Raw genomic sequence first — 72,089 nt, 5'->3', positions numbered from 1 at the left:
ATATTTTCTACCTATTAAAACTACATTTAATGCTTATAGATTGGCTACGATATATGTTGATGAGATTGTCCGTTTACACGGAGTTCCGGTATCTATTGTGTCGGATAGAGATCTGAAATTTGTTTCAAGATTGTGGAAGAGTTTGCAGGAAGCTATGGGGACAGAACTGAGATTTAGTACTGCATTCCACCCACAGACAGATGGGCAATCAGAATGGACCATACAGACGTTAGAAGATATGCTAAGAATGCATGCCTTAGATTTTCAGGGGAGTTGGAAAGATTATTTGTCACTTGCAGAGTTTGCATACAATAACAACTTCCACTCCAACATCGGTATGGTGCTATACAAGGCTTTGTATGGTAGAAGGTGTAGATCACCAATTTGTTGGACCGAAGTCGGGGATAGAGCTTTACTTGGGCCTGAAATTCTGCAAGACACTTCTGAAAAGATCAAAACCATTCAACAGAGGCTCAAAACAGCTCAGGACCGACAAAAGAATTATGAAGATGTTCGGAGAAGACCTCTTGAGTATGAGGTTGGTGACCATGTGTTCATCCGTGTGTCTCCGATGAAAGGTCAAGTCATGTTTAGAAACAATGGCAAGTTGTCGCCCCGTTACATTGGGCCGTTTCAAATTCTAGAAAGGCTTGGACCAGTTGCCTATAGAGTTGCTTTACCACCGGGATTTGAGCAAATCCATAATGTGTTTCATGTGTCGATGTTGAGGGGTTATCTTCGAGACCCATTTCATGTGATTGATTATCACCAAGTTGCTCTGGATGAAAATATGGAGTACACCGAATGGCCGGAACAAATTGTCGACCGGCAAGTGAAACAATTGAGAAGCAAGTCCATCCCAATGATAAAAGTGGAATGGAAAGAACATTATGGGACAGATGTTACGTGGGAAAAAGAGGATGAAATGCGACTGCGCTATCCACATTTGTTTCCCGACAAAGGTAAATTAAGTTTGGAGGACCAAACTTCCTAAAGGGGGGGAGACTATGATAACCATGTTCCGTATTATGCTAATTGGTCCTTAATATGAATGTGATTATGTGTTTGATATGCTTTGGTGTGCTATTTACGTGAAAATATGTGGTTTTGAATTTCTATCTATTCACCGTAGGAATATCTGTTTGATTATCTACTTTGGAATTTAAATTGAAGGCCTTATCGGCCACAAAATCCGAAATTGATTACGCCATTGTGATTGGCATAATTTTTAGAGCCTACGGTGAAATTTAATTGGAAATTGATTCGGATCAAATTAAATAGATTAAATTGGTACTTTAGTGCTCAATTATTTAATTCAAATTGATTGTGCCTATGAGAGCATATATAAAGGACCCTTATACACTCAATACCTCTATTTTATTCATTTTGGCTGATTTTGGCTCTAGAATGTGAGAAAACCGAATTAGAGAGAGAGAGAGAGAGAGAGAGAGAGAGAGAGAGAGAGAGTGCAGGAGATTGAAGGTTTGGTCAAGAAACTTGAGAATCTTGAAGTTAAACTCAAGAATTAACTATAGATTGGGAAGATTGGGCTTCTAGGTAAACAATTGGTTATGAATTCATGAGTTTAATGTTGTAATTTTGTGAATGTAAAATTTAAATAGTGATCTAGAACATGAAATAAGTTGGTTTCGATGAATTTGAAGTCCATATGTGCATGCATGTAGAGAATTCCTATGAAACTACATAATCAAGAATAAAATGTGTGAATTATGAAAGATTGTGAGTTGAATCATACATGCAAGCATGTTTATGTTGAGTTCCATGAGAATGAACACCATTTGCATCACTTGAAATAGAAATGAAGTCAAAATTAGCATGCATGTTTGAATATTAAGGATATGGAGCTTGTATGAGGTTTGAAGACATGAGTTTGAATTATACAAAAGAAATGTTGATTGATTTTGAAGATTGGACCATGATTTCGAACAATTGGCTCTATATTGTTTGTGTACTCATGCTATATATTGTGTTTCTCCATTTTGGAACCTTAATTCGAGCTTTGGAGCCCTTGAATGTCGAAATTGAACTCAAGAACAAATTCTGGAAAACACAGAATTCATGGTGTCCCCTCGAGTAGGGAAACCGCCGCTCGAGCGTGAAATACGTGCTCCTAGCATATTTTGCAGGCATGGCGTCCGCTTGAGCGGGGGAAGTTCACGCTCAAGCGAGGAGCTATGTAGAATGGCCTTCCGTTCGAGTGTTCGAGTTCGCGCTCAAGCGTAAATGTGATATAACCAGTACTTTTGCAGACCTAATGGGTCCGCTCGAGCGGGGAAGTCCACGCTCGAGCGGGGACCCCTGTTTCTGAAATTTTAAAAATGCATTCTGTGTTTCGTTTTCCGTTCTCTTTCACTTCTAAGTACTCTTAGGCATGCATTGAGCATTGTAAATGAGTTAAAAGGATAAGAATGAATTTAAGAATGGATTGGATTATTTGTGACCCGTTGTGTTCATGTAATGTGTAGGGTCAAGCTCCAGGGCAAATCACCCAGTCGATCACTATGAGTAATATCTTAATAAAGATATTTGAAATATGTTGCTTGTCCATTTGCTTACTTCTATGTAAGTCTTATAAGTTCATTAATTTGAATGGTGGACAAAATTTGACATGATGGAATGAATGGGCCAAAGACCAGTTTGACAGGATAGAATGAATGGGCCAGAGGCCAGTTTGACACGATAGAATGAATGGGCCAGAGGCCAGTTTAACATGATAGAATGAATGGGCCAGATGCCAGTTTGACATGATAGAATGAATGGGCCAGAGGCCAGTTTGACATGATAGAATGAATGGGCCAGATGCCAGTTCGACATGATAGAATGAATGGGCCAGAGGCTAGTTTGACATAATAAAATGAATGGGCCAGAGGTCAGTTTGACGTGATAGAATGAATGGGCCAGAGACCAGTTCATCGTGAAAGTATGAATGGGCCGAAGGCCAGTTTGTCATTAAAGTCTAAATGGGCCAAAGGCCAGTTTGCCATGAATGAATGAATAGGCCGAAGGCCAGTCTGACATGAATGAAAGACGAATGGGCCAAAGGCCGTCTGACATGAATGGATTGGGCCCGAGACCGTCTGATATGTTTGGAACTGCAGTCACCTGCCCTATGTATATCTATATATATAAATTGGGCCCCAGGCTGTTTGATGCATATTGTTCCAATGTATCTCCTTTATTTGATATTATTCATTAGGCTATCGCTCACGCTCATTCATGTGTCTGTAGGTGAGCCAAGGGAGGTCCAAGCCCAACCTCAGTGAAGTTTGTGTGGAACGACCAAAGTTTTGAAGAGTCAGCTTTACGTCTCACGCACGAGACTCGTCTTCGCCCTCTTGCTATCTTATGTTATTTTGTCATGTTGGCGAGGACTTTGGTTTATGTTGTATATATAGTTTTGATTGGCTGACCTAGACTTGATAGATTCTGTATGTACAGAGCTTTGTATTAGTACATATTTTGATGTGAGTTATTAATACGTGTATGTATGGTTTGTTATGATGTGCCATGTAAGCACAGCTCTATAGACAAAGTTTTAAATTTTTGCTTCCGTTTGGCCCATTTACTCTGATACGTTATGTCTGGTTTGGTTTGAGGCCGTAAGTAATCCCTTGATTACTGGCCGGTTATATCCTTAACCCATAGGGGTGGGTTCGGGTCATGACAGTTAACCTCAAAGACCAGGTCGAGGGCTTGATACATTAGGGACGTCTCAGTCGATTCATGGAAGCCCGCCCTCAGCAGAGGCAAAGGACTGAACCTTTCAGAAACAACCGCCGGCGCACCCCTCATCGACAACTAGCACAACCTAACCAAGACCATGATCGCCCTCCACAGCAACCCCGGGCACAAGGTAACCCCATCCCCCCTGTCGCAGAAATCAGAGTTATTACTGGCGGGCTTGCTTATGGAGGACCATCCCGCTCGGCTCAACGGGCAGAACTCAGAAAAATAAGGCAGGGCTCAAACAAAGAAGTTGTCACATTGGACTGTCCTTCCAAACAGCCCAAGCAGTAGATGGAGCCCATCACCTTCACGGAGGCCGACTTCACAGGCTTCCGTTACCCCCATGACGACCCCCTCGGCATCTCTGCCCTCCTCTCCAATTATAAAGTCAGACGGGTTCTCGTCGACAACGGCAGTTCTTCAGACATCATCTTCCTAAATGCCTTTCGCCAGCTCAAGGTCGGGGAAGAAAGTCTGTCCCCTCTCCAAACCCCATTGGTCGGTTTCATTAAAGATCGGGTGACCTCCATCGGCTCCATCGATCTTCCCATCACAATCAGCGAATACCCGCGGCAGACCACAAAATTGCTCACCTTCCTTATCGTCGACTATCCCTCTGCTTACAACATCATCCTCGGCCGCACCGCCCTAAATGATTTCCAAGCTATCACATCCACTTTCCATCTTGCCGTCAAATTCCCCATCGACCTCGGGGTCGGCATGGTAAGGGGCGAGCAAACCGTGGCCAGAGAATGTTATGTCGCTTCACTTAAAGAGGTCAAGCTAAAGGAGGCTATGATCATTGAAGGGCTCGACGATAGAGACGAGGATGAGCTGGTCAGAGGGGAACCAGTGGAAGAGCTTGTCGAGATCCTCATCGATCCCACCAACCAGACAAAAACTGCCAAGATCGGCAGCCAACTATCCTCCTAGGCCAAGGCCGACCTTACAGCCCTCCTGATTGAGGACAACGACGTGTTTGCCTGGACCCACTCCGACATGCCAGGTATTGACCCCTTCTTCATCACCCATCATCTTAGCATTGAGCCCCATTTCCGACCCTTCCGCTAGAAGTAGCGCATCTTTCACCCGAAGTGCAATACTCTTATTGTTTCTGAAGTAGATAAACTCCTTGAGGCACAGTTTATCACAAACGTGGACTACCCCAGATGGTTGTCAAATGTGGTCCTGGTCCGTAAAAATAACGGCAAATGGCGACTCTGTGTCGACTACTCCAACCTCAACCGAGCTTGTCCCAAAGACAGTTATCCCCTTCTTCACATAGATCTACTTATTGACGCCACGGCCGGTCATCAAATGCTCAGCATCATGGATGCCTTCTCTGGATACAACCAAATTTTGATGCACCCGTCTGACCAGGAACACACCTCCTTCATCACCGACCGAGGAACCTACCATTATCATGTCATGCCATTTGGGTTGAAAATGCCGGAGCCACTTACCAACGGTTGGTCAACACCGTCTTTCATCATCAGATAGGCCGGAACATGGAAGTATATGTCGATGACATGCTAGTCAAGAGCAAACTCTCCACCGATCATTTGGTCGACCTGCGAGAGACCTTCGGTACCCCACGAAAGTATCAAATGAAGCTCAATTCGGAGAAATGCGCCTTCGACGTAGGATCTGGGAAGTTCTTGGGTTTCATGGTCAGTCAGCGGGGCATCGAAGCTAACCCCGAAAAGATCAAGGTCTTGATAGAAATGAAGTCACCCAGAACGGTTAAGGAGGTTCAGAGGCTTACTGGCAGAGTCACCGCCCTCAATCGCTTCATTTCCCGTGCAACGGACAAGTGCCTCCCCTTCTTCAAAGTTCTTCGGCAAACTTTTGAGTGGACGACCGAGTCGGAAGAGGCTTTCCAACAATTGAAACAATGCATGGCCAACCTTCTCTTACTCTCCCAGGCGCTCACGGGTGAGCCTCTTTTTCTCCATTTAGCCGTCTCCAGCACTGCAGTCAGTGCGGCCCTCATCAGAGAGGACGGTTCAGTATAGCGCTCGGTTTATTACATTAGCCAGACTCTCAGAGGCACAGAACAGAACTACCCACTGCTAGAAAAAAATGTCATTGGCCTTGGTCACCGCCTCAAGACGACTTCGTCCTTACTTCCAAGCCTATTCCATAGTGGTCCTCACTGACCAACCCTTGAAGAAGATAATGCAACAACCAAAGCTGTTCGGCAGACTCATGCAATGGTCGGTCGAGCTCAGCCAATTTGACATCTCCTACCGGCCTCGAACGGCGATCAAAGGGCAGGCTGTTGCCAATTTTATCTTGGAATTCACTAATCCCACTCCAACCACGGCCCCACCACCCCCGCGACCGCAGAATGAGGCAGAAGACCCCCACTCTTGGACCCTCAACGTCGACGGATCATCCCGCAAAGAATTCAGCGAGGCTGGTCTTATCCTCATCGCCCCCGAGGGTAGTTATTTCAAGTGTGCTCTCCGCTTCTTGTTCGACGCAAGCAATAATGTGGCTGAATATGAGGCATTGATCGCAAGTCTCCGCTTCGCCAGAGACATTGGTGTCAGCCATATCCAAGTGTTCAGCGATTCCCAACTCATTGTCGGACAAATTACGAGGGAATTTGATGCCAAGGAAGACACAATGCGGGCTTACAGGGATATTGCACTCCCCCTTGCTCGCCTCTTCAACACTTTTCACATCAAGCACATCCCTCGGGTGGAAAACTCCAAGGCAGATGAGATGACTCAATTAGCTTCTGCAGACCAGTCAGACCTTAGTCATAGTGTTCGCCTCGAGTACCTGGCCCACCCTGCCATTTTCCCAAACCAGCAATAAGTCTAATTCCTCCAAAATGAACCTATTCCATGGGCGGCCGACATCTTTCTATTTTTGACAAAGGGGGAACTGCCAGCCAACAAACAGCGGGCCGCCAAAGTCAGGGCCCAGTCGTCCAACTACATTCTCATCAGCGGCCTTTTGTATAAACGTGGCTTTTCACGCCCGTACCTGCGATGCCTCAATCCTACTCAAGCGACCTACATGATGAGGGAAGTCCATGAGGGTATATGTGGCAATCACTCGGGTGCCAGGTCACTAGCCCACAAAATACTTCGCACCGGTTACTTCTGGCCTACTCTCAATCAAGATGCTGCTGAATTTGTGCTTAAATGCGATAAGTGCCAACGCTTCGCCAACATCCCTCATGCTCCTCCTACAGAACTGATCACACTCTGCAGTCCTTACCCATTTGCCAAATAGGGGATCGACTTAGTTGGTCCATTGCCCACTGGCCGAGGCCAAACCAAATTCGCAATTGTCGCCATTGATTACTTCACTAAATGGGTGGAGGCGGAACCCCTTGCCACAATTACCAAGCGGAACACAACCAGATTCATCTGGCAGTCGATCATGCGCCGTTTTGGCGTCCCTCAAGCTATCGTCTCCAATAACGGCAAACAATTCGATAATGCCAAGTTCAGGAAATTCTGTGTCGAACTTCAAATTCAGTCATGTTTTTCTTCCCCAGGTCACCCCCAAGCCAATGGCCAACTTGAGGTTACCAACCGTTCTCTTCTGAAGATCATCAAAACTAAGCTGGAAGCTGCTAAGGGGCTCTGGGCTGAGGAATTACCAAACGTACTCTGGGCCTACTGCACTACCGCCTGAACCCCCACTGGGGAGACCCCCTTTCGCTTAACATACGGCGCTGAGGTGGTCATCCCAGTAGAAATCGATCTTCCTACCCCGAGGGTTCTGCACCCGAATCTAGAACTAACTGAAGAACTGCGTCGGGCAGACTTGGACCTAATTGAAGAACTCCGAGAGACCACTATTGTCAGGTGGGCCTCATATCAACAGAAAATAAGAACACACTACAACCGTAAAGTTCGACTGAGGGAGTTCGTCGTGGGGGACCTTGTTTTGTACCAAGCAACTCTTGCCACCAAAAATCCGGCTGAGGGCAAGCTGGCAGCCAAGTAGGAGGGACCTTACGTCGTTAAGGCCAGACCTCGTCCGGGTACTTACCAACTTCAGGACATTGAAGGTCGAGATCTCCCCTATTCGTGGAACGCCGAGCACTTGAAGCGTTATTTTTAATAAAGCCCTATTTTTGTATTGATCAATTGCTGTATGTTCTTTTTGATAATCTACACACTTGGATGTTTTTGTTTTTTTCTCACATGGTGTAAATTTGTAATCAATGGGCTACACTTTAAATGACAACAATCTTATATCTCAGTTATCTGTGTGGTATTTCAATAACACCCTGATTGCAGCCTCAGCCAGACTGAGTTACTTAAAGCCTCAGCCAGACTGAGCACGAAGAGCTCAGCCAGAATAACTTACTTAAAGCCTCAACTAGACTGAGCATGAAGAGCTCAGGCAGACGGAGTTACTTGCAGAGTCAGCCAGATTGAGTTAATCATGGCTAAACCCAAACTGAGCACGAATGAAGAGCTCAGCTAAGGCCATTCTTGCAACTTCATGATTGTGGCATAGCTGTCATACTTAGTCAAATTTCAGGTCTATGTTTTTACGCCTCTTAACATTCTTTACTTTTTTTAACTTTCATTTCCCAACACAACCTTTCATTTATCAACACTCTCACAACATGATTTAAAACTTCACATTTTTACAAGTTAGACTGGCTCCCTACTTCTCAACCCTTACTGTGATTTATACACAAGCCTTGTTTGAGTAACCATTCTCATTCTTTTCAGATCTACAAGAAATAAAGGCAACAGTATGAAAAAATACAACTCATAATTTTATTCATTTACAAACTTACACATAAGTTCACTACAGCAATTACACAACAAAAAACAAACAAACAACAAAAAGAAAAATTTTGTTTACAAATTTTCTTTATAATCAATCACTCCTCCTCGCTTGAGGCCAGGTCTTCTTCATCCACCCCCTCATTAAGGGGGGTCTGGGCCATGTCGTCTTCATCTATTCTTACATTACTGAAGTCCAAGTCTGGGAACAGCTTTTCTGCTTTGCGTCTGAAAGTCTTCCAGCCACTGTTCCAGAATTCAGCCATCTCATGCTTGTAGAAGTCCGACCGCTGGAAGCTCTGGATCATTTCCTCTTCACTCCTGCTTCCAACGGTCGCTCCCGAGGAGCTAGCCTTCCTATCTCCCTCTCTTGCCAAGCTGCTGGCGATAGCAGCATCAATGGCCATCTGGAAGTCGGCGGACCCCTTGAACTGCTCTACCGCTGCAACACACAGATCGAGGTACGCCGCCCTCTCAGATGCCAACTTGGCCCTTTCCTCCTCCAAGGCCTTCTCCAACCCCGCCTTCTCAACCACTGACCTGGCCCACTCGTCCGCCAACGCCCTCTCCAACTCATCGATCTTCAAATCTACTTCTTCTTTTTCTTTGATCGACTGAGCACGCAGATCCTCATTGCAGACCATGGCCTCATCCTACCTTTCATTGGCGACGGTGCAGGCCTTCTGGGCCTCTTCTAGCTTCTTCTGCTAGCCACCCAATTGGAACTCGAGCGTCACCACCTTGCGGCGTTTCGTCTCCAGCTCTAACTTGGTCGTGAGCAGCTCAGCATTGGCTCGGTCAGCTGAATAGCCCTGCACCATCGCCAACACTTCCATCTTCTTGGCTTTCTGGGCCTCTTCCAGCCCACTAACACACGCACTCCGCGCAGTCTTCCTCCAGCCTGCGGTCTCTCGCCTCATACTTTCAAGTTGGGCCTTCACCTCCTCCAGCTTGGCCTTCAATGGCTCAACTTCGCCTTTTGCGTACGCCGCTTTCTTCAGCAAGGCTCCTGCTAAGGTCGTCGCCTCCATCTGGGCCGAGCAGAGCCCCCTTAGCAGTTCGGCCTCTGTAAAACTCTCTATCGAGCGCACTACCGCGTCCTCCACCACGCCCAAGAGCCAATCGGCAGCAGTCGTGGCTGGACCTCCTTTTCCCTCCAGCCACCCAGACACTGTTGGAGCGTGGTAGATGACAGTCTTCAACTTGACTCTCTCCCTTTCCTTGGGGCGCAAGACCCCCCTTGGGCTGCTGCTTAGCCCTCTCCTCAGGGCTAGTCGCCCGCCTTTCACTTTTTTTTCAAGGCCAGTCACCCTACTCTTCATCCCCTTCGCCGCTTCCTTCAATCCCACTTTGGGGGTCTCCTCTACCATCACCTCCTTCGTCCTCTTCAAGGCTGGCCCCTCCTCCCTCTCCCTTACTCTTTTCTTCTTCTTCAACATAGCCTCCACCTCTTTTTTGCTCTTCTCCTTCAGAAGATCCGCTGGAGGTGGTCGTGGCTCAAAATCGCTCAGATCCTTCTCCCCCAGCGGCTTGGGGCACGGTCGAACTCGTTCCTTCGCGCTCGGTTTCGAAGCAGGCCCCAACTTTACCTCTTTATATTTGTTCGCTCTAGTGAACAATCTCCTCTCCTCCTCCTCCTCCGCCTTCCTCTGCACCTCCAGCTCCTCCCTTGTCGGATCATCCCCCAACGGTTGCGGTCCCAAGTTCAAGGCAAACATCATTGAAGGAAGGACCAGCTCGTCCCACCTCACTCCTTTCTCTTCCCTCACCTTCTTCACTCAGTCTTCGGTCGCCCTGTCCAACTTGGGCTTGACTGATTTGGTGGGGACCTTCCATGTTGTCCGCATTCCCCTTCTACCGTTCGCCGACACAAAAAACCATCTCGGTCTCCATTCCTTCACCGAAGGCGGCAGCCCCGCCACTACACCTCGCCCTGCTACTGCTTGCAGCGTCACAAATGTCTCCTGCTGACCGGAGGCCTTGTAGTTTGAGAAAAACTCCTCCACAATCATGGCCACTCCTCCGGTTGCTTGCTGCCAAGAACTCGCACAAGCCATCAGTATTTTCCAGGCGTTTGGCATCAACTACCCTGGCGCCACTTCTAGCTTATTTAGCACGTCAACCACTACTTGAGGGAGAGGTAGCCTCAAACCTCCTCGCAACGCTTCCTCGTAGAGATTGAATTCGTCCGGCCGCACATCCAACGCCCTCTCCCTGGATGTAAGCAGCCTCAGCCCTATCTCGGAGGGAATTTGGTACTTCCTCCTTATTCCCTCCAACTCCTCTACCGTAAGTATGGATCTGTCCGGTTTGGTGTGCCAGTGGTCCGGCTCCACCTGACTAATAGGTCTCGCAACTGCAATCATTATCCTAGGGCGAGCCCGCACCGCCTGACTCACTACCTCCCCCTCTCTTCGCTCCGTACGATACTGTTCCGCCAAATCCACCGCATCGTCATCGCCTAACGGATCGACCCTTGCGGTTGCTGCTTCCTCTTGGGCTATTTCTCTTGTGTGTCTACAAATGGCTTCGGACGCGGGCACCAGAAAGTTCACAAAATGTTGCAAAGGTGTATCACTCGACATAAAAGAGTTTACTTCTGGAACGTTTTGGTTTTTTGCAAAAAGATAGGTAAAACGGATAATACCAAAAGCCCAAGTCTTGCCTATATTCCAAGGGTCACAATTAAATTTCGCTAGTTTGAAAATTTTCAAAAATCCACCAAAACTGTCTTTTCAATACCCTATATTAACATATCGCTTCATTTCTTGCCCAACGCCTAACCTTTCCTATTCCGGGATTCCGCCACGTGTACGACCACGATCCACTGCCCTTTTCCCCTTCCTTGTCTATTCCACCTCACTCCACCACGGGCCCCGCCGCCCCTCGAGCCCCGCACACCGCCACTCACCCTTCGCGGTCGGCCCTCCTCATAGTCGGTCCCTCTACTCGGTCACCCTTCGCAGTCTGCCTTCCTCATGATCGATTCCGCCACTCTGTCACCCTTCATGGTCGGGCCTCCTCGTGGTCGGTCTCTCCACTCGGTCACCCTTCGCGGTCGGCCCTCCTCATGGTCGGTCCCTCCACTCAATCACCCTTTGCGGTCGGCCCTCCTCGTGGTCGGTCCCTCCACTCGGTCACCCTTCGCGGTTGGCCCTCCTCATGGTCGGCCTCCCCACTCTGTCACCCTTCACGGTCGGCTCTCCTCATGGTCGGTCCTTCCACTCGGTCACCCATCGCCGTCAGCCCACCCCTTGGTCGGTCTTCGCCCCGCTTTATTCATTATTCCCTTTGTTGGGTAAGCCCATAAAGGTTATAGCCCACCATTTAGGGCCCAATACATAATTCAACTACTAAAGCCCAACGTTGCTGGAACTCAACATGACATTAAGAACCAATGACATCTAAACACGTGGCAAGAGAAGGACAAGCCACATAAGCAGATAAAGATCCTGCAAAGTTATTGCACTGCACATCAGCCATTAATGAAGCCCCTTACAGCATTGATGGCGATAACCTCTTCCTGTCGAGGCAGAACGACCTCACCATTAACAAGGCAAGTTAGAGCATAGACTTTCGGTAAAGATGACAGGTCGGAAGAGACAACGAAATGATTACTAGAGGATATAAGCAGACATCGAAGATAAGAAGAAGGTTAAGCTTTTTATCTCTAATCTATCTCTACATTCCATCTCTTCTTCCTAATTTGCTCGTCGGAGGGTTCGCTGGGGGACTCTCCGTTCCCCGTTGAACTCTTGTGCAGGTTTCTCTGTGGGCTTGATCGTCCGGACACTGGTTTGGAAAGCGTGAATCAGTTCGACCCGTTCCATCTGGAACACGCTGTATCATCACTAACCACCACCCACAATTTTGTAAACTTGGCTATCATTGAATTTTCTTCTTCCATTTTTCCTTCCTGCTTTTCTTTCTTTCTTTGTCTATTCCTTTTCTGATGTACCCAAAAAAAAAAAAAAAAAAAAAAAAAAAAAAAAAAAAACCCAACATCCAAGTAAGTTCATGTGTATTAAAATTAATGTAAAAGACGTTTAAGAAGTCCCAGGGGTTAATTCCAAGCTCTATCCAAAGCCAAATGGGTCAAAGTCAATAATAAAAACAAACCTTAAACAATAATTTAGTATTGTTCTTCATAATCAAACATACAATGACTAAGAGAAATTTGTGCAGTACAAAGAATTTTGGTCTCATCCAAAAGAATAGGGCAAATAACAGCACAATTGTAACAGTAAAAAAAATATAATATTATGAGAAAGTATAAATAATATTATGAGAAAGTATAACATTTTAATTATTAAAGTGTATAAATTTTATCGATAATTTGTATTTTTTAATTTTTTTTTACCACTGTGCTATTATTTCCCCAAAAAAATATAAGCAAATGGTTTTCCAGAATTTCCTTTTTTTTTTTTTTAAATCACTAACAAGAATTACATTTCCAACATTTGAATTTGAACCTTCTTGAATTATATTACTTTTTACTATACTCAACCATTAAAGAGGTTAAAGTCTAAATCACAAAGAAAACATAGCTTAACAAAATTGGGCTAAGTCTAAATCACAAAGATATGCTATGCTTTCAATAACACCTATATAGATTATAGATTTTTTTTTTTTGTATATATTGTTTTGAAAAAAATACTTTTAGGACAATAGTCTATTTTCGGAAGTAGATTAAAAGTTTTTTCTTTTTTACTTTTTAATTTTTTTATAAAAACAAATTGCAAAAAATAGAAATATTATGTAATTTAAAAAAATCAAAAAACACCCACTTTTAACTCAAAATAGGCCAAAGTCAAGAATGTTGTCTCTGAAGCGAAGTTCCATAAAGAAGTATGCAAATTCCACCCATAGGGGCTCCAATAGTGGAGTGATTATTTGGTAATTTTAGAGTATTGTTTTACACTATTTATTATTTGATATTTGTCAAATTATCTTCTAAAATTATGTTTGGATTATGAATTTAAATACAAATTTTAAAAAGTAAAAAAAAAATATGTAAAATGAATTATATTTTATTCATATTTTATTTTTTTTTCTTTTTAAATTTCTATTCAAATTCATAAATCAAATATAGTATAAAAAAGTCCACACAAAGTAGTAACTATCACATAAATTTGCCCCACCAAATAATTCATTCCCATAATTTTAGGGGTGGACTCGGAAGCATGGAAGTGTTCATACACTGTTTAGTGTGGACACTAGAAATAATGGGTGCGTTTAATTTGATTTTGGGAGATAAATTTTGTCACGCCCTCAAAATAATATAATAAAGATAACTTATATGCGGAATAAATATGAGAAATAACATACTTTCACTGTTTAACAACCAGTTAAATGTCATGTAGGCTTACATGTTTCCAAGTCATTGCTTGGTTATACAAATTGAGTCTCGCTCATTACATTTTAAGTCATTGGCTTTACAAATAACAAACATACACACATAAGGCATAATTAAGAAGCTCTTACTTCCCAAAACTCCATCCATGCTATTGCCTTGGAGGAAGTATCTCACCAGTACCTGAAAATGGTATTCCCATATAGGGTGAGCCAATAGTCCAGTAGAAATAATCTAACACAATTTATGAGGTTTAGCAAAGGTATAAATACCACGTACATAAACAATACCGATCCTGAAAAATCCATAAGACTTGTATATCCGCATGCCACTAAGACCAACCTGATTCCATTTTTCCTTTAATTTCATTTCCAGTTCATATATGCTACTCAATTCATGAGTTAAATTCATTATCTTTCAACAATCAAAATGAGACTACAACTCAGTGATTTTTCAATTATGCAAAACTCACATAAACACTTCAAACCTGTCATTTTACAGATATTTCGTCCGAAGGAATCGACACCCATTTATATATAAAATTTCGGGTCTTTCACCTAGGACACTCCGGCCAACTTGCTTTAAATGGAGTCAATCCCCTTTCTCCCCCCAAACAAATATACATATGCAATGTATTTATAAACATAATCACATACGGAGTACATCCCCTTTCTCCTCCTAATAAACATACATATACAATGTATCTATAACATGGTCATATTCAATGACACCAACAATGGATTAGCATTAAATCGCCTAATCTTCATGTAATTTTTACAACAATCATAGCTATCCTCCACCGATAGCCCAATGCAATTATTTCTAAAGAGATGTTCAATATCAAAATAAATCGTTTATTCAAAACTTCCATAAGTGAGATAATACATATCCAATATCGTCATTTATAATCACAACCTTCCAATTTCACGTTTTCAATGTTAATCTCAATTATTTATGCAAAATAATAATTTGATCAAAATTTGGGCAGAATCTCCCTTTCACCAAATATCAACTCAAACACCAAAATCAACTATTTTGGTACAACATGATTTTATATTCAAGCCTCATACTCATTACCTCATATTCATCAAAACCATTTTTTTCATTTCACTCCCAAATCCTAGATTTGTCCAAACCACAACCAAATCTTATCATCTATCCACAATAGCAAATAACTAAGCTAAAAACCATATTAGAGTGTAGAAAATTCCTACCTCAAGTTTTGAAGAGAATCTGATATGAAACCCCAAAATCTACGGTGTCGAAACTCGATCTCCACCGCACACAATGAAGCCCTCGAGGTGATAACCAACTTGGGTGAAGAACTTCAGCCTAAATTCCAATGGATTTGGAGAAATCAAAGAGAGAAGATGACTTCTAGAGAGAAAAGCTCTAAACCTGAAAATTTGAAGAGTTTTAGAGAGAGAGGAGGCTGCAAAAAGTGATCTGAAACCCTAATTTACGGATTGATATAACAAGGTTACTCGAACGTGAGATACACTTTCCCATAAGTAATTTCGAATGCATTTTGCATTTTTGTTTTCGATGAGCTAACCAGGTAGCTCGACCCCCAAAGTTGACCAGGTCAAAATCAGGATCACTACAAATTTGACTTGGAATTTTTTCTTGGGTGGACGACTTGGAATTTGATTAATGTAAAAATCAACATCAAAGGGTGTGTCGTGTGGTACCGGATTCGTGTCAGATTATTTTAATATTAATTTTATTTATTTATTATTATTTTTTATTATTGTGTTATGTTATTTTTTATTTATATTTGGTTAATATTATGTTAATGTATCATATTAAAAAATTTAGTTTTATTTAAAATTATCAAACATATAATGAAAATAAATTGGGAGCTTTTTTGATAAATCCATTTTCTAAGAGTTTTATTCCATCCAACCCATATTCTTTTTGACTATTCCATTAGGTCCAATTTGAGATAAGAAGACCAAAATACCCTTTTCATCTACTTATGTTCCATTTAGTTCACATTATTTTCTTATACTTCAATAAGTCCTATGGGTGACATAATTACCAAAATACTCTTAATGTGAATGTTCACACCGTCAATGTGAATGTTCATATCGTTAATGTATAGGGGCCCGACCCATGTCGATCCTCGTGGGTGCCCGGAAAAATTCGAGTCGAGTCGAGTGGGGCCGGGTCGGCCCACAGGCCAAAAAAATAGGCCCGGCCCGGCTCGTTGATAATGTGAATATTCACATTGACAAGTTAACATTCATATTGATAGGAGTGTAAAATTGGCCCGCTGCCCGTGGACGGCTCGAAGCCAGCTTGCCGCCCGGGACGGGCCCGGGCCGACCGGTTCATAATGTGAATATTCACATTGACATATTAACATTAATATTGATAAGAGTGTAAAATTAGCCCGTAACCTGTGGGCAGCCCGAAGCCTGGGCCTGGGCCGGCCCGGGCCCATTGACAATGTGAATATTTACATTGACCTGTTAACATTCACATTGATAGGAGTGTAAAATTAGCCCGCGACTTGTGGCTGGCCCGAAACCCGCCCGCGGCTCGTGGGCTGCCCTGGGCGGGCCCGGCCCGACCTGTTGATAATGTGAATATTCACATTGACATGTTAACATTCACATTGATAAGAGTATAAAATTAGCCCGCACCCCGTGCCTGCCCGAAACCAGCCCACGGCTCGTGGGCGGCCTGGGGCGGGCCCGGCCCGGCCTGTTGACAATGTGAATATTCACATTGATAAGAGTGTAAAATTGACTAGCGTCCCATAGGCGGCCCGAAGCCCGTGGGTGGCTCGGGACGTGCCTGGCCCGGCCCGTTGACATTAACATATTAATATTCACATTGATAGGAGTGTAAAATTGGCCCGTGGGCGGCCCGAAGCCCGCCCGCTGCCCAAGGCGGGCCCGGCCCGTTGACAATGTGAATATTCACATTGATATATTAACATTAACATTGATAACAGTGTAAAATTGGCCCGTGACCCGTGGGCAGCCCGAAGCCCGGCCCCAGGCCGGGGCGGGTCCGGCCCGTTGACAACGTGAATATTCACATTGACATGTTAACATTCACATTGATAAGAGTGTAACAATAACCCGTGCCCCGTGGCTGCCTGAAACCCGTCCAGGGCCCGTGGGCGGCCCGAGGCGGGCCCGACCCGGCCTGTTGACAATATGAATATTCACATTGACATGTTAACATTCACATTGATAAGAGTGTAAAATTGACTCGCGTCCCATGGGCGGCCCGGGTTTGGGTTCGGGCCAACCCCGGGCCGCGGGCGAGCTTCGGGCAGCGGACAGATTTTACAATCCTATCAATGTTAATGTTAACACATCAATGTGAATATTCACATTGTCACGGGTTGGGCCAAGCCCACCTCGGGCTGCGATCTGGCTTCGGGCCGCCCATGGGCTGCGGGCCAATTTTACACTCCTATCAATGTGAATGTTAACATGTCAATGTGAATATTCACATTGGCCCGGCCCGAGGTCGGGCTTCGGGCTGCCCACGGGTCACGGGCCAATTTTACAGTCTTATCAATGTGAATATTAACATGTCAATGTGAATATTCACATTGTCAACAGGCCGAGCCGGGCCACCCACGGGCCGTGGACGGGTTTCGGACAGCCACAGGGCGCGGGCTAATTTTACACTCCTATCAATGTGAATATTAACATGTCAATGTAGATATTCACATTGTCACGGGTCGGGCCAAGCCCGCCTCGGGCTTCGGGCCAATTCTACAGTCTTATGAATGTAAATGTTAATATGTCAATGTGAATATTCACATTGTCAACGGGCCGGACCGAGCCTGCCCCGGGCCGCCCATGGGCCGCGAACGGGTTTCGCCCTGCCACGCGACGGGGGCCAATTTTACACTCTTATTAATGTGAATGTTAACATGTCAATGTGAATATTCACATTGTCAACGGGCCGGGCCGGGTCGGGCCCGCCCTGGGCTGCTGGCCAATTTTATACTCTTATCAATGTGAATGTTAATATGTCAATGTGAATATTCACATTGTCAACAGGCCGGGTCGGGCCAGCCCCGGGCCGCCCAAGGGCCGTGGGCGGGTTTCGGGCAGCCACGAGGCGCGGGCTAATTTTACACTCCTATCAATGTGAATGTTAACATATCAATGTGAATATTCACATTGTTAACGGGCCAGGCCGAGCCCTCCTCGGGCCGCGGGCCAATTTTATACTCTTATTAATGTGAATGTTAACATGTCAATGTGAATATTCACATTGTCAATGGGTCGGACCGGGCTCGCCTCGGACCGCCCATGGGCCGCGAGCGGGTTTCGCTCGGCCACGGGATGCGGGCCAATTTTACACTCCTATTAATGTAAATGTTAATATGTCAATGTGAGTATTCACATTGTCAACGGGCCGGGCCCGCCCCGGCTCACGGGCGGGTTTCGGGCCGCCTACGGGCCAATTTTACATTCCTACCATTGTGAATTTTAAAATATGAATGTTCACATCATTAAATTACTAATCGTTCAAAAAATATTTATAAAGGTATCAAAATTGAATAATTCATATGACAGTTGTTTTAGCATTTGGGTCAAAATTGAGCATTGGCTCGGGGAATTTAAGGTGTGCATTTGCATGAAACAAACCTTTTTGTCGTCCAAATGCCCCATATAATTGATCATGATCAGTTTTGCATTACCCGGAAGTTGAGTGGTTGATTTCCGACTATAGTGTGTTGTAACATGTTTTTTTTCTCTTGTCGAATTGTATGTCATTGTAAAATGAGGTTGTCGGTTTATGTTTGTTTGTTTCTTTTCTATTTTTAATCATTTTCTGTTTGTCCTTGATCTTATTGGGTATGTAGTAATACTTCCAGGTTGTCTTAAATGCATTGCCAAATGGGATTAAAAGCCGACATACCCGGGTGGGGTGGTTACGCGAATGCTGTTATGCTTAATTTTCTCTTTTTCACATTGGAACAAATGCAGATATAATTGCCATGCCGGCAAACTAGCTTGTTCACTGTTTGATCATATGTTTGTGTTTAATTAGAGTAGTTACTTGTTGGATTGTCGATTGAGTAGTTTCAAACTTGAGATTACAAAAAAAATAGAAGAGGAATTAAGTGGAAGTCCTAATAGGTAGACTTATTAGCTAATATGTCCTAGGATAATGATATTTTTTATCAAACACTATTAAAAAATGTCAATAATTGTAAGTTTACCTAAAAATAAATAAGATCTCTCACTACCGTCCTCTTCAGTGCTCGATTTTGAAATAGTAAAGGTAAAGCATCTTCTATGAACATGGAATTAGTATCCGGAGCTAGTTACTTAGAGCCCCATTAAAAAGTGAATTATTTGTTGAAGACGGTTCATTACTAACAAAACTACGAAATATAATTTTTCTTAGAGTAAATGTCAATTTTTCGAACTAGCATGTCTTGGTTTAGTCAAAACTGGAAAAAAAACACACACACACACGCAACACATACAAGCCTGATTTGTTATAGCAAGTGGAAAGAAATGGAAAAGAGAAATTGAAGAGGTAATACTAGAAGTTCTAGAATAGTAATTTGGTGAAGAACTTTATACAAGTAAATGAAATTTTCATTATGCTCTTGAGGATTTGAAGTTCAATATGATTTCATTACCATCATTTCAGATTGTCCAATTATTCTGAGCTCTATATGTAAGTAAAATATTTATTCTTGATTATTTCCTAATTTTCACACTTTTTCCTCATTGCGTCCAATTGTAGAGGCAATGATCAGGGGTCTCACAAAAATGAGCTGGGAAAGGGTTGATATTGACTTCAGTGGAACTAAACAAAGACTTTTGGCGCACAGTACTATTCAGGCAAGTTTCTTCTTTCTCTTTAATTTAACTACAGAATCAAGGAAAAACATAATAACCTCAATGAGTAAAATGTGGTTTGGAGGTCAACCTCTTGAAATGGATTGGAACTCTCTAGTTTGAATTCCCCTCCAGATAAAAGAGGGTCAGCACAATCAGATTTTAGTCCATTTGGCAAAATAGGAGAGAAGTAAACAAAGAAATGATAGTAGTACTAGTTTATCTTCTTCTTGTTTGGATAGTATAAGAGTGAGATAAAAGAGAAAGAAAGTAGTTTATCATCTCTTCTTGTTTGGGAAAGATAGTAGTATCAACATTTCTAATGAGTGACCTTTTTCTTTTGTTCTGCTCGTGCAGGTAAAAACTTATTGTGTGAATTCCGCCGGAGCGGATGTGATATAACATACGATTGACAATTTTCTGTTATAGGTGTCACCAAATTACATTTATTTATGCATCAATTTATTTTATTTTATTTTTCAGTTTCTTCCATATGGAGATAATGTAAATATGCGCAAGCAATCTGAGCATTTCGTTCATTTTAGAACTCTAATTTTTGATTTTTAAATTAAAATATTGAGTTAAAAGTGCCAAGGAATAGTTTAAATTATAATGCATTTGTGAAATGTTTGATTGGTGGTTGTGCGCTTATAATTTCAGTTCGTGGATATTATTTTAGTGTAATTGGTATATTGGATGGTGTCCCGATTACTTTGATAACATGTGTGTGGAACCTAAATGTGGGCTCTACGTGTTGGCTCATGTGTTGTTAATGTAATCAGAATATTGTCATCCCATAAATACTTGGGGGGATTTTATTTGTACCAAAAAAATATTAAGTATGTTTAGTTTTTCAATACATTCTATTAAATTATTTAGGGTTATAATTATCTTTCAGTATATCCTATGTTTTTTTTTTCACAAATTATCTTACTTTGTGTGTGTATATATTTTTTTTTTTTTTATTTTTATTTGCAATTTTTTTTTTTTTGGAGACGGCATCATATTGCCGTCGCAAATGATATTTGCATTAGTTGAGACAAAAGCCTTTTGTGACACTATATTGCCGTCGCTAATGATATCCGCACTAGCTAAGACAAAAGCCTTTTGCGACGGTACTCTTTGCCGTTGCAAATAATCTTTTAACGACGGCATGTCTTGCTGTCTCAAATATTTTTTTTAGTGATGGTAGGTATCCTGTGGCAATAAAAATTCTTTAGTGACGGTATTTTTGCCGTCGCAAATAACGCCTTTAGCGACGGCAGCATAATGCCGTCTCAAAAAATTCAAAAAATCTTAGATTTTTTTTTTATATTAATGGCGACGGCAAAAATATACTGTTAAAATAAACTGTTAAAATCTTTAGTACTTGGGACCCTATGAGTTGGAGTTTTTTTATATTTCCTCTCTAGCAATGTTAGGAACATATAATGGATCACCAAATAATTTACAAAAAATGCAATAGATGGTTAGGGTTAAACCTAGTTATGATGGGCCAGCATTCAAAATAAATTTCAATTTGTCAATACACTTTTTGTGATCTATTATATATTTCTAATATATGTTCTTAGCATTAGTGTTTCTTATTTGAGCAACAAAAGTCATTTCATTATTTGTTTCACTCCCTATTCATTCTTTCTTCCATATACCTCTTTAAGTTTTGAAAATATCGGGAGTTCAGGCAAGTAATTTAGGGCTCCCATTGAGCCGGTGTTAAGCTTAAAATCCTGTTAATTTGAGAATATTTGTCATTTCCTTGTAATTTTTAACATGGTCATGGGCCAAGTTAATATATAAGAGCTTTTTGTATATTAATAATTGAAGTAAGAGAGATCTGTATGTATTGCTAACTTAAGTTCAAAAATTAAAAATGAGATTCGCAGATTTGTTAGAAACTTTTAAGGGAAATTTGTACAATTAATTCAAACAATAATTAAAAGAAACATAAAATAATTGTCATCACAATGACCAATTAATTTGACTTGCCAAAGTTCTGCTACAATCATTGCTTAGACTTGTTATATATTAAATTCAATATAATAATTTCGTTTAAGAAAAAAGCATTTAAATTCACAATATTAAGCATTTTTTTATTTGATTAATTTCACAATGACATATATATATATATATTTGCCAATCGGTGAGAGAATAATTACAAATATACGGAACATTATATTTAAGGAGCATTTATTCATAAATTTCTCTTCACTTACTTGTGTTTCACTTAGACTAAATTATTATTTTTTATTCCAATAAATCTTATGGGTGACATAGTTATTAAAATACCCCCAATTATAATAATAGGGTGAAGCGCACATTAATGTTCACATTGACAGTATGAATGTTCCGTGAACATTCACACAGTCAAATTTATTTATTTATTTTTATTTTATAAAATTATATATTGAAGTGAGATTTTATTGGATAAATCTCGTTAACTAGGTTTTAAAAATATAAATCTCATAAGAAAAAGTATTTACAAAAAAATTATGAATTTTTAAAGTTTAATAGATATAAAGTATAAAGTAGTTCAAAATAATGCATACCAAGTTGCTAAGGATTGAAGAAATATTTGTAATAATAAAATTATCTATAAAATACATTAAATATGATAATTAAAATTTGATAGATCAAATATTCAAATAATAAGATTTATTATAATATATGTTATAGGCTAATTGAGATACAAGTATTTTAAAGAGGAATTCTTAATAAATTCTTCTATATTTAACTGATTAACTGACCAATTAAAGTCCAGTAATACTTGGGTGACCAAGTCCAACCATCACAACAACAAATAGTCCAACTCGCATTATAAAAGAGAAATCAAGTTCAATAATACTTGAGTAACCCCGGGCCTGGTCCCAGATGCAGTGATGATATTTTAAAATATCTTTTTTTTTTTTATCAAAAGAAAAAGAAAAAGAAAAAAAAAATATTTGAGTTATCAAGTCCAACCACTAAACAAATAGTCCAACTCTCATTATAGAAGAGAAATAGAGAAATAAATGCAATAAAGAATATTAAATTGGGTTTAATTTCGTGTAATGTTATGGATTATAAATAATTTGCTAAATATTTTATTAGGACCTACACATATAGATTTTTGTATAGCATTACCAATGAGAGAGGTTTGGTAGATTATTTAGGATCCCTAACATTACTTTATTCATCCAATGTTGTTGTTTGGTTTCACTTTTTAGGATTCTCTTTTTAAAAAATTAATTTTTTTTTTGTTTTTTTGTAATTTTTTTTTGTTTTCGTTGATTTTTTTAATATTTTAAGTAATTTTCTTAATTTTTAAATACACCTAATATAAATATACTTAAAAAGTATAATATTTGTAAAAAATCTTTTAAAAATTTACTAAATATCAAAAAATATAAAAATTTAATACATTTTCGTATTCTTGTGTATTTATTAATTTTTTAAAATATTTTATTTTTTAAATGTATGTAAATATGGTACATCTAAAAAAAAATTTATTTAAAATTTAAAAAATATTCACTCAAAAATAAAAAACATGAAAAATCAAAAAATTCAATTTTTAAAAAATTAAATCCAAAAAATTGAAATCAAACCCAACATTTTCAGCCAACTACCTGCACCTTCCCTCATGTGATCCCACTCTCCCGCTCAACGCCTCTCTGCTCTGCCTCCCTTTCCTTTCTACACAAACTATGACCATCGACCTCCCACTCCCCTTTCTCCGCCACCAACACTAAACCCAAAACCACCATCAAACCTACCACACAAATCATCACCACCAAAATCACAAGGTTAGAAAAAGAAAAAAACTAGAATAATGGAAGATTTGGATCTCAATAAAAATGCGTTTTATCAGTAAAGGGGAATTATATCAATAGGCCATAAATATTAGGAATTCTAATCTAATTCAAACAATATGGGCTCAAATTCAAAACCCAATTTGACACCTTTAAAACCTGTTATGGCAGTTGATTTTTTATTTTTGTTTTTCCAGGTTTTTGGGGATTCTCATGATGTAGATGTTAGGAAAAATATACGATTTCTCATAAGTAAATCAATCAATGGGAATAAAAACTAATGCGGAAAAATTAAATCAAAGAAACACAAGAATTTTACGTGGTTCCCTCAATGTGAGGTACGTCCACGGGATCGAAATCCAATTCCACTATTAATCAAAAAGTTTCTAAACGATTACAAACGAGACACGAATGGTCTCATAAAACACCCTTAAGTGAATTTCAAATAATCACAAATAAACAAGAGGAAAGACCTCACTAAATAGATGAACAAAAATCTTCGAAACCAGAATTGTAGAAAACCTAAAATAATAGACCCAAATCAATCCACACGCTGCTGCTAAATCCAAAAAATTTATTTCACCAAGCTTTGAATTCACCAATTGATTAGGCCACCAAGCACAATATCAAATCTGTAGCTTACACCCAAAACAAATACCCACCGAAACTGTCAAAGCAGCCGCACACTCTTTTTGGTGAAAACCAATATCACTATCAATATATATATATATATATTGTGAATCTAGAGTTTTTTATCAAACCCCTAGTTGTTACCAAATTGAATTAGGTCTCCACAAATTAAATATAATATATAAAATATATTATACCAAAACCAAACCAAATTAAAATTCTTTTTCCAAAACCAATTGGGTCTCAAACTCCAATAAGGAGATATACCCCAACAATTCTCTCCCTATCGACTTAGGTGGAGACATCAACCATACCCGCCAAAGTTCGACACTTTAAATGTTTGTCCCTCGACAAAGACTTAGTCAACATATCCGAAATATTATCATCTGTGTGAACCTTTTCGAGTTGCAACAATTTCGAATCTGACACATCACGAATCCAATGGTACCTCACATCAATGTGTTTCGATCTCGAATGAAAAGTAGAATTTTTACTCAAGTGAATAGCACTTTGACTATCACAATAAATCACATACTTTTTTTACTTCAAACCCAACTCTTACAAAAATTTCTTCAACCATAACTCTTCTTTGCAAGCTTTCGTAATGGCACTAAATTCAGCTTCGATAGTTGAGAGAGCAACACATTTTTGTAATTTAGATTGCCATGCCACAGCTCCCTCTGCAAAAGTCATCAAATACCTCGAAGTAGATTTCCTAAAATCAACATCACCAGCCATGTTAGAATCTGTGAACCCATCAAGCATCAGCTTACCATCCCCAAAACACAAACATACCTTCGAAGTCCCTCGAAGATATCTTAAAATCCATTTTACCGTTGCCCAATATTTTTTACCCAGATTAGAGAGAAAACGACTCACCACACCAACGACGTGAGCAATATCTGGCCTTGTACAAACCATGACGTACATCAAAGAACCAACTGCTAAAGCATAAGGAACTTTCAACATCTCTTCTTTGTCTTTGTCACTTGTAGGACATTGATTCGAACTAAGCTTGAAGTGACCTGCAAGTGGACAACCAACCGGCTTTGCTTTATTCATGTTGAACTTCTCAAGAACTTTCTCAATGTAGATTTCTTGAGACAACAAAATTAGCCCCTTTTTGCAATCACGAACAATTTTCATACTGACTATTTGCTTTGCTGGTCCCAAATCTTTCATAGCAAAAGATTTACTCAACTTTAACTTCAACTTGTTAATCATGGTAGAATCTTGACCCACAATTAACATGTCATCAACATAAAGCAAAAGAATAATAAATTCACTATCCGGAAAATTTTTCACAAACACACAATGGTCCGAAGTGGTTTTAGAAAAACCATTATTCATCATGAAAGAGTCAAATTTCTTGTATCATTGCCGTGGAGCTTGTTTGAGACCAACAAACTTTTCTTCAATTTGCAAACAAATTTCTCTTTCCCTTTTTCCACAAAATCTTCTGGTTGCTCCATTTAAATTTCTTCTTCAAGATCACCATAAAGAAATGCGGTTTTCACATCAAGTTGTTCAACTTCAAGGTTCTTACTTGCAGCCATGCCAAGTACAATCCGAATAGAAGATATCTTCACAACCGGCGAGAAAATCTCATCAAAGTCAATACCTTTTTTTTGCCAAAAGCCTTTCACAACAAGACGTGCCTTGTACCTCAAATTCTTGCCATCATTCTTCAATTTGAAGACCCACTTATTTTTCATAATTTTCCTCCCTTTAGGCAACTTCACTAAATCATAAGTGTGATTTTCAACTAAGGAATTCATCTCCTCTTCCATTGCCTTTTTCCAATAATCTTTCTTTGCATGCTCAATTGCTTCTTGGTAGCTCTCAGGCTCCCCTTGATTGGAAATCAACACAAATTCATTGGGAGGATACTTTCTTGAAGATTGTCGGTCCCTTGTAGATTTTCTTAACTCAAGTTGTGGTAGCGGTTCTTGAGTTGGATGCTCTTCCTCAATTTCTAGCTCAACTTCATTAGGATTAGCATCATCCTCTACATCTTCAATAGGTGGCTGCACATCTCCCCTATTTTCATCATCAACTGAAGATGAAGGAGATGGATCCATATCAATGAGATCACTAGTTTTTGGCTCCGGTTGATTACCTTTGCCAAAGTCTTCAATTGTTTGGTCTTCAAGAAACATAACATCACGGCTTTGAATAACTTTATTGTCGACCGGATCCCACAATCTATAACCAAACTCATCACATCCATAGCCAAGAAAAATACATTGTCTTGACTTACTATCAAGCTTGGACCTCTCATCCTTTGGAATGCGAACAAAAGTTCGGCAACCAAACACTCTCAAGTGCTCATAAGACACATCTTTGCCGGTCCAAACTCTTTCAAGAACATCACCATTCAAAGGATAGGAAGGAGACAAATTGATCACGTCAACTACGGTCATCATTGCCTCACCCCGAAAGGATCTTGGCAATTTAGCTTATGAAAGCCAATACCTTGTTCTTCCCACAATGGTGCGGTTCATCCTCTCGGCAACGCCATTTTGTTAAGGAGTCTTCTTAACTGTCTTTTGGTGCCGAGTGCCTTGGCTGCGACAATACTCATCAAATGGCCCAATGTATTCACCACCGTTGTCTGATCGGATGCACTTCAATTTCTGCCTTGTTTCTCTTTCAACCATGGCCTGAAAATGCTTAAATATTTCTAAAACTTGATCTTTAGTTTTTAGTAAAAAAACCCAAACTTTCCTTGAATAATCATCAATGAAAGTAACAAAATAAAGTGCACCACTATGTCTTCTAACTTTTAAAGGATCACAAACATCCGAATGAATCAACTCCAAAACATTTTCTTTTCTAGAAGCAACATTTTTATAAAAAGAAACTCTATGTTGTTTACTCGCCAAACAATGAACACAAGTTTTGAGATGTGTATCTTTCAAACCGGGTAGAAGTTCTTTCTTGAACAAAACTTGTAGCCCCTTTTCACTCATATGGCCAAGCCTCTTGTGCCACAATTCGGTAGAAGTATCATCTTCAAGTGCATTGACAACACCTTTACAAATTTTTCCTTGTATCGAATAAAGTGTATGAGTCTTCTTGTACTTAGCCACCACAAAAGAACCCTTTGTGAGCTTCCATATTCCATCACCAAATTTGTCGTTGAAGCCTTCATCATCTAGTTTCCCAGTAGAGATCAAATTGAGGCGAATGTCAAGAACATGCCTCACATCTTTAAGCAACAACTTACAGCCCAAATTTGTTTCCAAGCAAACATCACCCATGCCAATAATCTTGGACAAACCTTCATTACCCATTCGAACAGAACCATATTCTCCTTTGGTGTAGGTAGTGAAAAAATCAACTCGAGAAGTCATATGAAAAGAAGCATCGGAATCAATCACCCAATTGCTCTCTTGGCCCACAAAATTGATACAATCATCCTCACAAACGACCATGAGATCATCGGTAGTAACTGCCGTTGTGTCTTCTTGCTTCTTATCCACACTTTTGTTACGCCTTTTCTTCTTGTTCTCGAGCTTTCGGCATTTTCACTTCATGTGCCTTTTCTCATGGCAATAATAGCACTCAATGTCTTTCTTTGAAAAAGAACCATCTCTTGATTTGTCACGGCTTTGATCACGACCATGAGGAGTCTTACTCCTTCTCTTTGTTTTACTTCGGCCTCTCACAACAAATGCTTCTGAATGAGAGGAACCCGCTGATTTTCTTATAGTTTCTTCATTTAACAAGTTACTAGTGGCTTGGCCCATTGTGACGACTCCATCGGGCGCCGAATTACTAACTGTCACAACCAAAGTCTCCCAACTTTCGGGTAAGAAACTAAGTAGCATCAAAGCCTGTAACTCATTATCAAAAATAATTTTTATAGAAGTAAGTTGGTTAACAATACTTTTTATTTCATTCAAATGTTTTGGAATGGGACTGCCATCTTTATATTTTAAATTAACCAATTTAAGAAACAGAAAGGCTTTATTTGTGGCTGATTTTCTATCATAAAGACTCTCTAATTTTTTTCATAAATCATGTGCCGAAGTTTCAGTAGCAACATGATGAAACACACTGTCATCAATCCATTGACGGATAACACCAACAGCTTTTTGATTAAGCCTATTCCATTCATCATCTTTCATACCCTCGGGTTTGCTACTATCACTCTCAATGGGTCAATACAAATCTTTACAAAATAATAGGTCCTCCATTTTAGTTTTACAAGTTACCCAATTGCTTCCATTGAAGCTAGACATACGACCTACATTCCCTTCCATTGATTTACACAAATAATTAAACCCAAATAAACCGTAAACTCTAATACCAGTTGTTAGGGAAAATATATGATTCCCCACAAGGAAATCAATCAATGGGAATAAAAACTAATGCGAAAAAATTAAATCAAAGCAACACAAGAATTTTTACGTGGTTCCCTCAATGTGAGGTATGTCCACGGGATCGAAATCCGATTCCACTATCAACCAAAAAGTTTTCAAACAATTACAAACGAGACACGAATGGTCTCACAAAACTACCCTTAGTTGAATTCCAAATAATCACAAATAAACAAGAGGAAAGATCTCACCAAATAGATGAACAAAAATCTTCGAAATTAGAATTGTAGAAGACCTAAAATAATAGGCCCAAATCAATCCACACGCTGCTACTAAATCCAAAAAATTTATTTCACCAAGCTTTGAATTCACCAATTGATTAGGCCACCAAGCACAATATCAAATCTGTAGCTCACACCCCAAACAAATACCCACCGAAGCTGTTAAAGCAGCCGCACACTCTTTTTGGTGAAAACCAATATCACTATCAATATATATATATATATATATTGTGAATCTAGGGTTTTTTTTTATCAAACCCCTAGTTGTTACCAAACTGAATTAGATCTCCACAAATTAGATATAATATATAAAATATATTATACCAAAACCAAACCAAATTAAAATTCTTTTTCTAAAACCAATTGGGTCTCAAACTCCAATAAGGAGATATACCCCAACAGTAGATTTTGGAGGAGCCAAGTAGAAGAGGTCGACGTTCACGGAGGTGGTGGTCGGTGGTGCTGGGTGGGTGAAAGTGGTAGTAATCAGCGGTGGTTTGTTCATTTTTATGAATAGACGAGGGAACTTATGTTTAAGTTAAATCTTTTTATGCTAAGTTCGTAAAAAATTATGAAATTTTGTGTAGAGCTGTATACGGTGCATTGCATAGCGGAGCATTTTCTGTAATGGATTTGGCTTCTCTCAATAAGAGAGCATTTGAATTTGGTAGGTTTATTTTGAGAACAATTTTGGTGATCTGAACCATTCATGTAGAATTCGTCGACCATAATATTCGTACAAAAATTAAAATGATTAGATATTGATAGTTATATATTTGAATTAAATTTGTATAAAAAAAATGGATGGCTATTCTTAAAATTATATTTGTCGTCCATTTTTTTAAAACAAATATTATTCAAACATATAGCTACCATTGTCTAATTACCTTGAGTTTTTGCATGAATATTTTTCTCAATAAGTCCTAAAATGTGAATAATTCGGATTACTAAAATCGATTTCAAAATAGGCCTACTAAATTTAAATGTTCTCTTAAGTTGAGATGATAACTTAAAAAAGCCAAATCCTTTTGTAATTATGATTTGTTACATATATAATTTCCCTTGATCTAATTATTTTATAATAAAAAATACTCATGATATTATTATTTTTTTATTTTATTCAATTAATCTCACAATGACCAATTTGAGACTTTGGGTGATTATTGTGTGAGGGCACAGTAGTCACGACTGTGCCTTTAATGGGATCCACTTTGGATCCCAACTTGATAATTCTAATCGTTCATTTTTTAAAGTCTATCGAGTAGTACATTCTTTTAAAAAATCAAGTTAATTGGACATCAATATCTTTTTGATTAAGACACATTTGTGTCTAAAAAAAATAAACAACAGGTATGATTTTGAGTGTTAACCTGAATACAAAACATGATTTGATCAAAAGATTGTTGATATCCGATTAAATTACTTTTTTACAAATGAACTTTAAAAAATGAACAATTTGAATTATCAAGATAAGATCTTAAATGAATCCCACAAGAAGAACATCAATGACAATTGTATAGCAACCATTCCATTCCCTCAAATTTTTACATGGCAAACTTTTGCTACAATCATAATTTAGACTAGTTATAATTATAATTCATTCTAATCACTTTATAATAAGAAAGTTTTTAAAACTCATTATATTATTTATTTCTTTATTCGACTAATCTCATGGCACGAGACAAACATGACCTCAAATTCTTTTAATTCCTCCGCTACTAGTGACATTTCAAAGAAAAAGAAAGGTTGCAACTTGAACATAGACCTAAAATAATTTTTTTCTTTTCCGGAGCAAATCGATCTTGGTTTCTCTTCTTTCACTCTAAGACTTAAACATAGACCTAAAATACTAATTTTATTTTAAATTTTAGGGTAAATTATAAATAAATTTTATGAGATTTGATTAAAATACGAATTGCCTCTATAGTTTGAAAAATTATAAACACTTTCTTGTTGAAATTTTTTATTTAACAAAATAAACAAAAAAAAAAATTCTAACTACTCTTTTATACAATAATAGAATTACTTGAATTTTTAATTGAAATAAATTTTTGATATCGTTAAAACTATTAACTAACTTGATAATTTATTAATAAAAATGGCCATTTATTGTGAATTAGAAGTTTCAAAGGACGAGATGTAATTTTCACCCACTTAAACCTACTCCACTAAACCTAACCCACTACACCCACTTAAACCTACTCCACTAAACCTAACCCACTACACCACTACCACCTCACCTACTCCACTAAACCTAACCCACTACACCACTACCACCTCCACTTCACCTACTTCTTACCTACTACACACTCACCCTCTTCTATATATAGGAATCATGAATTATTGTAATAAATATCAATATATATCAATAAATAATACAAGCATTTCTCTTTATACATTAAATTTCTACATGGTATCAGAGCTGGTTTAAAACCTAGTATTTTCGCTTCCCCGGCGGGCGGCAACCTCACCTTAGCCGCCCGCCGGACCTCAACCTATTCCGCTGATAAAATCAACAAAGATTTGTGCAACTGTAGTCATGTGTGAGGCTGATGGAGAAGAATTCTTCACCTCATATGACGAGACAGTCTGGAACTGGAAACACTGCAACATTCTGCTCTGGAATTCTGCAGCAGCTAGATTATAGCTTGGTTGAGTGCCAAGCTTTGGTTCTTCCACCCACTCTTGAACTTGCCCAGCAAAGTGTGAAGGTTCATGCTTGTGTTGGAGGGACTAGTGTGCGCGAAGATCAGCGCATTCTCTCCAGTGGGGTTCATGTTGTTGTTGGTACTCCTGGTCGTGTGTTTGACATGTTGCGGAGACAATCACTTCGCCCTGTTTACATCAAAATGTTTGTCTTGGATGAAGCTGATGAAATGCTGTCACGAGGTTTTTAAAAATCAGATCTATGATATTTTCCAGTTGCTGCCACCCAAAATCCAGGTTGGGGTGTTCTCAGTTGCTGCCACCCAAAATCCAGGTTGGGGTGTTCTCTGCCACAATGCCACCAGAGGCTCTTGAAATCACCAGGAAATTCATGAATAAGCCTGGAAAGAGAAAAAGCTCATGCTAGGATTTGCGAAGTGATTCGCTGCAGGAATTTTGGCTTTGGATGAAACCCTTACCATACTCCACTCATTCTCTCCAACTGTTCTAACTTTTTATTTTTATTATTATTATTATTATATCAAATAATCAATGCACTCATGTTCCCCACTAACAGTGTCCACTTTTGACCCAAACCATTTTCAATCCATCATTTCTCCTTCACCTTTTGCACCCCACTCACCGACTCTCTCTCCACTTTATCACATGGGTTTGTCCCTCTCTCTCCTCCATTTGATTTCAAAAATCACTTATTTTTATTTATTTTTTCCAAGTCACTTTTCCTCTTTTTTAAATACCCCACTTTATTTTGAAACAATCGCACTGATGTTTTTCATATAATCCATCTATAAATATTTTTTATCTATTTTCTTTCTCCCTTGTTTTCTTTCATTTTATTTTTATTTTTTCAACAAAACACTCCAAAAAAAAAAAAAAAAAAAAAAAAAAAAAAAAAAAAACAACAACAACAACATTTTACAAACTTGTCATTTCTTCATGCCGGGGATCAACCCCGATCAGCATTTTACACCATAAAAAAAAATAAAAATAAAAATAAAAATAAATAAAAATAAAAAAAAACACAAAACAAAACAAAACAAAACACAACCAACACAAATCGGAACGGTGGGATTTTTCTTCTCGCCTATTCTGTCGGTCTTTTCTTCTTGCCACCGTCTTGGGCGGCCCTTGCCGGTGTTGCCTCCGTGTTTCCCACTCCACTGGGCATGATCACTACTCCCTGCTCCTCCACTGCAGCATATGGCGGCCCTCCAAATCGGAACATAAAACTGGCCTTCCGCTTCAGCTCCTTGTTTTCCGCCTTTAGCACACTTATCTCTGCTCGCGCATCCTTATACATGCGTTGGAGCAGAGCCAGTTGGGCGTTTAACTGCTGCACCTCATTTGTCCTACTCTGCAGCCGGTTCGACAAATTTGTAACCGCAGTCATGGTTTCCACACATGACTTCAAGGTATACTGATTGGCCTCCACATCCGACTGCACCGCCATTTTTTGCTCCACCGACCGCATCGGAAAGTTCAACGGAGCAAAACCAGAGGTGTTTGGTTGAGGTTCACGGGCCACCGCACCTGTTATCTCTCCTGTTGACTCGTTGAGGTCGGGAAAGAGAGTGAGCAGACCACGGGAAGATGAGGCCATGTTCTGGGTAGCTGAACGGGAAGAAGAGGCCATGTTTTTTGGGTTGCTGAGTGTTTCCGAGAAGGGTTGGATACAGAGTATTTACAGATTGTTTCAGAATGACAAGTTCAGAGGTTTCAGTCTGGTTTGGTTTCCTCCGCCTCCGCATTGGTTTATATTGACACTGACGACGCGGCCGACACGCCGCTCTGTCGCTCACGTGCCTCGCCGCGTCTCCGGCTCACCTTTTGATGGCTCGACGCTTTCTGTCGGGCACGACTTTTGATGAAGTGGGCGCGCCTTTTGAGGGCGCAACTTTTGATAGCACGTCTTTTCATGGATTGGGCACGCCTTTTGATGGCACGCCTTTTTTGAAAAATTGGGCACACCTTTTGAGGGTGCGACTTTTTATGGGTCCGACAAGACTCTGTAAACTGTCCCGATATAGATTCCGGTTAGTTTCTACAAGGGTCCGACAAGACTCTGTAAACTGTCCCGACATTGATTCCGGTTAGTTTCTACAAGGGTCCGACAAGACTCTGTAAACTGTCCCGACATAGATTCCGGTTAGTTTCTACAAGGGTCCGACAAGACTCTGTAAACTGTCCCGACATAGATTCCGGTTAGTTTCTACAAGGGTCCGACAAGACTCTGTAAACTGTCCCGACATTGATTCCGGTTAGTTTCTACAAGGGTCCGACAAGACTCTGTAAACTGTCCCGACATTGATTCCGGTTATACAAGGGTCCAGCAAGACTCCGTAAACTGTCACAACAACTGTCACCACATTGTCTGCTACAACGGTCCGACATGACCCCATAAACTGTCTTCTACAACGGTCCGACATGACCCCATAAACTGTCTTCTACAGCGGTCTGACACCGCCATCCAGTGTCCTCTACACCATTATGACACCACCATACAGTGTCCTCTACAACGTTATGACACCACCATCCAGTGTCTTCACCAATGGTCTGACACGACCATACAGTGTCACCTATCCTCTTTTATTTTTATGTATTTTCTTGTTTTGTAACTCTCTCCAAACTCAAGTTGGCTAGTTCCTATCCCCCTTGAGTTTGCGGGGGGCTGTTAAAATTTATCACCTACTTCACCCACTTAAACCTACTCCACTAAACCTAACCCACTACACCCACTTAAACCTACTCCACTAAACCTAACCCACTACACCACTACCACCTCACCTACTCCACTAAACCTAACCCACTACACCACTACCACCTCCACTTCACCTACTTCTTACCTACTACACACTCACCCTCTTCTATATATAGGAATCATGAATCATTGTAATAAATATCAATATATATCAATAAATAATACAAGCATTTCTCTTTATACATTAAATTTCTACATCATATAAAACAATTCGTATTTTAAGTAAATTTCAAAGAATATATTCGTAATTTATCTTAAATTTTTTTAAAAAAGAAAATATATATATATTGAAAGGTAGTTTCCTTGTCCGATCATCTTGAAAGCTTTATTTCGGTGGGTAGAAATGAGACAAATTCACAACAACTACTTTGCAAATTTAATGATGTTTTTTAAAAAATTTATAACTATAATAATGTATCTTTTATTATAATTTACATACAATATTTTTGCTATGAATAAAATAATTTTAATTTAGCGATCAATTTTAAATATAAAATTTAATTGCCAACCCTCCTCCCCCCTCTTTCTAATTCCTGACTGACTGCTTTGTTGCAACTTGCAGGCAAAATCTTGGTGCAATTGTGATGTGATCTCATCAAATAATTTTTTTTTAAATGAGATTTGTTAAAAATATAAATTGTTTTTATAGTTTGGAAAATTATAAACATCTTCTTGTTTGAATTTTTTATTTATCAAAATAAATAAAAATAAAATAAAATTTCTAATTGCTTTTTTATACAATAATAAAATTACTTAAATTTTTAATTGAACCAAATTTTTGACATCATTAAAACTATTAATTGACTTGATAATTTATTAATTAAAAGAACCATTTATTATGAAATTAGAAGTTTTAAAGGACAAGATACAATTTTCAGAATCATACAAAATAATTTGTATTTTAAATAAATCTCAAAAGATGTATTCATAATTTTTCCTAAATTTTTTATTAAAAAAAATATTGAATGGTAGTTTCCTGGTCAGATCATCTTGATAGCTTTATTTCAGTGGGTAGAAGTGAGACAAATTCACATATAGATTATTATTTTCATTTTTCATAATAAATCAATTATTATAAAATTATTTCATTATAAATCATATAGTATAAAATTATTTCATTTTTTCATTATAAATTAATTAGTATAATTTTTTTTTTCATTTTTTCAATATAAATTTATTTCATTCATGGCCAAAATGCTTAATTATTATTGTTTTTTTTTTGATTAAAAAACAGTGAAAAACTCCCGAAAAAAAAAGAAAAAAAAAAGGCTGAAAAGCCTAGCTCCGATAGCACGGCGGTGACGAATTGGCGCTAGGGTTTGAAATCGCCTCTCACCGCTGATCGTGATGAGGGATAGGGAATAGGGGACGATGACGGAGGCACACACATAGATAGAGACCAACATAAATCGCGACGATGGCGTTGGTTTAGGTCGTGATGGCGACGAACCAACGCCGAAGAGAGAGAGAGATAGACAGAGCTTCACGATCACGATGGCGACGAACCAAGGCTTCGCGATGAACCAACGCCAAAGAAAGAGAGACAGAGAGAGAACAAAGTGACGAACCAACACGAGAGAGAGAGAGTACAACTCGAAATCTTAGCTAGAAATCGTCGCCGGAAATCGCCTCTCAAGCCACCGAAAATCGCCTCACGCTCTCTCTCTCTCTCTCTCTCTCTCCGGACGTGAATATTGTTTGATTTTCAAGTTTATATATTGGTATTTTGGTGATTTTTCAATTTTTGAAGGGGCATTTAAGTCATTTTGCCCTTCCACACCCAACAGCGCGCTTAAGCTAAAAAAAAAAAAAAACAACTCTAAGGCAACTTACAACTTTTAGCTCAAAATCAATTAATTTAAGCTATAATCTATCTCTTATAAGCTCAACCAAACACTCCAAAATGGCTTATTTTAAGCCAAAAGCTGATTTAAGCTGAAATTAAGTGCTACCAAACACCACCATAATGAAAAAATGAAAATAAGCCATTAATTGACACTAATTAATTTATAATGAAAAAATGATATAATTTTATACTAATTAATTTATAATGAAAAAATGAAAATAATAATCTATAATGAAAAAATGAAAATAAGCCATTAATTGACACTAATTAATTTATAATGAAAAAATAATATAATTTTATACTAATTAATTTATAATGAAAAAATGGAAATAATAATCTATAATGAAAAAATGAAAATAAGCCATTAATTGACACTAATTAATTTATAATGAAAAAATAACATAATTTTATACTAATTAATTTATAATGAAAAAATGGAAATAATAATCTATAATGAAAAAATGAAAATAAGCCATTAATTGACACTAATTAATTTATAATGAAAAAATAATATGATTTTATACTAATTAATTTATAATGAAAAAATGAAAATAATAATCTATAATGAAAAAATGAAAATAAACCATTAATTGACACTAATTAATTTATAATGAAATAATTTTATACTAATTGAAAAATGAAAATAATAATTTATAATGAAAAAATGAAAATAAGCCATTAATTGGCGCTAATTAATTTATAATGAAATAATTTTATACTAATTGAAAAATGAAAATAATAATTTATAATGAAAAAATGAAAATAAGCCATTGATTGACACTAATTAATTTATAATGAAAAAATAATATAATTTTATACTAATTAATTTATAATGAAAAAATGGAAATAATAATTTCTGTAATACTAATTATATTGGCTTTTATTAATGAAATAATTTTTTTCAAATTAAAACTGAAAAGAATGACAAAATAATCATTTTTATATCATATAAGGGCAAAAATGACAATTACACAGTAAAAAAGTATTTTACAGCTTATTAACCAAACACTACTCTACTGCTTAAATCCATAATCTCACAACTGCACTAAATAAGTTAACAGTTTATGTTTAAAACTATAATTTATAATTTCTTAAGTTATAATCTATAATCATTTCTCCACAGCTCTATCAAACGGGCAGAGACTACTTGCAACGGTGGACCAGGGGGACTAGAAAGGGGCTGTGTCAGAGTCTGAGCAATTTGTATTATTATAGGTAGTGTGTGGTTTCTTCTTTGCTAATTGCAAAGATGACCCCTCGTTCAAAAAAATACTTTAAGTTCTCACCACAATTAATTAAATTAAAAAGTTTAGTTAATGATTTATAGTTGTGTTTGATTATCACTCATAGTGATTGTTTTTATTTATAAATTTAGTTAGATATCACTACAGTTGTTATATAAAATTTAATTTCAAAATAATGTAACAATGACAAAAATTATGTTCATATAACACTATTTGTATAGCACTATTACTATATAATTTTTCTGTTTATATAGCTCTATTACTTGTTCTATAATATAAAAAGTGTCCATATAATACTATTTGCTCACTACAAGAAAAAACATATTTGGCGACTAAAAAAACACCTTTGGTCGCTGAAAGTATAGGTTTTGGTGACTAAAAAAGCATAAGTAGCCAAAAGTAAAGATTTTTGGCGACTAAAAAAATTTAGTAGCCAAAAGTATAGGTTTTGGCGACTAAAAATCTGTTTGGTTGCCGATATATGACTTTTACTGACTAAAAAATTTTAGTAGTCAAAAGTAAAGCTTTTTGGCGACTAAAAAAAATTTAGTGGCCAAAAGTGAGGCATTGGACGACTAAAAAGATGTTTGGTTTGTACATATTCTTGTACTAAAAAGATGTTTGTACTAAAAACAAAAAAGCGCTTTTTTGTTTTTATTTTTGTTTTTGTTTTGTGCATATTCTAATATTGACTGAAAATTTTATTTGCAAATTTAATTATGTTTTTTGCAAAATTTATAATTATAATAATATATCTTTTATTATAATTTACATACAATATTTTTGCTATGAAAAAAATAATTTTAATTTAGTGATCAATTTTAAATATAAAATTTAATTTGCACCCCCCTCCCCCTCCCCCTCCCCCTCCCCTCTCCATCTTTCTAATTCTTGCGTTTCAAAGAAAAAGAAAGGTTGCAACTTGTAGGCAAAGTCTTGGTGCAACTGGTTATGTGATTCCATCAAACAATTTTTTTCTTTCCCGGAGCAAATCAATCTTGGTTTCTCTTCTTTTTGTATAGCACTACTGCTATATAGTTTTTCTTTTTGTATAGCGCTACTACTTGTTCTATAATATGAAAAAAAGTATCCATATAATACAGTTTGTTTTGTTGTTGTTGTTTTTGTTTTTGCTTTTGTTTTGTATATATTCTAATATTGTCTAAGAAATTTATTTACAAATTTAATGATGTTTTTTAGAAAATTTATAATTATAATAATGTATCTTTTATTATAATTTGCATACAATATTTTTGCTACGAATAAAATAATTTTAATTTAGTGGTAAATTTTATATATAATTTAATTGGCACCCCCCTCCCCCTCCCACCCCTCCTACATTTCAAAGAAAAAGAAAGGTTGCAACTTGCAAGCAAAGTGGTGATGTGATCCCATCAAATAATTTTTTTTCTTTCCAGGAGCAAATCAATCTTGGTTTTGTGAGAATTAAAATAATTTTAATTCAGAAAGAAGAATACCTCCTGCCATGATATTCAAGCTTTTGAATCTTTATCCTTGAATAATCAAATCCTGAATGTATAAACAAAACCTACTCACAGGATACTTTTACAGAATTATATGGGAAAAGTGAAAGGAACAGTTTCAAGCATATTCTATTCACAAAACAACGTCTGTGTTTGATGGCTATCACAGACATATATATAGATAGGCTTGAACCCATATCCAAGTGTAACTTCTTATAACTTCCCACCATCAGGGAAGTTGTAAGGTCCCATGAAACCACCATATGAGATAATGAACAGACGTTAGTTACCCATTAACCATTAAACTAATTAAATATATATAATATAAATAAATAAATAAAACAAACATGTGGCATATGGGCCACTTTATGGATATTCTTACGGTTTCTCTTCTTTCACTCTAAGATTTAAGCATGATTTAAAATACTAATTATTTTAAATTTTAGGGTAAATTATAAATGAACTTTATGAAGTTTGTTTAAAATACAAATTGCTTATATAGACATCTCATTGTTGAAATTTTTTATTTAACAAAATAAATAAAAAAGAAAAAAAAATTCTAACTGCACTATTATACAATAATAAAATTACTTGAATTTTTAATTGAAGCAAAATTTTGACATTATTAAAACTATTAATTGACTTGATGATATATTAGTAAAAAGGGTCATTTAATATGAAATTAGAAATTTTAAGAGTGAAATGCAATTTTCAAAACCATATAAAATAATTTGTATCTTATATAAATCTCAAGAATATATTCGTAATTTATCTTAAATTTTTTAAAAAAGAAAAAAGAATATATTGAATGGTAGTTTCCTTGTCAGATCATCTCAATAGCTTTATTTCGGTGGGGGAGAAATAGGACAAATTCACAACAACTACCTGCAACGGTGGACCAGGGGGGACTAGAGCCGGCTGCAATTTGTATTATTATAGATAGAGTTTGGTTTCTTATTTGTTAATTGCAAAGATGGCCCTTCCTTTCAGAAATACTTTCAGTTCTCATCACAATTAATTAAATTAGGAATGTTTGATTAATGATTTATAGTTGTGTTTTTTTTATCACTCGTAGTGGTGGTTTTTATTTATAAATTTAGTTATATATCACCACAATTTTTATATAGAGTTTAATTTCAAAATAACTTGGCAATGACAAAAATTATGTTCATATAACACTATTTGCAACTTGCAGACAAAGACTAGGTCCAACTTGCAGGCAAAGGCTTTGATCTCATCAAATAATTTTTTCTTTCTCAGAGCAAATCAACCTTGGCTTCTCTTCTTTCACTCTACAAGACTACAATCTATTTCCTTCATTTTCCTATTCTCTGTTTCTACCTCTACAACTAAAAGAAAACCAACAACATGGCTGCCGCCTTGGTTGGAGGAGCATTTCTGTCCGCCACCCTTCAAGTGCTGTTTGACCGTTTGGCTTCTCGCGAGTTCGTCAACTTTTTCCGTGCTCAAAAGCATGATGATAAACTCCTCAGGAAGCTCAAGTTAACATTGCTGGGACTTAATGTTGTGCTCGATGATGCAGAGTACAAGCAGATCACTAACCCTGCTGTGAAAGACTGGGTGGACGAACTTAAAGTTGCTGTGTATCATGCAGATGATTTACTCGATGAGATTGCCACCGAAGCTCTGCGATGCAAGTCTGAAGCTGAGGTACGAAACCCCACCTTGAATTCTTCCTCTAATTCATTTGATGCAGATATAGTGTCCAAGATAGAGGAGATCATTGATAGATTAGAATATTTTGCGAAAGAAAAAGATGTCCTCGGTTTGAGAGAAGTTGCTGGGCAAAAATTGTATCACAGATTGCCAACAACTTCTTTGGTTGATGAATCTGGTGTTTGTGGAAGGGATAAAGACAAGGAGGATGTAATTAAGTTGCTGCTCTCGGATGAGGCAAGTGGTGGTAATCAGAAGATAGATGTGATTGCGATAGTGGGGATGGGTGGGGTTGGCAAGACCACCCTTGCTCAATTTTTATACAATGATGGCAGAGTGGATGATCACTTTGATATGAAAGCATGGGTTTGTGTCTCTGATGAATTCGATGTTGTAAGGGTTACAAGAACAATTCTTGAGGCAGTGATTCCGCAGGGTTCTAATACAATGGACCTTAGTACAAAGGACTTTAATCAGCTTCAAGTCAAGCTCAAGGAATGCATGAGTAGGAAGAAATTTCTTATCGTTCTAGACGATGTTTGGAATGAGAACTATGATAACTGGGATAGCTTGAGGAGTCCTTTTGGATATGGAGAACATGGGAGCAGGATTATTGTTACAACGCGCAATGAGAGCGTTTCATCTATTATGCAAACAGTTCCTATTCATCGTTTGCAGCAATTATCGGATGAAGATTGCTGGAAATTGTTTGCCAAACATGCATTTGAGAAGGGAGATTGTGGTGCACATCCAAATCTTGAAAGGATTGGTAAAGAGATTGTGAAAAAGTGTAAAGGTTTGCCTCTAGCAGCAAAAACATTAGCCGGTCTTTTGCGCTCTAAACGGGATGTTGAGGATTGGAATAATATATTGAAAAGTGGAATATGGGATTTGCCAAAGGAGAAAAGCAATATTCTTCCAGCCTTAAAATTGAGCTATCATTACCTCCCTTCGCATTTAAAGAGATGCTTTGCTTATTGTTCTATATTTCCTAAAGATTATGAATTTCAAATGGAGAGATTAGTCTTAATGTGGATGGCTGAAGGTTTTGTTGAGCAACCCAGAAGTAATAAAACGAGGGAAGAGGTAGGTTATGAGTGCTTCTATGAATTGCAATCAAGGTCATTTTTTCAACGATCAAATGCCAATAAATATTGTTTTGTCATGCATGATCTTGTTAATGATTTAGCTCAAGCTGTGTCTGGAGATTTCTGTTATATGTTAGAGGACGACAACACACATCATATTTCTGAAAGGGTACATCATTTCTCATGTGTTAGAGGCAAATTTGATGGCTTTGAAAAATACAAGCTAATTATTGATGCCAAGTTTTTAAGGACTTTTCTAACACTAGGCTATTCTTATTCGTGGTTGAGCAAAAAGGTTTTGGATGATATTTTACCAAAACTAACATGCTTACGGTTGTTGTCTTTGCCACATTATAAGATTATGGAATTGCCTCATTCAATTGGAAATTTACTACATCTACGGTATTTGGATCTTTCTTACACAAAAATCAAACAATTGCCTGAATCAGTTTGTACCATGTATAATTTAGAAACATTACTGCTATATAATTGTCATCAGCTAACTACCTTGCCGGTAAATCTTCGAAAACTAATTCAGTTGCGCCATCTTGATATTACTGGCACTAATTTACAGGAGATGCCAATGCAAATGAGTCAATTAAAAGGCCTCCAACTTTTAACTGCCTTTGTGGTGGGCAAATCCAAGGGGTTAGGTATTGAAGAGTTGAAGGAGTTTCGTCATCTTAAAAGGAGGCTCTCCATTTCAAGTTTGCAAAATGTAACTAATGGCATGGGTGCAATGGAGGCAAAATTGGAGGAGAAAATGTACCTTGAAGAACTGGTACTCGAATGGAGTAGTAGTACCAATGATTCACGGAATGAGAGAGATGTTCTTGACAAGCTAAAACCTCATACAAACTTGAAACGCCTTGAGATTAAAAACTTTGGTGGCACACGTTTTCCAGATTGGTTGGGAGATAAATCATTTTGTAATATAGTGCATTTGTCTCTTGACAATTGTGAGTATTGCTTTTCCTTGCCACCGTTTGGTCAGTTGCCCTCTTTGAAAGACCTTGAAATTTCAAGGATGCAAGGAATAACAAAAGTAGGCCATGAATTCTATGGAGATAGTTCTTTAAGCAAACCATTTCAATCTCTAGAGACTCTTAGATTTAAAAATATGTTGGAGTGGGTGGATTGGTATATATTAGAATCTGGAGAGTTCTCTAAGCTTAAAGTGCTTGAGGTAATCAAATGTCCAAAGCTGATTGGAGGCTTACCCAAACACATTCCATCTTGTGTGAGACTTGAGATTCAGGAATGCTCAAGACTTATGGCCCAACTTTCGAATATTTGTGGTGCAGACACAAGTAAATTAGTACTGAATGGATGTGATGGGGTAGAATTGGGGTGTCAAGGTTTGTCTTCCCTTACAAAATTGGAGATTTCAGATATGCCTAATTTAAAGGAATTGACACCCGAGCTGTGCACTTTAACAAATCTGAAGAAGTTCAAGGTATGGAGTTGTCCAAGCCTATTGTCATTCCCAGATACAGGGTTGCCGCCCATGCTTACATGCCTTTCAATCTTCAATTGTAAAGTTCTACATTCTTTGCCGCCCATGCTTACATGCCTTCCAAAACTAGGGTTCCCCAGATCTGAGGATATGGAGAACTGCTACAAATCCCTTGAAACTTTGTCCTTATCATGCTGTGATGCTCTCAAACCCATGTGGCTTGGATTCTTTCCAAAGCTTCGATCTCTAGAAATCCTGTTTTGTACAAATTTCAACAGTATTACAGATCTAAACATGCTTGGGTTCCAAAATTTGACATCTCTCGAGTCACTTTTCTTAGATGGGTTTTCTAATCTGATATCTTTTCCCCGAGGAGGACTATCCGCACTCAATCTGACTGACTTTACGATCTGGCAATGTGAGAAGCTCAAGTCACTGCCTGAAGGAATGCATACCCTCTTCCCATCTCTTCAATTACTACAATTATATGATTGTCCAGAAATTGAGTCTTTTCCGGAAGGTGGGCTTCCCTCCAGCTTACATTCACTTGAAATCCTAAGTTGCAGAAAACTTACTGCTCGCCGAAGAGAATGGGATTTGCAAAGGCTCCCTTCTCTTAGACACTTCAGATTAGGAGGTGAATATTGGGGGCAGTGCTTTCCAGAAGATGGGGTGGAGTCCTTTCCGGAGGAGGGGTTGTTACCATCGACTCTTATGTCACTCCGCATTGAATATCTACCAAATCTCAGATCGTTGGACAGCAGGGGCCTTCAACTCCTTGGCTCTCTCAAATACATGACGATTGCGAATTGCCCTCAGATCCAATCCTTGGTCGAAGAGGGGCTTCCCACCTCTCTCTTTATGCTGGAATTGATTGGCTGTCCAATGCTAAAACCTCGTTACCTCAAGGGGGAAGGACAAGGCTGGCATAAGATTGCTTGTGTCCCTGTTATACACATGGATGGTGAAGCGATCTTTGAGCAACTCACTTTTCATCCAGCAATGGATTCTGAACCTGATACACTGTACGTACTTCCACATTCATTGATCATAAGGTTGGTTTTGAGTAATGATATACAATAATAATATTAATAATGATGTGAAATTATGATATACAATAATAATAATAAAGAAGAAACATAGGCTACATTGGTTTAGTTTTGAAATTATGATTTGAGTGTGGATTTATGATTTAAGTGTGGGATTATAAGTTGAGTTTTGAAAAGAAAAATTTTGTTTGGTTTTGGGTTTTAAAAAGTGTTTTTAAATTTTGAAAAAAGTTTTGAGTTATATTTTGAGTTTTGAGTTTTTGAATTTTGAGTTGTATTTTGAAATTTTTTGGATTTATTTTTTTAAAATATTAAAAAATATTTAAGAAAATTTTATTTTTGGGCAAATTACATATACCCCTCGAGGTTTGGCTAAATTACAAATACCCCTGAGGTTTGAGAAATTACAAATTTTTCCCTAAATGCTATATTTGCATAACAAATTAGGGGGTAATTTGTTACAAAATTTAAATCTCAGGGGGCAAATTGTTATGAAAATACAAACCTTAGGGGGCAGGATGTAATTTCCGAAACCTCAGGGGTATCTGTAATTTAGCCAAACCTCAAGGGAGGCATATGTAATTTGCCCAATTTTTAATATTTTAAATTTAAAATACAACTCCATACTTAAATTGTAACCAAACACATAACTCAAAACTCAATTTAAAATTATTTTCAAAATTCATAACCAAGCACATAATTTGAAACTCCACACTACTTTCAAAACACTACACTCAAACCGTAACCAAACACATAACAAAAAAATTATATTTAAAAAAAATAATTTTTTGAAATTTTTTTGATATTTAAAATATTTTAAAAAATACAGCACACAAATGTATGAAATATAATGCACATTAAAATAGATAAATAAATATTTAAAATATAAAATATTTACCCTAAAAAAATAAAATTAGGAAATCTTTTAAATATTTTAAAAAAATAAATTCAAAAAATTTCAAAATACAACTCAAAACTCTTTTCAAAACAAATTTTTTCTTTTCAAAATTCATAACTCAAAAAACGACTTCACACTCAAATCATGATTCTAAAAATAATTTTATAAAACAAAATAAAAAAATATTTTATTGAATTTTTTTTTTTTAAATAGAGTTTTGAAAAGAGTTTGGTTTTGAGTTTTAAAAAGAGTTTTGAGTTGTGTGTTTGGTTATGAGTTTTGAAATTTTTTGATTGGAATCACAATTCCAAAAAAGAACCAAATGCAACCGTAATTATCCTAAACAATTTTTTTTTTCTTGAAAGGAACTTGCATAATTCGAGAATTTATAATTCTTCATTTTGATGAATATGTTTGTTATATGTGTTTGAAGTTTAGTACTTCTAATGGTTAATGGTTTGCACAATTCTTGTTATGCCTGCAAGTTGAATTCTTCCCTGTCAGAAACTTGTTTAAAGGACTATCGATGAAAACCAAAACCTTCTCTACCTTCTAATTTTTTTGGTAAAAAGTACTGCAAGTTCGCATAAATTTGTTGTTGAGTGCATTTTACTTGGTGCTCTGTTTGTGCATTTGACCAAGCTTGTGTTCTACTGAGTTACATCAGGTGGATTTCTTACATTTTGTAGTTTTATCCTTTCCATAAGTTTTTTTATATTTGATTTATAAATTAATTTTTTTATTACTTCATATTTCACTAATTTAGAATTTAATTTTCCTAAGTTGTAGCATACTATTTTAAGGTCATTGTACATCATGTTTTCCAACTCTCATTCGTTTTCTTTCTAGTCAATGACAATGGATACATGGTTTGGTCTTCTTGCATGGCTTTTAATTAACTACCAGTCTTGGATGTCCAAAAATGTCCAAGATGTGGCAATCGGAGATCATGTGGCGATCGGAGATCATTGAGGAATGTCGAAGATGTTGATGATCTTTTACCATGATGTTGAAGTGAATGTGTAACCCTCTCAGCTTCAACTTTCAACTTTTACAGGTAACTTTTTACATTAGTTTGTTGGTCTTATAGAGTTCTTTTATTGCTAAAATTGGAAGTGAAGCACACTCAGAACTGTTTTTGACATTCCATGATTTTGAATTAAAACAGTTCTGATGATGCAACTTGGAGGAATCGAAGTTGGATAAAAAAGATTGAGGGAAAGCTCTAAAATAAAGTTCTGCTTTTGAACTTAGAATAAGACCAATCCAATTTTTGAGTCTTGGAGTAAAACATATTATGTGGAGATTCTTCTTCTTTTTTTCTTTTCTTTTTCTTTTTTTTTGTTCCAGCTATTGGATTGTTGAACATATTTGAATGTCAATGTTCTACATTAGAAACATGTTTTTATGTGACTTAGTTATGTTCTTGTCATAATCAGCTAAAAATTTGTGTTATGTAATGCTCCTTTTTCAGGAAAACGTGTACTTGTTGGTTCCTTTTCTAAGAAAGAGTGTACTTGTTTTTCATTTAATATTTTTCTTTTCCATATGGACAACCATAATACAAATACAGGAATTTGTGTTATTGTTGTTTCTAGTTTTACTGGCACTTTGTGCATTAGTTTGCTAGTCTTATAGAGTCAACACATTCATCAATTTCTTATTGCTTTCACTCAAGATGCTTTAACATTACATGCTTGTGAATTAAAACAGTTTTGAATATGTGACAGAAAGGAAATAAAGTTAGATAACATAAATTAGAGGTAATGCTCTTTTTTTTGGATTGCCACTGCTCAAGTTCTGTGACAATTCCCATAGAGTTTGGCTTATAGCTTAGAAGAAAGTCAATCCAATCTCTGTGACCTGGAGTCAATTCACTTTTTAATCAGTTAAAATCTTGTTACCTCAGTATTGACTTAGTTATTTAACAAAATACATAAGGGCCAGGACTTGATTAATGCATTAATTGTGAAAGGGCAATATCATCCCTCAATGTCAAAAAGTATTTTTTTTTTTAAGAAAATTACTAATTAGTGGTAATTTGAGAAAGAAATTACATATTTATTATAAAAAAAAATAGTTATAATTATTAATAATTATAAACTTCACTACTTATTTGTAATTATCTTTTAAATTTTACATTGATACAAAACTTTCACTATTTTCTTTCCCTCTTGGATATCTTCTCCAACGTTTACCTCTTTCTCTTCTACCTTTTGTTTTTTTCTTTATTTATTTATTATCTAAACTGCCATTGGGTATTCACATCACAGCACAACGGTCATTCCGTCATAGTTTCCGATGCAGCTCCATCTCCAGTGGAGAATAGAAAGCAAATTTAAAAGAAGATTACCTTTCAAATTATGTCGGTCCATGATTTAGCTACACATCTTCATGCGAAATGGCCTTGTGGTAAATGGTAATCAAATTATGGCTGTACCACCAAAAATTGTTGCATCTAGATAAAAATTGAAAATCTGAGAAAAGATGCTCCTCTTCTCTCTTAAATTGGGCTTTAATAGTGTAGAGTATGAGCTCTAAATCAGTATTAGGCTTTTTGTTTTGGGGGGAATTGGATTTTTATAGGAACCTTCATATTTCTAAAGTAATGTTGTCAAGAGCACAAGACATATTAAGCGGAACACTAGCATGGTTAAAGTAGTGTTAAATTTGCAAACATGAATTCATTTTCTAATCCAAATCCATTAAGTGCTTGCCGTTTGCTTCTCCTATCCTCACTGAGGTTTTCCCTTCAATCCTAAAAGTAGTTCTTGAAAATAAGTCCTTATTTGTGACACTACAAGGTGCTTCCATGTTGCATTTCTTGCTAGTGTGATGCTTTCAATTTGCATTTATTGGAAGCTGATCTTTTTCTTCATATGTGTGTGTTAAGCTTTGGACTATTTTGCTGTTACTACTGCATTTTAATTGTTTGCTTCACTCCTTGCACTAGATAGCGTTCGACTTGGGTTTCTACCAAGAAATGTTGCAAAGTGGGTTGCTCCTTTATCAGATAGTGGCTTATTCAAGTTTTCTGGATATGTTTATTCAAAAGAGGTACTTGTGACTGCTTTAGAAGGAAGCACCATCATAGTACAATTGATACTGTATGTGTCACAGGTGATGTTTAAGTCATATACTGGATCCTTTCCTATTGCAGCTTATTTACTATGATAGTATGTTTATGCCAAGTTTTGGTGGTGTTATCTTGTGCAGGGACCTTCCTTTTCAGACATATCAAAAGTAGTGCAATCTGAACATGTTTCTGCAATATGTTCATTAGTTGCATCAATTCAGAGGTCTACAGGCCTCTAGCAACTTCAAGAGGTAATAGTAATGAAGTTTGTGAGATTATAGTTTTTCCTTTAGTATGTAGGAACATTCAATTGTGGTGTGATTTGTGATTGGAAGGGCTGCATTGGAAAACTAAATCATATGCTGTATTGTTTTGGCGCAACCTATGTAATTTTTGGAGGTTTCCTCAAATGCAACTGGGAGAAGTTGGAACGTTTAGATCCAAGGGGACCATGGCCTTCCATGCTCCCGCATCTCTTGTACACAGTTTCTTACGCTTCTAATGAGAAACCTATTTTGCACGCATGGGCACTTTTTATGTGTCTGTCAAGTGTGAATTCATCACTTTGTTATTGGAAGATTTGGATTTGCATATATTTACATGTTTATGAATGCACAACACGTTTTATGTTTTGAAAATTGTTAATAAAATATGGATTAGTTTGTAAAACATGGTACAAAAGATTTTGAGTCCAGGTTCTGTCTATGCACAAAAAAATTCTCTTATTTATTTATTTATGTTTTTTTTTCCTGTTTAGCAAAAATGTATTTGTTACACGGTCTTGAGTAAAACTCAACCACAAAAGCTAGCTGTTGAGATCAGGTGCCCTCATGCTTATATACTTCACATTACTTTAGTACCCAAGATATAGGAGACTTCACTTCACAACGTTAAGATTTCTCTTATTTTTAACATTAAAGTTTCCATCAGATTTTTACGTGCCTCTTCATGGTAAGTGATGAGAAAATGTGCTATGAAATTACCCGTGCAAGCAAAAGCACCTTGAATTGGTGACTACTTGGAAGTTGTATATTATTAAACTAAAAAGGAAAAAATGATAGTGCTAAATATTGGGATTATGGATCAAAGATTAGAAAAAGTTCAATCTAAATCGTGTTGAAGCTACCAGTTCTCCAAAAAATTCAATCTGATTAATATGTATTTGTTTCTGTCCTTGAAACAGACATCTTATCCGTTTGTTCCCTTAAGTTTGACATTAATCTGATTAGACAACTTAAGTCGTTACAAATGGCCAGAATATTTGGAAACTGATTTTGTTTTCGGTGAGTGTTTTCTTGTATAATACTAGACTCTTCTTCAGAAATTTGAAATATATTTCTCTCAGTATACTTATCTATTCTATTGTCAAGGTTCATCTTCAATTGGATCAGTCACTTCACAATTCTTAGCTGCATTTTCAGTAGCTTCTGGAAAGACATCAGTGCAGTTCTCTGAGTCTAAAGAGTCTGATCCAGATGTAAGTGACTTTTACTATTTGCAGTTCATGTGGCATGAATCAAAATTTGAAACCCATCCGTTAGAATCATTTTCCCCAAAATTGAAAGAGTGAAAAATGCAAGTTGTGGAATCTTAGCTTCAAAATACCTTGTGTGTTTCTAGCAAGTATCCTGACCTTTTGATTACCTGCAAGATAATTTAATGGTTTTTAACTAGATTCCATGTGTTATTTTGCTTTGTTTGTTTGTTTGTTTGTTTGTTTGTTTTTCTTTTTATAAATAAATTATTCCTAATTTTTATATTTCATTAAGGTATGCGATAAAAGTATAGGTGTGCAACTAAGTCCCACACAGCCCTACTGATATTTATGAGGAATATCTCATGTCTAGCCTGGTTAAATCATATATTTCGAATGTAAACAAAATAAAAATAAAATAAAATGCCTGTTTAAATCCATGTGGGATTGGTGACTGACTGCCACTACAATTGGCCTAAAGATTTGCGGAAATAAGCAAATATCAAATCAATAGTGCTTGCAAGTGAAACAAAAAATCTGTCTTCTTTTCTAGTTAAAATAAAAATGAAAATACAACAGTGTTTTTTTGTAGCTTTGACTTCCCATTATTATGTTAGTGAAAACTCGTCCATTTCTTCTTGTTTAATAGTCAATCAACTATTTTTTTATTTTTTTTCCCTGGTAACACATAATTTGCGTAATTTGTTTTATGTACAGAAAACATGGCAAAGGTTAAGAAACATAGGCATTCTTCATGATGCGATTTCTTATCCCAACGATAGAGTTAATCATCCCATGCATGTCAAGGTAAACACATTCCCTCCTTACTGTTTTGAAGTCTGTCTCTTCCAAGATTCCTTTCTTTTCCTTTTTTTTTTTTTTTGATTAGCAACAAAAGGAAATTTGATTAAAAAAGAAAGAGTACAAAAAGAGGACAAGATGTCCTCTACAATAGAAGAGAGAAAACATCAATCACCAAAACTAAGAAACAATTTAACCATCACATGTCACTTTTCAATCTCTAGAAATAAAATAGAATAATAATAAAATGAAATCCCCTTAAAAGGAGTCGAAACAGAAGTCCAAAACAATGCCAAATGACATACTCTATCCCACATAGATGTTGTATCATCAAATTTGTCCTCAAAGATCCTTGCATTCATTTCCAACCAAATCACCCAAAAATTGTGAAGACAACACAATGACACGTCACTTTTGCTTTCATTGTACCTCCAAAATCCCAAAAATCCAGTGAAATCATTACTAGACAAGATCCGAAGCCAGCCATTGGACATCAACCAAACGAAAGAGACGATGCCATAGATCCAAAGCCATAGGACAATGCAATAATAAGTGATCCAAAGCCATATTAAGTTTATTCTGTGAAGTTGAGTCATTCTTCGATTTCTTTTGGATTCCCTTGTCATTCTGAACTGTTGTATTCACAGATGCACACCTAGGGTGAATGCAGTTGTATTCACTTATGAGATGGAAATATGACATACTGTTCTGGAATAGAGATTATTTGATTTAAATAACAACTGTAATGGATCTTAGCTCAATCCCTACGAGCTTATGCGGAAGCTAGCCATTTCAAATTGAAACATACATCACATGTGTGAAGCATCCAACTTCTGGGGACTGCTGGATTACCATCTCATGATATTTTCTAACAACCTATCCTATGAATTCAATCACTTTTTAGTCCAGAAACCCTTCTGCGTTTTACAAAATCCATAGCCAAGAAAATGCGAACTCTATTTTAAAGAAAGTATTTCTGAATGTCATATTTCTTTTATTTGACACTAGATCAAGAGTTAATCCTTCCCCTTCCAACAAATAGCCTGTTAATTACCTTCCAAATCGCTAATACAAATTGACCTTGCACTGCTTTGAAATTAGCTTCCAGAGAGAAGTTGTTGTGGCAAGAAGGTAGAACCCAACCCACAAAAGAAAAGGAAAATTACAATTCTTTGTTAACCAATGACCATGACTATTGTGCTACAAATCTATCACCTGAAAGCATAAATGCTAACATCCAAATTTTTTGAATTGATCTAACAAAGCCTGTACATCCAAAATTTTGCTTGATATGGCTTATTTGGAGGGAGCATAACACGAGAGCATTCCAAGGTGTTGAGGGGCATGTGCATAGAATCAAGAGCTTTTTCTTGTCCACTTCGTATTGTTGGTCTTTTGGGAGGGCTTTGCCTTCCATAGACACTCTTTTTGACTATGTAGATTCTGTCTTGTAAGAATCCTTAGGCTTTTTGGCATATGTATAGGAGTTGTCCTTTCTGGTCTTTGGAGGTTATTATGGTGTAACATCCTTTCCTTTTTGTATTGGGTTTCCCTTCCATTTTTAGTTAATGAATTTTAGTTACTTAGGCCCCCCCCCCCAAAAAAAAAAAAATAATAATAAAAAATAATTGTATTTTCTACATACAACATATCATACATTGAGTTAGGAAGCCACAGTCCTGTACCAACTCAACTCTATCAACCTTTAATCTTTAATTGTCTTTACTTTTAAAATTCTTCATGCGATTGCGATTAAGGAGACTAGGAATGTGACTCAACTTTTGAGGAGTCTTTGAGGCTTATTTTATTTAATTCAACAATTTCCAAAGGTGCTAGCTGTGTATATATATATGTTCCTTCCCCTTCTTGCATAGGAAGTTCCAATCCGTAGCATTGCTTCCTCTCCCTAATTTCTCCATGGTGCTCCTATCACACCATCTCTGTGTCACTTCTATTCTTTTCTCTTTTCTCATTTCTCATTTTCCAAGTGTCAACATTGAATCGAATATAGAAGAGATTTTCAATTTGTGCTCAAGGTCATGCCTGGGTTTTCATGTATGCATGAATGATCATGATCTCAAAGATTAGCACATCATATGATGTATTGGAGTAATCTTATAATATTATGATATAATAGACAAGTATGAGAAGATTGTTCTCTCCTAAATGTGGTGCTATGTCTTAGTATTATGTGAAGTTACAATTTAAGCCACATTATGTACTCCAGTTCCCTCCTTATCTGTTATTTCTATTTCAATTTATGTTTTTGGAAATTTCTGATTTTAAGTTAAAGATAATAGATGAGAGAATGTATGGTAAAAGCAGGTAGCCCGAAGATGCTTCTAGTCTAAGAAAGATGCTTCATCCTTTGGATGGGTGTATTGTGGGTCCCATAACTTCAGTGCCCTTGCTTGGGGACGCCCAATTTCTAATTCACTCAGGACAAAGGTGGTTGGAGCTATGAAGACAAATTATGTATTGGGTTCAAGACTTCACGTCTGTAACTAGGAGCTTGGTATCATTTTCATTGTTTCACCATCAGATGCAAACAGTAGTCCCAACCATAAGAGTCTGAGATTGGATGATATTAGATTGCCATTTGTCGTGCCTGCCCCGAAATATAAACCCAGTGACACACCAGCAACAAAACAGGCTATGAGAGAAGCATGGGCTGAATGTGAGAGAAGATATCTATGGAAGCAGTTGTATTTGAAGAATTGATGGAAGAAGAAGAAGAGATCGCAGATGAAGAAGAGGAAGTGTTGGAGGCAACTGATTATGTCACAAAGGAGAGGGAAGATAAGAAAGCTTATGCTGATATATTATGGAGCCAAAGTTGATTCATTTGAGCTTCTGATTAAATTGCTTGTTGAGAGGAAAGTAATAAATGGCTTGAAATGTTCATATATGTACTTCCTCCAGAGCTGTCATGGAGAAATGTAAAATCTGAAGAGAATGTTGTATTCTCTAGTTGTACGTTAGATTGAAGGGGATTGATGTATATACTTGGTTTTAGGATTCTAGCATTTTAAGATGTGATGCTTTGGGGGTTTGAAGGGTTGGTGTACCAAAGGACTATTCTTTTCATTGGTTTCTGATTGTTGGTGTACCAAAGGACTATTCTTTTCATTGGTTTCTGATTGTACTGGGGGTTGAGTAGGTCTTTAGATTTCCATTGTTTATATACTAGTGGCATGAACAAAAATAAAGGATGAATGAGATTGCAAGAAAGTGTTGATCTGTCTTCATTTTCAAGCTAGCCTTCAATTTTTATAAGTAGTGGCCTTTGAGATTCCTATTTGAAGTAACTGCTAAAATTTTCAGTACTTGGGGCCATGTCAGGTTTTTTTTTTTTTTTTTTTTTGTTAATATATATTTCTGAGCAATGTTAGGAACACATAATAGATTGTAGAATGATTTATACGAAATGTAATAGATTGTTAGGGTTAAACCTAGTTATGATGGGGTTTACATTCAAAATAAATCTCAATATGTCAATGCACTTTTACAATCTATTATGTATTTCTAGTCTTTGTTCTTGTTTGAGTAAGGAAAGCCATGCTACTCCCTGTATATTCTTCATTCCATCTCTGATTTCCACGTCCCTCTTAAATTTTGAAAATGATGTGATTTTGGACAAGTAATTTGGGACTACCATTAAGCTGGTGTTAATGTCAAATTCGCATTACCACCTAAAGCGTAAAGTTAGAATGATCATATTTTTAAAAATTAATATTGTTCACTGACAATAAAATTTTATGCCAAATTTATTTTTTATCCGATGACATGACACTTTACAAGTCAATCGTTCATTAGTAATGCGTGAACGATGGGAAGCATTATACTAATATAATGTTATTCATTTAGTTTTAATACGCCTCCAAATTATAAGTAAATTTAGTATAATTGATTATCACAATATCATGATTAACTAAATAATAAAAAGAATAAAGAAAACAAAAGCGATGTTCCAACTAAAAGGTGTGATATCATAGAATAGGAAAGTCTTAATAATAATAATAATAATAATAATAATGATAATAATAATTTGTAAATATTATTACTCTTCAAAGTGTTTTACTAACTAACATTTTTTTAACAAAAAAAATTAATAATTAATATGTCGTGTAATAATAAAATTTTAAAATCTGAAACAAGATTTACTTGAATAATATAATAATATCATATTAATAAATAAGAAAAAAATTATAAAATTAATCGCTTAGTTTTGTCATAATATTATTTTAACAAGACTACAAATTCAAAATTTATTCAAAAAAAAAAAAAAGAATCAATGGTTGAAATTTATTTTACTCATAAATTTCACATTTTATCAATTTAATTTTCACCATACAAATACATTCTTGACAAATTATGAGTTGATAAATCTTGATTCATACTATTATTCTTTAGAATTTCTCCAATTGATGTGGAATCTCTGCCGAAGAATCAGCGACATGAATGACGAATTGAAAGGTCTTCTTAAAGATTCTTTCAAATTATGTGGCAAATTAACTGTATTTGCTACTTCAACTTATTTCTTAGAAAAATAATATGTCACATCAATTTCTAAATCATAAAAACAATTATAAAAAAAAGATTTATCTTTATTTAGTAATCGCAAAATATATACATGAATTTTTAAAAAAATTGTATTTCTTTATTTTCCAAAGGTATAAAAAGTAATTTTTTAAACAAACCTTTGAAATAAAAAAAATTAAAAAAAAACACATCAACTTACTTAAAAACTTTCCCAATAACAAAAAAAATACTAATTTTTCTAGCATTTACCAAACGGTTTTATTTTTTTTGTTTTTTTCACAATTTTTTCTAAAAAAAAAATTGTCTCAAAAAATCAACAAACACATAAATCGATCACAAAATTAGAGAATTGTGTTTTATTACAAGTAGAAGATTTATTTTGTTTTGTTATTTATTTTTTTTCTTCATGAATTACTCTTACGAGTAAAGTTGGGAAAACATCAATTCGACCCACCCAATTCGTCAAACCCTATTCAATCTCACCTCAAATGATTAGTTTAGACGCAACAGGCAGATGGATGCGAGTTTAGTAATTTCAAAAAAAATTGAGTTCAATCGGGTGATGAATATTCAAGTTTTAATTTGCCAAACCCGACCCAATCACATGGAATCAAGAATTCTTCATAAATATATTACATTGGGTAACAAGTATTAGTTCTTTTACTTAAGTCGGAGTTATAAGTGGTTTTTTTTTTTTTTTTTTTAATATATTACATTGTGTAACTGGTATAATTTTCTCTTGGTTGGTTTGATGAAATATTATAGTTCTTTACTTCTTGTTTACACGTTTTGTGACACAAAAAACTGATATGTTTGGTGTGAGTTTCAAATCAAGTTTCCACCCTTATATTTGAATGTTATGTTTGGTTTGAGTTTTGAAATTATGATTCCAAATTAGTTTCAAAACACATTTTAAAAACATGTTTGGTAAACCAGTTAATTTTTGAATTTTTGGTCTACCCAGTCATCCGCCTTGACATCCACGGAGCCGGTCGTTCGGCCGATTGACTGAAACAGTACAATTTTTTTTTTTGCCAATCACTTGTTATTTGAAAAAAAAAATATATATTTGTGTTTGATATTTTTTAAATATACAAATTATTTTTTTAGATCAAAATGACAAATTATTTTTTTGAATTGAATTTTAAAAAAAGTTAGTTACGAGTTTTGAATATAATTTTTAATAGAGTTTTGAGTTGTGGTTTAATTATGAGTTATAAATTTTTGAATTGAGTTTTGATAACCAAACTTTTCTCATTTCATTTCACATAAAAAATTCAAAACTCTTTTCAAAACTCATAACTAAATAAATTTTCTCTTTTTAAATCATAATTCTAAATCTCATAAACTCAAAATACAACTCTACTATCAAATAATAATTCTAATACTCTACCGAACACTATCTAACATGCTCACTTCCATTTGGTATTGTGGCTTGCATTGGACAAGTAGTTCGGTAGATGGGTCTATTTTCCCGTGTTGTTTTCTTTGCCTGTGTGTTTTTAGGGCATGTTTGATCGGAAGGATTAAAGTATGGGATTAGGATTATTAATCCGTGGGCCTAATCATCCTATGTTTGTTTTGACATTTTGGTTTAGGACTATTAATCCAATGGATAATTAATCCAATAAATTTGTAGGATTATTAGTAATGGGGTAGGGGTGGGATAGTTAATACCACACTAATTTGATAGGATTATTAATACCTCACTATTAGTATTGTGAATCAAACATGACCTTAGAGTATCAAAGAGAGATTAGAGATGGCAGAGATGCTATGGCAGGGAATGAAGTAAGGGCCAAATTGGTATTGAATAAAAATTAATGGCTTACGTCAACATTTTCTATAAAATTAACTTGACGGTTGACTAATGGAGGAACAAATTTTATTGCTACTTTAAACTAAGGCTGAACATGGAATTCGTATAATCTGCAATCTGATCTGATCCAGTCTAACTTGGTAGGTTTAGATTAGGTTTTTGAATCCATAATTTGGTTTCAGATTGGAAATTTAAAAATTTATAGTCCATGGATCGGTTCCAGATTGATCCCCATAATTCTGAATTGTAACCAATCATAACAGTATACAAATAATTTATATTTATGCTACACACCCTCTCACATAATATAATTTCTTATTCCATATAAAAGCTAAACTACGTAGCTCGAAATTCATTTGGCCTAAATGGCTTGACTACCCGTTTTGGGCAGTTTTTTTTTTTTCCCTCTATTTTTTGTCTGAAACAGAGAGGCGGGAGGAAGAGAGATGAGGGACAAAGAGAGAACAAAGAGAGAGGAAGTATGTTTCAACACCCACAATTTCAAGCAATCAATGAACAAATCTAGAAAATTTCAAGCAATCAATGAACAACCCATGAACCATTGGTTGAGTTTCAACACACTTCAACACCGACAGAACATTTCAACACCCACAATTTCAAGCAATCAATGAACAAACCCAGAAAATTTCAAGCAATCAATGAACAACCCGTGAACCATTGGTTGAGTTTCAACACAACCCATGAAGCAAAAATGGTTAATGAATTTGTATATACACAAATTCTCACAAAGTATACCCTAAACCCCACAAACCCTCACATAATACAATCAATCTGTCTATACACAGATATATATATATATATATATATATATATATATATATATATGAGAGAGAGAGAGAGAGAGAGAGCCACCCACCAACAGATCACCATCTCATTTGCGTGTATACACACAGATCTGTTTTGGATCTGTTCTTCCTCCTCCTCCTCTCATTTTCTCCTTCTTCTTCTTCTTCTTTTCTCCTCATTTTCTCTCACTCTCCTTCTTTTTTCTCACTCTCCTTCTTTTCTCCTCCTTTTCTTCTTCTTCTTCTTCTTCTTCTGTCTGTTTCACAAACAAAATAGAGGCAGGGGAAAAAAAAAAGCCCAAAACGACGTCATTTTGTGCAGTAATGCCATTCTGGCCAAATGCAATTCGAGCTACGAGACATTATTCAAAGCCAAACCCTACTCCTAATTCAACCTATCACACGCCAGTTTATCACACTTTCATATCTCTCTCGGTACTCTCTCTCTCTCTCTATCTCTTCTCTTTCTCAGACAGTTCTCTCTCTCTATTCTTGTGATTTCATCTCAGATCAGATCAATGGATTTCCATCTCAGATCAGATCGGTAGCAGCTTGATCTCTCTCTCTCTCTCTCACTCTCTCTCTCTCTCGGTGACATTGTTTTTGTTGGTTTCTTCTCAGCCTCAGTAAGCTCTCTCTCTTCTCTTTCTTAGATTGAGTTCTCTCTCTTTATTCTTGTGATTTCATCTCAGTTTCTCTTCTTTCACTCTACAATCAATTTCCTTAATTTTCCTAATCTCTGTTTCTACCTCTACAACCAAAAGAAAAACAACAACATGGCTGTCACCTTGGTTGGAGGAGCATTTCTGTCCGCTACCATTCAAGTGTTGTTTGACCGTTAGGCTTCTCGTGAGTTCGTCAACTTTTTCCGTGCTCAAAAGCATGATGATAAACTTCTCAAGAAGCTCAAGTTAACATTGCTGGGACTTAATGTTGTGCTCGATGATGCAAAAGACAAGTAGATTACTAACCCTGCTATAAAAGACTGGGTGGACGAACTTAAAGTTGCTGTGTATCATGTAGATGATTTACTTGATAAGATTGGTGCCAAAGCTTTGCGATGCAAGTTTGAACCAAAGTACCATAGCGGGTCAGACCAAGTACCAAGTCCCACCTTGATTTCTTCTTCTAGTTCATTTGATGCAGATATAACGTCTAAGATAGAGGAGATCATTGATAGATTAGAATATTTTGTGAAAGAAAATGATGTCCTCAATTTAAGAGACACTAACTCCCATGTGTTATTTTTACTCAAAGCTTGCATCTATTCTACCATAGTTACCTTCCACTTAGGATCATTGATGGCTTCTTTCCAACCCTGCGGAATATACACAGAAGAAAAAGACGAAACAAAAGCACGATATGGAGAAGACAACGAATCATATGACACGAATTTAGAAATGGGGTGTTGAGTACAGGCTCTAACATCTTTTCTGAGAGCAATAGGAAGACTCAAATCATCAACAACAGGACTATCAACAACAGATGAAAAAATAGGCTGAGGATAATTACCTGTAGAGTCAGTGGAAACTGGGTGGGGAACTGGCATAGGAGATGATGATTGACTTGGTGGCACAAGAGAAGCCTGTTCTTTTTGATGCTGTGAATAAGTCTTAAGATCAACTTTGTCCAAACGTCTACCGATATCCGACTCCTCATCAATAGAACTATTAGGCTCTCCCTTACCACAAATAACAACCTGCTGATTAGGAAGGAAAAAAGACAACTCATTCTGATATGATGCCGTCTCATCCGCAATCTCATCTATACCACTCTTCCCTTGAGGAGATAGCGGAGGAGAAGAAAAAAAGGACTCAGATTCAGGGAACGTGACATCCATACTAACATATAGCTTATGAGTGTGAGGGTCATAGCATTTGTAGCCTTTCTAAGTAGCATAATAACCAAGAAAAACACACCGGATAACCTTAGGATCAAGCTTCCCATGAGTACGAGGTTTAAGATGAACAAAACAGACACTACCAAAAACCTGAGGTAGAAGGGAAGAAGTGGGATAAGTCATAGGAAGAAGCTCAAGAAGAATTTGGAAATGGAGGACACTAGAGGGCATACAGTTAATCAAGTAAGACGCGGTAAGAACAACATCCTCCCAAAAAGACTTAGGAACATTCTTGGAAAATAAGAGGGACCGAGCAACCTCAAGGAGGTGACCATTCTTGCATTCAATAACTCCGTTCTGTTCAGGAGTGCCAACACAACTAGTCTGATAAAGAATGCCATGCTCCTCGAGGTATGCCCTGAAAGCTCCATCAACATATTCAGTCCCATTATCACTCCTAAGAATTTTTATAGTAGCATTGAAGAGATTGGATACCATTTTATGAAAATTTTTGAAGCACGAGAAAACCTCATTTTTAGTGTGAAGTAAATAAATCCAAGTCAAATGGGAATAACAATAAATAAACGTGACAAACCACCGATAACCAGAGGTAGAAACCACAAGGGAAGGACCCCACACATCGGTATAAATAAGCATAAAAGGAAAAGTACTTCTTTTATTAATTGAAGGATAACAAGTACGTTTATGCTTAGCAAGTTCACAAGCATTACAAACAAAGTTATTCCTAGGACAATCTTGAACTAATGAAGGAAATTTTTTTTCTAAAATACTAAAGGAAGGATGCACCAAACGGCGATGCCACTGATGAAGAAGACGAAGGGAGGAGCCAGAAGTGCATTGAAGAGCCTGAGAGGATAAAGGTGATGCAGGAAGGGCATCCAAAAAGTACAGTGCACTTTGTGCGCTACCACTGCCAATCATTTTCCCCGTAGCCAGTTCCTGAAAGACATAATGAGTCAGAAAAAAGGTTATAGAGCAATTGAGAGCAGTAGTATGGCTACTAATAAAAAATAAGTTAGTGGAAAAATTAGGAACATGAAGAACAGATGAAAGCGAAAGTAAAGAGGTGCAATGAACAGAACCCTTGCCGGAGATAAAAGATAAAGTGCTATCAACCACTCTAACCTTATCTCGCCCAGAACTAGGTGAATAAGAGTGGAAAAAGATAGAAGTACCCGTCATGTGATTGGTAGCAGCGGAATCAATGATCCAAGGAGATGACGAAGAGGTACTAAGTGCACTAGCAGAAATACCTGTGTGGGCAAAGTTGGAAGAGGTAGAAGAGGAAGGAACTAAGGTAGATGAAGAATCAAGTCGAGCCATCAAACGTCTGAGAGTGTGAAGCTCATTCTGAGAAAAAGAACCAGCATCATTCAAGGCACTAGCAGTAGTCTCAGAAACATGTGCTTAAGGACGAACACCACGACCATGACCACGGCCTCGAGTAGGCTGACCATGCAACTTTCAACAGTGTTCTTTATCATATCTATCTTTCCCACAATAATCACACTTCAGCCTTTCCCGATCAACTAATGGACCCTTACCACCATCTTGAGGCTGACAAGGTGGAGTATCATGTGACTTGGAGCCAACAACCATCGCTGACTGATCCTGAATATGGGCATGCACCGTAGCATTACGACGATTCTCCTCCTGTTGAACCAGTGCATAGGCCTCATGCAATGTGGGAAACGAAGAGGGACCCAACACCTGAACCCGTATCTGATCATACTCCAAATTTAGGCCAGCAAGAAAGTCACACACCCGCTCATTCTCCACAGTCTGCTGAAACATAGTGGCATCCGTGGAGCAAACAGGCTGGAAACTCTAGTAGTAATCTAGCTCCTGCCATAAATCACTGAACTCAGCATAGTAGACTGCTAAAGAGCGATCCTTCTGATCCAAGCCCCTAATCTTCTTTCACAATGCATAGGCATATGCATCATTACCCTGTTGAGAATACATCTGTGATGCAACTATCCAGATCTTGTGAGCGGTATCCATCAAAAGAAAAGTCCTACTATTAGTAGGTTCCATAGAATTGATCAGCCAGGTCATCCCTAAAGCATTCTCAAAAATCCATTGAGCAGATAAAGCACTATCCTTAGTAGGTTACTTGGTACTACCGGTAATATAACCAGTCAAACGCTGGGCAGCAATGGCAAGACTGCAAGAGTGGGACCAAATCAAGTAAGCTTGAGCGAACTAACCTGGAGAGAAGGACTATCACCAAGAGTCATACCACGACTCAGTCCACTATCCTCCTTGCCCTTAGAGTACTGACCCTCACGTTCAACCATGAGATAAAAGAGAGATGGTGCAGAAACACAAGCAGTATATCAAACAAGTCCTCACAACACCTAACCAGCACAACAAAGCACCTTCTAAGGCTGACACAGTGCAAAATAATCCCAGAATAAAGTAACCAGATCAACTAGGAGCCTAAACACTAAAGCAGATCATCCAAAACTCAGGAAAAAGCCCAGGTAGGCCCAAAATACAGCAAAACAGAGACAACCCCTCTAGAGGGTCAGTTGGCTCCCCAAGATGTGAGGGGGAGGGAAAAAAATCAATCAAAAAAGGTTCAACCAGTGACTTTCAAAAAATCATCCAATTTTGACAAAAAATCAAAAAAATCAGAAAACACAATCAATAATAACCAAAAAATCAAAAGGAGATTATAGGATGAAAGCCCATTAATTTTTGAGCATACTACAAATTGTATTTTTTCTTGGAAAACGTACCAGGATACAAGAAGAGGGAAGAAGGAGAGAAACAATCTTCAAGGAGGAAGATATTATTTTGATACCAGTTGAATGTATAGATGAGAAAGAGAAGAAGAAGTTGCAGATACGTGAGAGAGAGAGGGAGAAATAGCTACTGTGTTATTGATTAAAAAACATGGGGTTTCCCCCTTGCACACAACTATTTATACTAATAAGAATAAGACATAAAGACCAAACTATCCCTAATAGTTAACAAGTTTATTCTGTGAAGTTGAGTCATTCTTCTATTTCTTTTGGATTCCCCTGCCATTCTGAACTATTGTATTCACAGATGTACACCTAGGGTGAATGCAGTTGTATTCACTTATGAGATGGAAATCTTACATATTGTTCTAGAACAGATATTATTTTATTTAAATAACGATTGTAATGGATCTTAGCTCAATCCCTACGAGCTTATGTGGAAGGTAGCCATTTCAAATTGAAACATACATCACATGTGTGATGCATCCAACTTCTAAGGACTGCTGGATTACCATCTCATGATATTTTCTAACAACCTATCTTATGAATTCAATCACTTCTCAGTCCAGAAACCCTTTTGTGTTTTACAAAATCCATAGCCACTTGGGGAAAATGCAAACTCTGTTTTAAAGAAAGTATTTCTAAATGTCATCTTTCTTTCATTTGACATTGGATCAAGAGTTAATCCTCCACCTTCCAACAAATAGCTTGTTAATTACCTTCCGAATCGCTAATACAAATTGACCTTGTATTGCTTTGAAATTAGGTTCCAGAGAGAAGTTGCTCTGGCAAGAAGGTAGAACCCAACTCACAAAAGAAAAAGGAAAATTACAATTCTTTGTTAACCAATGACCATGACTATTGTGCTACAAATCTATCACCTAAAAACATAAATGTGGACATCCAAATTTTTTGAAATTGATCTGACAAAGCCTGTACATCCAAAATTTTGCTTGATATGGCTTATTTGGAGGGAGCATAACACGAGCATTCCAAGGTGTTGAGGAGCATGTGCATAGAATCAAAAGCTTTTTCTTGTCCATCTCATATTGCTGGTCTTTCGGGAGGGTTTTTCCTTCCATGGACACTCTTTTTGACTACGTAGATTTTGTCTTGTAAGAATCCTTAGGCTTTTGGCATATGTGTAGGGGTTGTCCTTTCTGGTCTTCGGAGGTTATTATGGTGTAACATCCTTCCCTTTTTGTATTGGGGCTTCCCTTCGATTTTTAGTTAATGAATTTTAGTTGCTTAGCCCCCCCTCCCCCCCCCCCCAAAAAAAAATATATATTTTCTGCATACAACATATCATACATTGAGTTAGAAAGCCACAGTCCTGTACCAACTCAACTCTATCAACCTTCAATCTTTAATTGTCTTTACTTTTAAAATTCTTCATGCGCCTACAATTAAGGAGACTAGGAATGTGACTCAACTTTTGAGGAGTCTTTAAGGCTTATTTAATTTAATTCAACAATTTTCAAAGGTGCTAGCTGTGTGTATATATATATATATATGTTCCTTCCTCTTCTTGCATAGGAAGTTCCAATCCGTAGCGCTGCTTTCTCTTCCTGTTAGAAATTGGGCACCCATGTGGCATGACCCTTAGAACCTTTTGAACCTGAACCTTTTGAACTTTATCCATGTAAGTTTGAATTTGAATTCAAAACTTATTTGGATAACCATTCAAGATATCTATATCTATCATATCAATAGATATGGATAGATAGATAGATAGATATTGGTTATATATAAGATTATATGGTTAATCTAAAGACATACGTATATCAGATATACGTTATGTGGTTTTTACCCATAACCTTTTTTCCCAGACTCTCTCTCTGACTGTCTCCCAGAAAACAACGATCAAGCCATTTTGCACTGTGACTTGTGTGGGTGATACTCATTTTGTAGTATCACTCCACTGCTGGGTTCGTTGACTGATCAGATTTTGGAAGTACGTGATTTACCCACGAGGTTGTGTCATTAAGGTATGATACGAATTATTTTTATCCGCTGTGTTAATTTATAATACTTTATGATTTACACTTTCTAATTTCTCCATGGTGCTACTTTCACTACATCTCTCAGTTACTTTTGTTCTCTTCTTTTTTCTCATTTTCCATCTGTCAACATTTTCGAAACTATGTGTTGGAGTTTTTTATATTTCTTCTCGAGCAAAGTTAGGAACATAGAATGGATCACAGGATAATTTACAGAAAATGCAATAGATGGTTAGGGTTAAACCTAGTTATGATGGGTCAACATTACACTTTTTGTGATCTATTATGTATTTCTAATATGTGTTCTTATTAGTGTTTCTTATTTGAACAACAAAAGCCATGTACTTCATCATTTGTTTCACTCCCTATCCATTATTTTTTCATTTGTTTCACTCCCTATCCATTATTTTTTCAATGTCCTTTTCAAGTTTCGAAAATGACGAGATTTTAGGCAAGTAATTTGGGGCTCCCATTGAGTGGGTGTTAAGTTCAAAATCTAGTTATCACCTAATGCATAAAGTTAGAATAATCATATTTTTAAAAATTAATATTGTTCACTATCAATAAAATTATTCCCAAACTTTTGTACAATATTTACTTGGAATTTAGGGTCCTATTGAATTTCCCATCAACCTGAGTGTAATTCAAATTTGACTTGGTATCAACTAGAGTGTAATGCAAATTTGACTTGGTAAAGTTTTGATGCAATCATGACTTGGACTTGTTATATATATATACATAATTTAACCAAATAATTTTATAATAAAAAATTATTTAAGTTCACGATATTATTTATTTCTTTATTCAATTAATTTCATACAAGACAAGCATGTATATTTATGAAAATTCTAAAGGAATAGTGGATTACTTACTGAAAGGTACAGTTGAGACATTTGTGTCCTATATGGGGCTCATTTTTTTGATATTCATATGGTAATGACGATGGGTGTGGAGATGATGCAAGGGATAAGTTATTGGAGTGTTTGGCTACATGTATAGGTAAGAGTTATTTGGGTTGGGACTGTTTGGTTACAAAAATTAGAAAAATTAAATATTTTTTAGTATGACCATTTCTTTAGTTTGAGAATATTTTTGTCATTTCAATATAATTTTTAGAATAATGCTTGGGACCCCCTTTTGGGGGTCACCCCCTCACCCCCCTTTGCCACGTGGCAGGGGGTGATTGGAGGAGCAGGAAAAAAAAGAAAAAGAAAAAGAAAAGGTAACCAATGAGAGAGAGAGGGGGTCAAAGGGGGTGAGGGAAAAGGGGGGATGAATCATTATGGTCATGGGCCAAGTTAACATATAGGAGCTTTGTGTATATTGTTAATTGAAATAAGAGAGGTTTGTATGTATTGTCAGTTAAAAAAAATAAAAATGAGATTAATGTAATTTTGAAAATTAAAAATGAGATACGCATATTTGTTAAAATTTAAGGGAGGTTTGTATAGTTTTTTTTATTATTATTATTTTTTATTTTTGAATGGGGAGGTTTGTATAGTTAATCCAAGTAAGAAATAAAAGAAATAAGGGAGGTTTGTATACTTCCCTTTTATATTTTATTATATGTAATCTACATCTTTGGCATAAATTTAAATCTCAATATAATAAAATATTTTACATATTATGTGGCAGTTATTATGATATTTTCTGTCTAATTTTGAATAAAAATTAGTTTTAAAAGTAAATTGAAAAAAATTTGAAATATAAAGGGCCAAAGATAAGTGTAATTTACTCTTATAAGAAACAAAAGATAAGTGTCACCACAATGACCAATCACTTAAACTAGAACTTGGCAAAGTTTTGCTACAATCATCTCTTAGACTTGTTATATAAAAAAATTCAATCTAATAATTTTATTAAAAAAAATTATTTAAATTCACAATATTAAATATTTCTTTATTTGATGGATTATTTACATGGAGACCCTTTAAGCTATTGAAAAATATCACTTTAAGTCCCTAAATTATGAAAGCGTATAAATGGTCTCCCTAAATTATTGAGAAGTAATGTTTTACCCACTAAACTATAAGAGTGTACAAATGGACATCTTAAACTGTTAGCATGTTTCATTTTGATCCATTCCGTTAGGGGGTCCAATTTGTATATATATATATATATATATATATATATATATATATTTTATAGTTTGGGGGGGGGGGGAGGGGGATTCATTTCTATACTTCTATAGTTTAGGAAGTTAAAGTGATATTTCTCATTAGTTTAAGGATTTTCATGTAAATAACCCTTATTTGATTAATTTCGCAATGAAATTATTTTTTAATCAATTGGTAGGAGAATAGTTACATATACAAAAAAAAATTATATTTAATTGACCAATACATAAGTCACCAAGTCGAACCACCACAACAACAAATAGCCCAAACTATATACAACTCTCATTATAGAAGATAAATAAATACCACACAAAATATTAAATTTTCTTCCATAAGAGTTGAATCTATAATCATGTGATACTATAAAAGTATTTTTGCAAACATGACTTGTTATATATATAATTTTAGTAATATTATAAATTTAGACTTAACCACTAAGAAATTACCTAAAATTATTATTTAGTGGTTCAAATTTATTCTACACATAGACCTCACACTATACAAATTCAATCTCTATCACACATCAATATTCTGCATAAATTCTGGAACTGTAAGTCCGGGTTGCCAGACTTATCCATATAATTTTCCTCAATCTAATTATTTTATATAAAAAAATATTTAGAACTCACAATATTATACATTTTTTTTTTTTTGAGAACTAATAATGACTTCCATCAATGATAAATGTCCATGATTCCATTATTTCTCTTGGAATCTGTCCTGCACAACACACACATTAGAAGGTTTGTCCCCTGCACACCCTTTGTGCCCATTGGCAGTTAGAAAACAGGTGTTCTAATGTCTCATTACCGTTGTGACAAGGGCATTGTGGGTTGACATTGGCTCCTCTCTTCTTCAAATCCCATTGAACGGGCAAGATTCTTGTAGGAGAGGGTTCAAGAAAGGAGTTGAGAAATTCGAATTCTCTGGAATATGATAAGAGGCTTAGATTCTTCAATAATCTCAACTTAGGAACACAACAACAAAGGAGATGATGGAGATAAGAGATTGGGTGAAGAAGAAGGCAAAATGGCTAGAGAATAGAATAATGGCAAGGCTCTCCCATTGATCTCCCACTTTCACTTTCAAGGTTGATAATGGAGAAGGGAAATTAGTTCTTTCCCAAGAGTTAAAAAATCTCCAAAATCCATCCCTTGTAAAGCTATGGGTGGGTGCTATTTATAGGCACCTCATGATGTAGGATGGAGCCCATGTGCAAGGCACATGGGGGATATTTTCTCTAACCACCTTGTCCGAGGGGGTGACCTCTCCGAGGAGGTGACTTCTCCGAGGAGGTGACCTCTCCGAGGAAGTGACTTCTCCGAGGAGGTGACCTCTCCGAGGAGGTGACTTCTCCGAGGATGAGAAAACCCCGAAGAGGAGATCAATCCCTCGGCGAACCCTTCTTCTTAGCCACACCTAACCAATGATCCCCAATCATCCCAAAGGGTCAGGGGTAGTCCCAGAGGACGTCCTGCCGCAAAATATTGCCGAGTCTCATGGACCCCCCGGGGTCGTGCCACCTCGACCCGGGTATAGGCTAGTTTAACCGAAGAGTGAATTTATCTCCACTCACCGTCCTCGGGATCGGGTCCTTTGTTCGAACTCCATTACGCCCATGGTTCTGGTGCGTAGATCCCGGAAAGCTCCGAGCCCGCAAGTGTTCTGGGACTCATTAACGGAGCGACTTCTAGATTGCGTCTGAATCCGTTCGAAGCCAAGTACTTCGGATCTCTAGATTCGTGGGTCCGAATCCTTTCGAGTCCGAGTGCCTCGGATCTCTAGGCTTGCTTAATACCCTTTCGAGTCCGGGCCTGAGTAAGTCTCTAGGTTCGTGGACCCGAACCCTTTCGAGGCTTACAGCGATTCAATCCGTTTGATGGCGATAAATCTGGGCCCACCGATTCTTGGACTTGCGATAAATTCGGGCCCACTAATCTTGGGCTATTGGGCCTAAATAATTTAGTGGGCTCAAATTAGCCCCTCTTACATTTGCCCCTTGCGTGTATGAGAAATTTTAAATTTCTCAGACATGCATACTGTCATTTCTTCGACCCTGCTTCGCGTCACGTTCCCCAAAAAAAAAAAAAAAAAAACATTTTGTCACGACAGAGCCTATGGATAAAGTTGATGACGCACTTCAATTTACAGAAAAAATTGACAAGCAAAAATTTAATTTTTTTGTACTTTGTTTTTTTTTTTTTTTTTTTTTTTTTTTTTTTTAGATGTATATATTTTTTAACCAAAGAATAAAGAAGCATTTTTTTTTTTTTTGTTTGGCACACAGCAGATCAATTACCTATATATACATTATTAGAATATACTAATAGAATATTCAAAGATAATGCTCCCTTTTTTTTTTTAATTAAAGAAAGGCTCAAAAACCCTAATGCATAGCTTCTTATTATTTTATTTTTTGTTGTGCAGCTGTTGCGGCGCTCTTCCTCTCTAAACTAAGAGACCAGACCCAGATCGGCATCTTCTTCAACAAAGTTCTGCTTCTGCAATTCCGGAGGACCATCGCTGTTTGTTCACTACCCACTGTTGTAATCGGAAACAATGGTTCTAGAGATCTTTCTCGCTGCCTTCGTCCAGGTGCTGTTTGAGAAGCTGTCCTCTCTTGCGTCCTCCAAATTACCCGCCTTTGAAGATATTATTACCAATTGGACCGAAATGATGGGCGAAATTCAAGCTGTTCTGATTGACGCGGAGGAGAAGCAACTGACAGATCGAGCCGTGCGCCTATGGCTTGACGATCTCCAGGATCTGATATATGATTTGGATGATGTCGTGGATGAGTTCGCTACCGAAGCTTGGCCACAGAGTCTCAAGTCAAAGCTGCCCCAAGCTAGTTCCAGCAAGGTATGGAATCCCGTCCCTAATTTCAAGCCAAAAGATGTTAAGTTTAATTTCAAAATGAGGTCCTATATTGACGAGATCACTATCAGATTGCACAATAGTTTAGAACAATGTTCAAAACTTGGTTTGGTAAAGATTGTTGGAACCACATCTGTTAACACTTGGCAAAGACCACACTCTACATCTTTGTTATATGAACCTTGCGTTTATGGCCGAGAACATGATCAGAGTAAGATAATTGAGTTGCTTGTAAGGGGGAATGAATCAATTCGCAACAATGTTGATGTAATTCCCATTGTGGGTATGGGTGGGATTGGTAAGACCACCCTTGTTCAGATGATATACAATGATAAAACCGTGAAGGAACATTTTGATCTGAAAGCCTTGGTTTGTGTGTCCGATGAGTTCGATGTTGTGATGATAATAAAAGCAATTATCAAGTCAGTGACTTCCCAGACATGTAATTTTAAGAACTTAGATGATGTTCAAGTTCAACTAAAGCAGATTTTGGCTAGAAAGAAGTTCTTAATTGTTTTAGATGATGTTTGGAACAAAAAATACAGTGATTGGAATGTTCTGAAGAGCCTTTTCAATGATGGAGCCCCAGGGAGTAAAGTTGTGGTGACAACTCTGGCCTTCGACAGCCGAGCTCAACCACTGTTGGCCTCTCTGCTGCAACTTCGCCATTGATCCCGACTGCCCAGAGCCGACCACACCGTTGCCCATTCAACGTGACGCGTGTGGTTGCCAACTCCTCTGCGACACCACTGTTGCCTCCGGCTTCGGATTGTCCGACATTGACCACACACGTCCGCCCACTCAACGCGACGTGTGTGGTCTTGCCTAGCACTGCACAGCTTGTCGTTGGCCTCGAGTGTGCTTGTTTCATATCTACAGCCCGTGCTTGTGCGTCTCACACTTGCGGCCTTGCCACTGCCTCTAGCCAATGCCGATCATGCCGCCCTCTCAACGCGGCATCGGTCATCGGCCCATCCTCTTTGTGTTGCTATTTCAGATTGACAAGTGCTCGCTGAAACCCTCTTCTCATTCTTCTTATATTTTTGGATCTGTGGGTAAGCTTCTGAAATTCCTCTGCCTCAGGTTTGTAAATATAAGCTCAAAATCTTCTTCTCTTGATTTTTTTTTTTTTTTGACGCTTGCAGAACTTGATTTATACACTGAGAATTTGCAATTTCAGCTTGAGGTAGATAATACAGGATTTGTATAATTTTAATTTTATATTTCGATCCCAGATCTGGATTCTGAACTCCTATTGTTGAACTTGTTCTAAAATAGGAACAAGGCTTGAAGCACTTTTGGTTGACTCAAAATCTGATGTTGCTAAAATCACAATATTGCATGTTTGAATATTGTAATTCCGGAAATTGAAACTTTGCTGAGAAGCTTGGTTTGAATGTAGACAAAATGACACTTTGCTCTGTTGAAGAGAAAGGAACAAATGTGCCGTTGTTGTTGATGATATCCACATTGATATTGCTATTTGTTGAACCTGAAGAATACCCGAGAAAAAGAATTGTTGATGACTTCTGGGGTTGAATCTGTTGATAAACCCATCATGTAAATCTAATTATAAAAAAATGACTGATTGTTGCAACCCCGAGAATATTAGATATCATGCTCGACCTCCTGATGTAGAATTCATCGTAGGACTTGTTGATATGATGAAATACTTCGTTGAATAATAAAGATGATATATTGTTGTTTGTTTAACTTGTGGATGCTTGGGAAATACATAGCTGATGCCAAAATTTTGTGTGACCGTTGTAGCTTTATGTTGGCTTGAGAGGAATCGGCTCGGAGAGACAAAAACTTGATTGTTGCATTTTCATAAACTTGCTCAGAGTAATAAAATTGTTGTAACTTAAATAGATCATTATTATTTGTTGATATTGCCTCATTCTGATAATGCCTGAATCAGGATATGAAATTGATATTGCTCATCTCATTTGTCGGTTTTACTATTTCAGGCAAATAAATTCTTGATTGAGATCCACGACCTCGGGGCCCTTAGAACCCACACTAATGAGAGCAAGGGCTGTTCCTCGGAAGTCCGAACAGAAGCAAGACTGTCCCTCGGAAGTCCGAACAGAAGCAAGACTGTCCCTCGGGAGTCCGAAAGTAGCACACACCCTACTTTGGCAAGAAAGATTCCTCTGGAAGATAACCGAGTCTACCAAGCTTCTACCAACAGAAGTAAAGACTGTCTCTCAGAAGTCCGAGCAGAAACAAGGCTGTCCCTCGGAAGTCCGAGCAGAAACAAGGCTGTCCCTCGGGAGTCCGAGTGGATGCGCACTTCTACTTCGGCAGCTAATGGAAGCAAAGGCTATCCCTCGGGAGTTCGAGCAGGAGACAAGGCTCTCCTTTAGAAGTCCGAGCAGAAACGAGGCTGTCCCTCGGAAGTCCGAGTGGATGTGCACTTCTACTTCGGCAACTAATGGAAGCAAAGGCTATCCCTCGGGAGTTCGAGTAAGAGTCCACTCTACTTTGAAAAGAAAGATCCTCGGAGCTCGTATTGATGAAATCAAGGGCTGTTCTTCGGACCCGCACTAATGAGAGCAAGAGTTGTCCCTCGGAAGGCTCTCCCTCAGAAGTCCGAGCAGAAACAAGTCTATCTCTCGGAAGTCCGAGTGGAAGTATACTTCTATTATGTCAAGAAAACTCCCTTCAGGTTGGTAACTGAGTCTACTATTTCTCTTTCTTCTTTGAGGGGCAACAAAAATTGAAAACTGTTTCAAGCAACATAACACAATGAAAATATACAATGTAGAGAAAATAACTTCTAATGGAGATACATAATATGGAGGAAATAAATTTCTTCATGACATAAGAAAGATAGAACTTCTTGGACAATGTAGTAAATGCAAACTGTAAATGTCATAGATAGACTTCTTCTACGGAATGTTGAAATTTGCCCCTAGAGTTGCAAGATCATTTGGAAAGCTTTCACCAGCTGCTCGGGTTGTGGCCATCATGCACCATCATAAATAGTACACCATCTTGCCTCCTTCTCGAACTTTCATCACCTTCCGAGGAATAGGCGGACTTTCTGGTCTAGACATTGCCCGCTTACTT

The 72,089-nt window shown here is 37.0% G+C and overlaps 2 protein-coding genes and 1 long non-coding RNA gene across 16 annotated transcripts; 2 read left to right on the top strand and 1 right to left on the bottom strand.

The window, feature by feature from the left end:
* Window positions 1-31,137: 31,137 nt before the first annotated feature.
* On the bottom strand, window positions 31,138-34,289 carry LOC145813457 (uncharacterized). Its single transcript, XR_014356546.1, has 2 exons — window positions 34,213-34,289; window positions 31,138-34,170 (listed from the first exon to the last, which is right to left on the bottom strand). It is a non-coding gene; the product is annotated as an uncharacterized LOC145813457 (long non-coding RNA).
* Window positions 34,290-39,980: 5,691 nt separating this feature from the next.
* Window positions 39,981-53,490, top strand: LOC145789382 (putative disease resistance RPP13-like protein 1). 14 transcript variants are annotated; one of them, XM_082909499.1, is made up of 7 exons: window positions 39,981-43,999; window positions 45,798-45,948; window positions 47,845-48,011; window positions 48,108-48,218; window positions 49,338-49,444; window positions 50,159-50,248; window positions 52,568-53,490. In XM_082909499.1, exons 1-2 carry the CDS (start codon window positions 40,092-40,094, stop codon window positions 45,880-45,882), a joined length of 3,993 nt encoding a protein of 1,330 aa, XP_082765625.1. In that variant the 5' UTR covers window positions 39,981-40,091; the 3' UTR covers window positions 45,883-45,948; window positions 47,845-48,011; window positions 48,108-48,218; window positions 49,338-49,444; window positions 50,159-50,248; window positions 52,568-53,490. The 14 variants fall into 14 exon arrangements, with proteins under 14 accessions (XP_082765625.1, XP_082765626.1, XP_082765623.1 ...); XM_082909500.1 differs by having other exon boundaries at window positions 49,151-49,444; XM_082909497.1 differs by having other exon boundaries at window positions 48,108-49,250.
* A 14,896-nt stretch (window positions 53,491-68,386) lies between these two features.
* Window positions 68,387-70,264, top strand: LOC145813396 (putative disease resistance RPP13-like protein 1). The gene is made up of 2 exons (XM_082908717.1): window positions 68,387-70,069; window positions 70,160-70,264. Exon 1 carries the CDS (start codon window positions 68,697-68,699, stop codon window positions 69,684-69,686), a length of 990 nt encoding a protein of 329 aa, XP_082764843.1. The 5' UTR covers window positions 68,387-68,696; the 3' UTR covers window positions 69,687-70,069; window positions 70,160-70,264.
* The last annotated feature ends 1,825 nt before the right edge of the window (window positions 70,265-72,089 follow it).

Source organism: Camellia sinensis, chromosome 15 (assembly GCF_055761805.1).
Source record: "Camellia sinensis isolate YWXY chromosome 15, ASM5576180v1, whole genome shotgun sequence".
Classification (NCBI taxonomy): domain Eukaryota; kingdom Viridiplantae; phylum Streptophyta; class Magnoliopsida; order Ericales; family Theaceae; genus Camellia; species Camellia sinensis.
This window is presented reverse-complemented; position numbering and strand designations above follow the sequence as displayed.

What these genes read in the sequence shown, in the direction of transcription:
- LOC145789382 (XM_082909506.1), top strand. Translation starts at nt 40,092, where the DNA reads ATGGCTGCCGCCTTGGTTGGAGGAGCATTTCTGTCCGCCACCCTTCAA. An exon ending in CCACATTCATTGATCATAAG is followed by an intron (nt 44,000 to 45,797) that starts GTTGGTTTTGAG and finishes ATTAACTACCAG; the next exon opens with TCTTGGATGTCCAAAAATGT.
- LOC145813396 (XM_082908717.1), top strand. Translation starts at nt 68,697, where the DNA reads ATGGTTCTAGAGATCTTTCTCGCTGCCTTCGTCCAGGTGCTGTTTGAG.